General features: G+C 41.4%; 3 protein-coding genes and 2 long non-coding RNA genes across 5 annotated transcripts; 1 reads left to right on the top strand and 4 right to left on the bottom strand.

Annotated features, from left to right (window-relative positions):
- Window positions 1-24,095: 24,095 nt before the first annotated feature.
- On the bottom strand, window positions 24,096-26,691 carry LOC113023110 (acidic mammalian chitinase-like). Its single transcript, XM_026169206.2, has 9 exons — window positions 26,500-26,691; window positions 26,309-26,365; window positions 25,906-26,071; window positions 25,589-25,713; window positions 25,354-25,477; window positions 25,085-25,267; window positions 24,852-24,968; window positions 24,624-24,756; window positions 24,096-24,422 (listed from the first exon to the last, which is right to left on the bottom strand). The coding sequence occupies exons 1-9, from the start codon at window positions 26,688-26,690 to the stop codon at window positions 24,166-24,168; spliced, it is 1,353 nt and encodes a 450-aa protein (XP_026024991.2). The 5' UTR covers window position 26,691; the 3' UTR covers window positions 24,096-24,165.
- Window positions 26,692-41,959: 15,268 nt separating this feature from the next.
- Window positions 41,960-43,583, bottom strand: LOC145428995 (uncharacterized). The gene is made up of 3 exons (XR_013909363.1): window positions 43,479-43,583; window positions 43,245-43,322; window positions 41,960-43,063 (listed from the first exon to the last, which is right to left on the bottom strand). It is a non-coding gene; the product is annotated as an uncharacterized LOC145428995 (long non-coding RNA).
- A 3,831-nt stretch (window positions 43,584-47,414) lies between these two features.
- Window positions 47,415-48,527, top strand: LOC145428994 (uncharacterized). The gene is made up of 2 exons (XR_013909362.1): window positions 47,415-47,748; window positions 48,279-48,527. It is a non-coding gene; the product is annotated as an uncharacterized LOC145428994 (long non-coding RNA).
- Window positions 48,528-51,554: 3,027 nt separating this feature from the next.
- On the bottom strand, window positions 51,555-53,386 carry LOC113023109 (uncharacterized). Its single transcript, XM_080301522.1, has 5 exons — window positions 53,354-53,386; window positions 53,161-53,297; window positions 52,990-53,083; window positions 52,527-52,859; window positions 51,555-52,448 (listed from the first exon to the last, which is right to left on the bottom strand). The coding sequence occupies exons 1-5, from the start codon at window positions 53,384-53,386 to the stop codon at window positions 52,251-52,253; spliced, it is 795 nt and encodes a 264-aa protein (XP_080157648.1). The 3' UTR covers window positions 51,555-52,250.
- Window positions 53,387-61,044: 7,658 nt separating this feature from the next.
- Window positions 61,045-65,073, bottom strand: LOC113021750 (acidic mammalian chitinase-like). The gene is made up of 11 exons (XM_026166464.2): window positions 64,919-65,073; window positions 64,800-64,826; window positions 64,491-64,695; window positions 64,300-64,356; window positions 63,897-64,062; window positions 63,580-63,704; window positions 63,345-63,468; window positions 63,057-63,239; window positions 62,824-62,940; window positions 62,596-62,728; window positions 61,045-62,235 (listed from the first exon to the last, which is right to left on the bottom strand). The coding sequence occupies exons 1-11, from the start codon at window positions 64,941-64,943 to the stop codon at window positions 61,988-61,990; spliced, it is 1,410 nt and encodes a 469-aa protein (XP_026022249.2). The 5' UTR covers window positions 64,944-65,073; the 3' UTR covers window positions 61,045-61,987.
- Window positions 65,074-71,820: the final 6,747 nt, after the last annotated feature.

Below are 71,820 nucleotides of genomic sequence, written 5' to 3'. Positions count from 1 at the left end.
CAGATGGTACATGATGCCACTGCCGTGGGTCTGTGAGTGACCGTATCCTTTGAATCCTATTTGCCACAAACACGTGAAATCTCTTTGCATCATTATTCACGTATCCCAACACTACCTTGGAATCTGTCCAGAAGTGTTCTTCAAGATCACTTATCTCCAGTTCATTTCTTAACATTGCACTTGTTCTTGCAGCAACTACTGCAGCCGTTAATTCAAGTCTAGGGACAGTAGTGACCTTGGTTGGGGCTACACGTGCCTTTCCCAGGACTAGGGCACAATGAACATCACCCTTTGATGTTACTGTTCTTAAATAACTACACTCTCCGTAGCCTGTCACACTAGCGTCTGAAAAATGGTGTAATTCACACTGTGCAATGTCTGTGTTTGCAGGTAAGACATGTCTTTGAACTTTCACCTTTGACAGGTTTTGAAGATCTAGGAGCCAGGATTCCCACTGTGTGCTGAGATCATTTGAGAGTGGCTCGTCCCATCCAACTTTCTCTTGACATAACTGTTGCAGGATTTGCTTTCCTCTTAGGATGAACGGTGCCACAAATCCCAGTGGGTCATACACTGATGCTATTGTGCGCAGAATTCCTCTTCTTGTCATTGGGTGCTCTTTTACAGTTATTCTGAACTGAAATTCATCAGCAGAAACGCACCACTGAACACCAAGAGCCCTTTCCATTAATGGCTCTCCAAGTGCCAAATCTAAATCCTTAATACTTTCTGCACACTCTTCTCTCGGCAATGACTTTATCACATTTTCACTGTTTGATATGAACTTGTGTAATCTTAGTTTACCTGTGCTACACAGTTCTCTTGCCTCTTGGACTAGTTTTATGGCTTCTGACTCTGACATAACACTAACAAGTCCATCATCTACATAAAAGTTCCTTTGAATGAACCTTACAGTGTTTGGAGTGAACTTTCCCTCACCTTGCGTGGCTAGATGTTTTAACCCAAAGTTGGCACAGCCAGGAGAGAAGCAGCGCCAAAGAGATGAACCTTCATTCGAAAGACTGAGGGTGGAACGCTTAGGTCACCATGCTCCCACCACAGGAAGCGTAAGTAGTCCTGGTCTTGAGGTGTTACATGAAACTGGTGAAACATGCGTTCCACGTCACACATTACAGCAACGGAGCCCTTCCTGAACCTACAGAGCACTCCCACCAAAGTGTTTGTGAGGTCAGGCCCTGTAAGCAGGTGCATGTTCAGCGAAGTGTCTTGATATTGTGCAGAGCAGTCAAAGACTACACGTATCTTGCCGGGCTTCTGAGGGTGGTATACCCCATGGTGGGGGATATACCAAACAGGTGTATTACAGTTCTTTCTCCGGCACTTTCTCTGCGTCACCACATGCTATCATGTTCGCCATAAAATTTGCATAGTCTGTGTAGTACCTTTGGTCCCTTTTGACAAGGTGATCAGCAACACAGGGGCACCACAGGGGACTGTCCTCTCCCCCTTCCTCTTCACCCTCTACACCACAGACTTCAGCCACTGCACAGAGACCTGCCATCTTCAGAAGTTTTCTGATGACTCTGCGGTGGTTGGATGCATCAGCAGGGATGATGAGACAGAGTACCGGGCTGTGGTCGACTCCTTTGTCACGTGGTGTGAGCAGAATCATCTGCAGCTCAACGTGGCAAAGACCAAGGAACTGATCGTGGACTTCAGGAAGACCAGGAAACACTTGACCCCTGTTTCAATCCAGGGGGTCAGTGTTGACATTGTGGAGGACTATAAATACCTTGGAGTACACATTGACAATAAACTGGACTGGGCTAAAAACACCACAGCACTTTACAGGAAGGGCCAGAGTTGTCTCTATTTTTTGAGGCGACTGAGGTCCTTCAACATCTGCCAGAAAATGCTGAGGATTTTCTATGAGTCTGTGGTGGCCAGTGCGATCCTCTATGCTGTTGCATGCTGGGGGAGCAGGCTGAGGGTCGCAGATGCCAACAGACTTAATAAACTGATCCGTAAGGCCAGCAATGTTGTGGGGATGGAGCTGGACTCCCTCAAGGTGGTGTCGGAGAGGCGGATGCTGTCCAAGATAAAGACAATGTTGGATAACACCTCCCACCCACTCCATGACATGTTGGTCAGTCACAGGAGCTCGTTCAGTGAGAGACTGAGATTACCGAAAAGCACCACTGAACGACACAGGAAATCATTCCTGCCTGTGGCCATCTCCCTGTACAACGCATCCACTTAACACACTGTTTGCTGCTACAACTACACATGTTTCTTTTCCAACTATTTATTTATGAGTGACTTATGTATGTATGTATGTATATATATGTATATATTGTACTATTCTTAGTTAGCGTATTGTCTGTCTTGTCTTAATGTTGGTTTAAAATGGAGCACTGTAACAAAAAATAATTTCCCCCAGGGATCAATAAAGTATTATGATTCTGATTCTGATTCTGATTGAATCTGCGTTCGAGACTACTTAAACATTGCATTGCACTTGGCATGTTATTGGGAAGATCTGGCCTGTCACCCTTGAAAGGCAGTGGCATTTCATAGTGTCCATCTAGCTTTTGCTTTATTCCTTCTTGTAGCTTTGTAATAAAGCGGAAATCTTCTTGCGAAATGCTTGTCTCTTCCACTGCTCTCTCTGTAAAGTCTGATTCAAGTGCTTTGATTACATCTGGAAATGTTACTTCCTTTACTTGTGTCTTGCAGATGTAATGAACCTTATTCTTTAGTTTTGTGGGTGACTCAGTCTCTGGTATAACTTGTTTTACAATGATGCGGTGACTTACTCCAATTACATCATTACCCGTATCACATGAATCACAGTAGCTGATGATGCTCCAACCCAAATCTGTTCTCTGAGCGTATGGCTGGTTTTCTTCACCACATACGACCTCTCTGGGCATTAAGGCTTGTGTGCAGTTGTACCCTAAAAGGAGTCCTATTTCACAGTCCAAAGGGGGTGCAATATGTTCAGTGAGATGCTCCAAATGTGACCATGCCCTTGCAGTGTCTGGAGTAGGAATATGACTACGATTAGCGGGTATAAAGTCCCGTGTGTAAACAACTGGTACAGTGAGTTTCTTCTTGGAAAACAGTCCTCTTATTTGCAGAGCTTCAAGTTTTGTGCATGGTACAGTAGTTTTCTTGGATGACATTGTAGATAGATTGAGCTTAACTTGAGTTTTGGTTGTGTCCAAGTTATTTGCTACTTCATTAAGAATAAATGAAGAATCACTCTGTGTGTCCAGCAGAGCGTAGATCAGTACTTCTTTACTTGGCTCATTTTGTGTGGATACGTAGACTGGGACTATTGCGGATGTCTGTGTGTTTTTACTTTCATGAGTCACTCTATTAGATGTGGTCTCATTGACTATGTCTTGTGACTGTGTTACCTGATGCTGGGTTTCCTTCAGTTCACTTATTTGTTGCTCTTTAGGTGGTTCTTTCTTTGCCTCTTGTCTTTGTCTTTCTTCATGCAGGCATGTAGGATGCCGTTTTGAGCATGTGTTGCATGTCATCTTGTTGCTGCAGTTCTTGGAGAGATGGCCACTATTTAAACAGCCAAAACATAATTTTTCACCTTGAATGAATTTGACTCTCTCAGCGACAGGTTTCTCAGTGAACTTATGACACTTGTGTAAGCCGTGTCCTGCTCTTTTACAAAACACACAAGAGACCATGCTTCTTTCAGTAGAGTTAGTTGTGAAGATTTTCACTGTATCTTGTCTCTTAGGAATGGGTGTAGGTTGAGGTTTTGTCTTTGGTTGGTCAAAGTCACTTTGTCTTATGGCTTGGTATGATGTAATGGGATTACATGCGATACTTGCCTCCATTGACAGGAATGTTACAAAGTAACTGAAACGTGGGAATCCTTTGTGCTCCAGCTGGTACTCTGTAGCCTTTCGGTTCCACCTGTTACTTAACCAATCTGGTAGTTTAGCAGCAAGTCTTTGATTCTCAATGCCATCATTGAGAATGTTCAGATTCTCATTATTAGTCATTGCAGATTGGCAGCTTTGTAAAAAGTCCACAAACTTTCTTAGCTCTGCACTATCCTTTCCTGTGACCTTTGGCCAGGTGTGTAACTTGTCTCCAACGGCCTTAGCAATGACAAAAGGCTCTCCATAACGTTCATTGAGCATATTCCATGCTGCCTCATATGAGTCTTCAGAGCCAATCAGAAAATAGCCATCTAAGGCTTCCTTAACACAGCCACCAACATACTTCTGTAGAAAAAATATCTTTTCGGCAGTGGGAATGTTCTTTCTCTCTATTAGAGTCTGAAAGGACGCCTTCCAATGCTTAAACTTAAGTGGATCCCCACTAAATACCGAGGGCTCTGGAATAGGCAGTCTATTAGCTGACATAGCTTCTGCCAAAACCTTTACAAGCTCACCTGTGCTCTCATAAGTGACATTTAACTCTCTTCGTGGTTGTAAGGGTTGATTAGCAGTATTCTTGGACTCTGTTACCTGTAAGTTTGCAGGGTTTAGAGTGACTCTTTCTTGCTTTACTGAAACGTAGTCTTCCTCATAAACTTGTAGTTTTGCCTGTGCTGCCTTGAGTCCTTTCAGATTTTCCAATCTTTCAATTTCTCTTCTTAAGTCCTCAACTGACTTTCTCCTTGCAGCACTTTCCTCTTGTTGTCTCTTTATCACAGCCACTTTCTCCCTTTCTCTTTGTAACTTGCGCTCAGTTTCCTCCTTTTCCTCCAGGAGACGTTGTGACATTGCAGCAGCTGCTTGCTCTGCGGATATGCGTTTGTCTTCTTCTTCAAGCATTTGCATTCTTTCTCTGTACTTCTCTTGTTCTGTCATTATCTGAAGCACAGCCTTTGTGGCTTCATACTCTGCTGCAGCTTCTTGTCTTTTGGAGGAGGAACCATTAGAAAGAACTGTATTGGCTTTAAATGGACTATGAACTGAGACACTAACAGAGCTAGAGGATGTAAATATAGAGCCTGCATCAGGCCATACAATCTCCTCTTGAGTTTCTCCTTTAATGTGACATTTGATCTTTTGCAAAACTACTGTAGTCACTGATGTGCATTTGTCTAGCTTGGAACGCATATCAGGAGGTGGTCCATCCATTGCTCTGTATTCATCATAAATATCATTAAGCTCGGCTGCTTCTCTTTGTACAACGTTCATGTGACCTTCAAGAATGTCAGGTGGATCTCCTTTTATAACAGATTTTTTTGCCACCTTGATTAATGCTTTCCATCTGTCATAAATACTGTCAAAGCGACGTTGCAACCCTTGTAACCTTTGATTATGGAATTCTTTTCCTTTTTCTGTGAGCATGCGAGACCTTTCACTTCTACGTTGCTCTATTTGCACTGTTTGCTCTAAAGAGGTTTCATCCACTTGCCTTGCAGCTTGTTCTGCACTGGGAGCTTCAATTTCTGTCTCATTTGTGTCTGACATTTTGTTTTTCTTGTAATGCACTTATTTGTTGATGCAAAATCTCCCTTTAACTTGACTTGAGTAATGAATTGTGAACTTGGGTGCATTAATTCCCTTCTTGCTAACTTGTGATGCTGTTGTTGTCAGGCTTAACACAGTTCCTTATTGTTTCTCCTTCCTTGTGTCATCTTTCCAAACATAAACTTTAATGTCTGGCTTCTGGACATCTTTATGAAGAAGCAACTGTGAACTTGTGTGTCCATTAACATTTGCAGCAGCTTGGTCCTTGGTGCACTGGCACGATGTTGCCACCAGGGGGCCGGGAATCATGCAGGTCCGAGTTCGACTATCACTTCTACCTCTTCTTAAAGTCAATAAAGAGTTCTTTTACTGATGGCATGAAGTTGGCTTTAATGTTAGTTGTAAGATCTTGGGGTTGTCACAGGTTCACCTTGATCACAAACTACGCCACCGTCGAACTAAAACATAACATAAAATCCAATGAGATAGTAAGACGAGTGAAGTAAAGACATAAAATGATCTATATAACATACAAACATACCTCGCTGGCTGACCCATGCTTTGAGGCAGAAATGAGCACTTTACAGATACTTTTAAGAAACAACTTTCTCTGAATTAAATTGGCTTCTCTTGCTTCAACTTGCCATGCTCACACATCAACATGGGCGTGCATCTCCCTCAGGTGCACCAGTGGAACCAAAATGCAGTACAATAGTTCCTACATGAGAATTTTCACAATAAATGACCTAATGGCATATAAAATATGCATAGTGCAAAACAAAATACATTAACTGAAAGTAAGGCAGTAAAACTATTACTCTTGTTCTCTTCTGCTTGCTTTCTTTTTTCTTTCTCAGCAGGTGATCCAGGTGATTGATATATGCATTTTTTTTTCTCTGCCCGTTCTGTTGGTTTTTGTCTTTTGCCCTTCTCCCCCGTCCCTCTTCTCAGCTGTTTCTCTTTCCCTCTTTCTTTCTCCCCTTCTTTCCCCCAGTCAAGTCTGTCCCGTATTCAGCAAGTGAAAATAAAATAAACAATAAAAGGTGAATCAAATGGACCATTACGGCAAGGCTGGGATGGTCAATTTGGTAAAGTAAATCTGTTGGGCATCTTTGTTTGCCTTTAGACAACAATTCTGATGGCAAAAGAGCCAAACGGGACAGGCCAAAAAAAAGAAGAAAAAAAATAAAATAAATATTTTTAAATGATCAGCTTGAACATTTTTTTAAAGATTAATGCAACCCCTGAAGTTTCTCCAGGCCTGCTTTGGGACACCCTGAAGGCTTACACCCGTGGACTGATTATATCATATTCAGCAGGCCTGAAACAGAAAAATCAGATGGAACAACGGAAATTAGAAATGGAATTGCACGAACTGCAAGATAAACATAATGAATCACCTTCAGAGCAATTAAGGAATGAAATTCAGGTGGTTAAAACAGCTTTGGAGGCACTATTGACAAGAAAGGCTGAGAAATCTCTTTTCTTCATGAGGCAGAGGTTATATGAGTTTGCTAATAAACCTAACCGCTATCTGGACAATCTTCTTCATAATAAGGGTGCTGGTTGTAATATCCCATGTGTTAGAGACTCATCTGGTTTACCTAAATATTTAATTATTAATGATACTTTTAAAACTTTTTATAAGCAGTTATATACCTCCCAGTTTAAATCAACATTGGAACAAGGTATGCATCACTTCTTCTTAGGACTAAATTTACCTAAAGTTACTGAAATCCAAAGGGATGATTTATGTAAACCTATAACGCAAAGTGAAATTTTGAAAGTTATTCAGATGCTTCCAAATAACAAAGCCCCGGGTCCAGACGGGTTCACGGGGGAATTTTTTAAGAAATTTAGTACGATTCTGACTTCCCCACTGTATAAGATGCTTCTGCCCTCTTTTGAGGCAGGCACTCTCCCCCCCTCCTTAATGGAGGCTAATATTTCGCTAATTTTGAAGAAGGGGAAACCTCCTGAAGAATGCGCCTCCTATAGGCCTATATCTGTTTTAAATCTTGATTTGAAGATACTTGCTAAAGTCCTGGCTGTGCGCCTTGAGCCAATACTACCTTCGATCATTGAGAATGATCCAACTGGTTTTATACGGGGGCGGTATTCCACACATAGCGTGAGGCGCCTACTTAACATTATTCAGCACTCGTCTTTGTTTAACCCTGAGGCTCTAGTCATCTCACTTGATGCTGAAAAGGCCTTTGACCGTCTGGATGGCCGTTTCTTCTTTTCACACTTCAAGAATTTGGTTTAGGTGACAACTTCGTTAAATGGATCCAGATCCTTTATACTTCCCCTCTTTCGGCAGTGATTACCAATGGTTATAGGTCGGACAATTTCAGTATCGAACGTGGCAGTCGGCAGGGCTGTCCGCTGAGCCCTTTGTTATTCTCCCTGGCTATGGAACCCCTTGCCACAGCCATTAGGAAGGATGCTGCTATTGAAGGACTCTGTTTGAACAATTCTCAACATAAGATTTCACTTTATGCAGATGACGTCTTAATTTTTCTAAATTCTCCTGCTCACTCAATTACTAGATTAGTTGCGTTAATTTCCCAATACGGCTCCTTCTCAGGCTACAAGATCAATTTTTCTAAAAGTGAGGCTATGCCCCTCTCTGTTCTAAATGAGGTTGATCCAAACATTTCTCAGCCTTTTCCTTGGTCTCCCTCCAGTTTCACTTATTTAGGGGTAAAGATTTCACCGAATCTAAAAGAAATGTATAGTCTGAACTACACCCCTTTAATTCAGACCATCAATCGCGATTTGGGTAGGTGGTGCAGCCTCCCTCTGTCTCTCTTAGGTCGTATTCATCTGGTCAAGATGAATATCCTCCCTCGCCTCTTGTATTTATTCCAGATGTTACCGCTTGCTCTGTCAAAAAGGTTTTGTCAAAATTAAATGGTTCAATTATTTCTTTTATATGGCGTAAGAAAAGACCTAGGCTGAGATACAGTTTTCTGTGTTTGCCGGTTCAGAAAGGTGGTCTTGCCGCTCCCTCCTTCCCACAATACCTCTTGGCTGCACAGTTTAAATTTCTTACAGAATGGTTTATGGACGATCCGGATTCCATTTACCTCAGCGCTGAGTCCACTTCTTTAAAGGGTATCCGTTGCGGAACCTGCTATATATTTCCTCAGGTAAAGCCACAGTTCTAACACAAGATAATATGGTGCTAAAGAATATGCTCGTTATTTGGCGCAAAGTCAGGCGCCTGGAAGGATATTATAATTGTTTCTCCCTTCTTACTCCTATTCATGAAAACCCTGACTTCTTACCTGGTCTTCGGGCTGGTTTTGCGGACTGGTCTCAAAAAGGGATTAATACAGTGGGTGATCTTGTTCATGAGAACTCTCTTCTTACTTTTAATCAACTGAAAAGCAAGTTTGGTCTGACCAATAAGGATTTTTTGAAGTGCTTTCAGGTAAAGCACTATATTACTTCTAAATCGAAGGATTTTAATGGAGGGTTTGGTCTTTCTCCTATAGAATCACTCATGGTAAAAACTACCCAAGTAAAATGTATCACTAAAAAGATTTATAACATTCTGTCTGATCTTAGAATGGATAATTCTAACAAAATCAAGGGCCAATGGGAATCAGACGTAGGCGCCATAGATGCTGAAGCTTGGGATGAGTTGTGTTGTCGTCCTTTTAAAGCCTTGGCATCTAATTCTATTTGGGAAAGGCAGTTTAAACTTATAAATAGGCTTTATATTACACCTGAGAAGAGACACATGATGTTTCCAGCTTTGCCTAATCTCTGTAACAAATGTCAGTCTGCTGTTGGTTCCTTTTTTCATTGTCTGTGGAGCTGCCCTGTTATTCTACAGTTTTGGAGATCACTCATAGATAAGCTATGTACTATATTTAATTGCCGACTGCATCTGGGTCCAAGGACTTGCTTGTTAGGACTAAATGATGAGCTACCTGCCGGCTTTCGCAGCAAAGATCTCCTTCACATACTGCTACACTACGCTCGAAAGTGCATTATGGTACTGTGGATTTCTGATAAGGCTCCATCTGTCAACCAGTGGCTACAGTCTGTGATATGTATTGTGCCAATGGAAGCCTTCTCTACAGCACTTAAGGACAAACCTTTCCTTTTCTATCGCATATGGGACCCTTTTTTGGGCCATCTGGGCACTCCCTCTGCTCAGAGGTTGAAATCGGGCTTACGGGATTTAGCCTGGCAACAAAGGGACGATTGTTAACCTTTTTCATTGTTTATTACTATTGGCTTTTTCTTTCTGCCTCCCACGTCCTGCTATACATGTAGATGCATCTTTGTCCTGTGTATGTATATGCTGGTGACTGCTGTTTTCCTGCTTTGCAATTAAAAGTTCAATAAAAAAAAAAAAAAAAAAAAAGAAGCGGCAGGCAGAGTTAAGAGCTCTGCCCACCCGGGGTAAGTCTTTTGACTTGTCCCCTTTTAGTGAATGAAAGCTGCCTAAAAGAGTAGTGACTCCCGCTGCCTCCCTTTCTTTAGTGCACCGAGGGCGCAGAACGCGGAGAGGAAGGCGAGGACGCCGCCGGGTTTCCCTCCTGCACCGCCTCACTGGATTTTTAATTCTTATACCGTGGCGGACGCCACTGGACTTTTAATGTTGTGTTTTATTGATTTTTATTGTGTTGTCCCCTGACCAGGGTTGTTTTAATTCATTTTACATTTTTAACTATTTAAATATAATAAATTATATTTTAATTATACAGTTTTTAATTCGTGTGCTTTCCCTTGGCGGCTCCACTGCTCTGTCCGTTTGGAGGAAGGTTTCCCTCCTTTAAAAACTCTGTGGAAAAAAAACATCACCTTCGCTCCGTTACAAAAGCAAACCACCTGAAAATTTTTAGCATTTTGTGTATCCCACAGATGTTGATTACCTTCTGCCAAAATTGTAGGGTGTGGGTTAACCAGGGGTTCCCCAGCTTTTCCAGCCGGCACATTAGACCCTTACCTGCCATTACAGCTTGTAGGGGGAATCGGTCCAACAGGCTGGACTGAGTGCCATAATAGTAATTCCTGAAGCAGGGGAGACCCAATCCTCCCTTTTCCTTGGAGAGCTGGAGGGTAGCATATTTAATCCTTGGCTTTCGGCCCTGCCAGATAAATCTGGAGATCCATTTGTCCCACTCAATAAATTGGTAATCGTTCACTTCTATTGGCAAGTTTCTAAAAAGATAAAGCAGTCTGGGGAGCGTGTTCATCTTGATTGTGGTTACCTGGGAGCTGAGACTCAAAAAGGGGACCAGATTCCATCTGTGCAAATCAGCTTTTATACTTGCAGATATTGGCTCGTAGTTTGCCTGAAAGAGCCCCAAGAGGTCCGCAGTCAAATATATTCCCAGGTACTTAATTTTGTAATTATCCCAATTTACTTTAAATTTCCTATGTAAAGCTGCAGAAGCTGTATAATTTAAAGTCATCACCTGTGTTTTTGAAATATTGACCTTATAACCAGATAACTTCCCCAAATCACTTAAAGTAGACATTAACTCACTAAAAGACCTCTCCGGCTCCCGCAGGTAGACCGGTACATCATTGGCAAACATTACCACTTTATGTTCAACTCCTGACAATGCAATACCCCTAATGTTATGATTTTGTCTAATCGCTTGGACTAATGTTTCTATGAATAAATCAAAGAGAAGTGGCGAGATTGCACAACCCTGCCTACAGCCACGTTCCAGAGCAAAGGGCTTGGAGAGATCACCATTCACCTTAATACAGGCTGAGGGTTGAGCATACAGACCTTGGATTACTCTAATAAACTTGTCTTGAAAGCCAAACTTCCCCAGAACCTTATACAGAAATCAGTCCAGTTTTCCATGTGGGAACAGCGTTTACACTGGAATCTGCCTTTGACGGCTTTTTTAGAGCAAATATGAATTCAGCAGTATAACTGACACACAATACAAAACAATACCTACACAACACACTAAGTACAGCCTCCAAACACGCTAAACATCACTAATGTCTCTTTCGCTCGCCCGCTTTCCGTTGCGGGTGTCACTCCTAAAAACTTCCCCTTCTCCCTAAACAACCAAATGTCACATGTTACCTTATCACTTTTTTTTGATTGGCTGACATGGTAAACTCTAACACCAATGGGGAAGTTTTTTTTTTCTCTTTCTTTTTTCACTCGCAAAGGGAGAGTGTTTGCTAGTCTGTAGAAAACGCCGATTTTACTGTTCTTCCCGCTGTAAACGCCACTGTTTTGTTCAGAAAAAAACATCGTGTGTAGTTTTTATCCTAACTCTGGTTTTACGTGGCCCATCGACACAATTCAAAAACTGGTATATAGTTTGAAGTCCACACTTTCGACCAGTGTTGGGAAGGTTACTTTTAAAATGTATTCCATTACAGAATACAGAATACATGCCCCAAAATGTATTCTGTAACGTATTCCGTTACGTTACTCAATGACAGTAACGTATTCTGAATACTTTGGATTACTTAATATATTATCATGCTTTTTACAACAACGTGAATGTACTATTGCTGTGTGATTTATTACTATTACTGAAGGTCCGCGACTCCGAACTGTAGTAAAGGGACCTCTGACTAATACGGCGGGGTCCCTGTCGGCTCGTAGCCGAAAAATAGCTTTACTTTGTTGTGTGGGTCAACTTTTCTTGCGAGAGACAGAGAGAGGCGTTGAAAGGCTGCTCCAACGAAACTTATTGTTTTCGGAGGAAAACACAAACACGGTGTACAGTCGAGTCTTAATAGCTTACTTACAACTGGGCTCGTCAGGCTCTCTTCTTGGCTGAAGTGGTTATTATTATATTTACATGCTTCCAGCTCCCGTTTTTCCTCGATGACAACTCCTACCTTTCCACTCCCCTTTTTCTCTCTCCCTCCTCGCGCTCACAGACCCATAACGTGTATGGCAGTCCATTCTCTCTGCAACACGGACTACACTGCCCATGATGCTACATTCTTTAGAGCTATGCTTGTAGCATTCTGCCTGTTAGCTTAGCACAACAACAACAACAACGAAAAGGCGCTCTCTCACCCAGGAAACACACAGTCGCAGAGAGAGAGAGAGCCTCGCCCTGTAACCATGGCAACCGTAGCGCTGCCGCCTGGAACAACAGAACGTAGCTGTCAAACAAAACCCAAACAGTCCTGACCCGCGACAATATGAATAGGAAAGTACCGCAGTGTAATCCATTTATTTCAACAAAGTAACTGTATTCTGAATACCACCTTTTTAAACGGTAACTGTAACGAAATACAGTTACTCATATTTTGTATTTTAAATACGTAACGGCGGTACATGTATTCCGTTACTCCCCAACACTGCTTTCGAACCAAGTTGAAATAGAGACTCTGAATCGCTGCATCTTGTAGCTGTGTCCTCTTAAATTGGTCATGGGATTTTGACACGCCCGGCGACCCCAGAGGGTTAAGTGGGAGGCGATAGAAATTAATTTACCTCTCATTACCGCTTTGAGCGTATCCCAAAGAATAGTTGGAGATACCTCCCCTGTGTCATTAACATCTAGATATTCTTTAATGTCTACCTTTAATTTGGAAACTATGGCAGGATCATTAAGGTTAAATTTCCACAATGTGGTACGTTTTTTCCTAGCCACCTGCAAAGATAGAGATAAGACTGTGGTCAGATAGATCTCTTGTTAATATGTCACAGTCCCTGACCCTACTTTAAACTTTAAACATGAAAAACTAGTCCAGCCTTGCATACACTTTAAATGAACCAGAGTAATGAGTGAAATCTATGGTAGATGCCTAGCGGTCCCTCCATACATCTATTATCCCCATCTCTACCATATAGGAATTGACTTTTCTAGTAAGTGCTGTTACCTAGTTGGTCGGGGTGGAGGAGTCTAGTTTAGGGTCAAGTCTAAAGTTAAAATCCCCCCCAAAGACAACTATCCCCTGAAAATCCACCATTAAATCAAACATATTCCTATAGAATAGCCAATCGCTCCCGGGGAGAGCATAAACATTTAAAATTGTGATTTCAGACCCCTCTGTCCTTTCTGTTATTGTAACAAATCTGCCTTCCTCGTCACAGAGTTCTTAGATATGTTCATAGTTAAGTGTACCAGAGATAAGTGTAGCCACACCCGTCTTGTGTTTGGACTTAACGGAAGAGGAGAATACATATTTAAAACCCTTTCTTTTCAATCTCAAGTGATCTACTTGGTTCATGTGTGTCTACTGAAGTAGTGCAATCTGCAATCTGGGCCTTCTCCTTCCTTAGTTTGGACAGTATCTTATTCATCTTAATCACGTTCAGAACCCCGTTAACATTAAAAGAGATTACTTTCACTGACTCACTTCCCATAAAGATATATTAAGTTACCACAGCGCATAAACTCAATAGCAGCAGGCAACCCCCTCTTAAAACAGTAACAAGTGAAAAAAGTTAAGAATAAACAGAAAACATTTGAACATAACTGGATCTTGAAAGCTCCAAAGCTGGCTTCTGACAGTGGAGCACTTCCACTGACACCCTCACAACTTGAAGGGAAACCCCTTATTACTCCCTGAGTTAGGGGGCCTTCCACTGCGACGGCAGTCACAGCACGAGAAGCCCCACCCATTTTAGCTCGACAGTAACCATAATTCACCATGTTGTTGTTAAGGTTCACATAATTGAGGAAGGAGAGTACAAACAACCAGGTCCAGAAGATCTTGGTCAAACAATTGATTTTAATGAATACACGCGTGGGAAGACCAGTCTGTACGCAGACAGGGATTGATCTTCGACTTAATCAAAGCATACACAGATTTTTATAGCATCAGGGTTTGAATTAATGACGCCCCTTCATACGTCACAGACAGAATATATACATACGTCAAATCAAAACCACAATGACTTTTAACACAGTTTAAAAGAACGTTGTCTTCGTCTTGATGGCAGGTACATCCTGTCACTGCTGGATGCTCGCTTGTCATCTTGACACCTCAGCAGCAGTTCTGCGACAAACTGCTCTTTTTGCAACCCCAAGAAAAACATGATTAAACTTCCACCTATAAATGGTTCTCTTTAACTAAGTGTGTGTGTGTGTATGTGTGTCGTCCTCAAATGCTCTCTCATCTCACCTGTTGCACTTCGGACCTTTTACCAGACCAGAGGCTCATCCTTATGTGTAATAACCTAACTGAAACTACATGTACTATGTTGAATAAATGTTTTAATCAAGAACTTCTACTAAGAGCTTAGTAAAAGAATATAAAAGTATAACAGACAATTTGAATAAGCTAGTAATTCAAATAGCCTTGTCTAACCTGCTCCTCAGAATAACTTAGACTCTGCTTTCACTTCTGCAAACTCTCTGCAACTTCCTGTCAGCCTGCAACTTAGTCTTTCTGAAAGACACACACACTGTTTAAACCTCTGAATACAATATCAATACTGTAAATTATATTATTAATGCAATGGTTTACTTACAGCTGGGCTCGTCAGGCACTCTTTTTGGCTGCAGTGGTTGTTATCATATTCTATCTCCTGTTTCTGCTCGGTTTCAACTCGTAATTTTCGACTCTCCTTTTTCTCCTTCCCTCACGCTCACACACACACAGTGGGGGGGGGCAGTCCCACACGTTCTCCCTGCAGCACGGACTATACTGCCCGTGAGGCTACAGTCTTAATATCCTAATAACCACAAGTAAGCCAGCAGTCTGAAAGTTATGTGCTCTAATTGGGTGATATGGTACTATGAGGTCTTTAAGATGTCTGTCAAAGGACTGTAAGGCCAGTATGTGGAGTGGGCCCAAAAGCAGGCTCAGTTGAAAGCAGGGACGATTTTAGCCCATTTTTGGGGGTGCTTCATGTTTGCTGCCCTACAATCCGTCCTGCTCTGTAGTAAAATCAGCGACATTTGACTGTCCTGTTGCTCCCATTGAAATGTATACAGCCTATTTAAAATCTAAAACTTAACATTGTCCGTAGCCTGCTGTTGTTATCACTGTCCTGTTTGAAATGTAATGAGAGAAACTGGTTATTTTGTCATATGTGCTGATATTGAACCCAAGGTACTAACTAGCTAATTGACTGGATGCCCATTAACCTTATAACTCCTGGTGTGTGTGTGTGTGTGTGTGTGTGTGTGTGTGTGTGTGTGTGTGTGTGTGTGTGTACAGAGAGACAGGCAGGTTAATAATGGATATAAGGAAGTTTTTTTAAAAACAAGAGCCACGTTTAGGTAAAAGTGTGAGATCACATGATCTATCAATAAAGGATAATGTTGGATCATCCATCCATCCATCTTCATCCGCTTTATCTGGGGCCGGGTCGCGGAGGCAGCAGCCTAAGCAGAGAGGCCCAGACCTCCCTCTCCCCAGCCACCTCCTCCAGCTTATCCGGGGGAATACCAAGGCGTTCCCAGGCCAAGCGAGAGATATAATCTCTCCAGCGTGTCCTGGGTCTGCCCCGGGGCCTCCTCCCGGTGGGACATGCCTGGAACACCTCACCCAGGAGGCGCCCAGGAGGCATCCTTGTCAGATGCCCGAACCACCTCAGCTGGCTCCTTTCGATGTGGAGCAGCAGCTGCTCTACTCTGAGCCCCTCCCGGATGGCCGAACTTCTCACCCTATCTCTAAGGGAGAGGCCAGCCACCCTTCGGAGGAAGCTCATTTCTGCCGCTTGTATCCGCGATCTCGTTCTTTCGGTCACTACCCACAGCTCGTGGCCATAGGTGAGGGTAGGGACGTAGATCGACCGGTAAATTGAGAGCTTCGCTTTTACACTCAGCTCCCTCTTCACCACGACGGACTGGTGCAGCGTCCGCATTACTGCAGCTGCAGCCCCAATCCGTCTGTCGATCTCCGGCTCCCTTCTCCCATCACTCGCGAACAAGACCCCGAGATACTCGAACTCCTCCACTTGGGGCAGGAACTCATCCCCGACCCGGAGTGGGCACTCCACCCTTTTCCGGCTGAGAACCATGGCCTCAGATTTGGAGGTGCTGATCCTCATTCCCGCTGCTTCACACTCGGCTGCGAACCGCTCCAGTGCGAGCTGGAGGCCCTCACCCGATGAAGCCAACAGAACCACATCATCTGCAAAAATCAGAGATGAGATTCTGAGGCCACCAAAGCGAAAGCCCTCCGCCACTTGGCTGCGCCTAGAAATCCTGTCCATAAAAATTATGAATAGAACCGGAGACAAAGGGCAGCCCTGGCGGAGCCCATCACCCACCGGGAACGAGTCCGACTTATTGCCGGCAATGCGAACCAAGCTCCTGCAACGGTTGTATAGGGATCGAATGGCCCGTAGCAATGGGCCAGACACCCCATACTCCCGCAACACCTCCCACAGGACACCCCGAGGGACACGGTCAAATGCCTTCTCCAAGTCCACAAAACACATGTAGACTGGTTGGGCAAACTCCCATGCACCCTCAAGTATCCTGGAGAGGATAAAGAGCTGGTCCAGTGTTCCGCGACCAGGACGAAAACCGCATTGTTCCTCCTGTATCCGAGGTTAGACTAACGGACGAACTCTCCTTTCCAGCACCCTGGCATAGGGAGGCTGAGGAGTGTGATCCCCCTGTAGTTGGAACACACCCTCCGGTCCCCTTTCTTAAAGATGGGACCACCACCCCGGTCTGCCAGTCCACAGGTACTGCCCCTGATCTCCACGCAACATTGCAGAGGCGTGTCAACCAGGACAGCCCTACAATGTCCAGAGCCTCTCTCTGCTTCCTCCTCAGAAGACGTGTCAGTGGGATTAAGGAGGTCCTCGAAGTATTCCTTCCACCGCCTAACAATTTCTCAGTCGACGTCAGCAGCGCTCCGCCAGCACTATACACAGTGCAGGTAGAGCACCGCTTTCCCCTCCTGAGACGTCTCACGGTTTGCCAGAATCTCTTCGAGGCAGTCCGAAAGTCTTTTTCCATGGCCTCTCCGAACTCCTCCCACACCCGACAGCAGATAAAGGATCTTTATCTGCAGTAAAGATCTTTTCATACATTGTATACATTGTACCATAAGCCAAGGTGTCTCCATTTTTCTAATTTTTTTAATAATATTTTGTACATTTCAAGGACTCTTCTATTTTTGGAGTGTATTTTTTATGTATCTTTATTATATTATACACACACATTAAAAGTGAATCTCTGTCCAAAAAATGCACTGTTTACTTTTTACTCACTGTGAGCATCATTCATTATTCTCCCGCAGTAATTAAGGTTAATGTCAATGGAAAATTGTACTTAGTAGTCAGTATAATCTTTTAATAATATAAGTTTACATATGGTAGTGATAGGATGTGCAATCCTTAATAGTCTGCAAAAGCTTTGCGTGCATTCCAGAGTGCTCTGGCATTCACACCCACATCCTAGGAGCATGGGAAAAGTCGTACCTTGTCTTATTGTTTTACGGTAGGATTAACGTAGCTATGTCAGTTTTAGTCTAAGTGCCCTTTTTTAAATATAGATTAACTGTTGGATTTTCCAGACCAGCAGGTTAAGTGAAGTCGTTTATGGGGTCACACTCTGACACACACACACACACACACACACACACACACACACACACACACACACACACACACACACACACACACACACACACACACGCACACACACACACACACACATACACCTCCACATTCCAATGTAAGGAATAAACGCCCACTGAAGTATAAATAAAGACCAGGGCAGTCTCAGCGTGGCGAGTCTCTGAGCCCTCACTCTCTCGTGCGAGCGTTCTGGTGACTGCCCTTGCTAGCAAGAAAACTGTGTGTTTCTCTGTGTGATTCTCAGCTGAAGAAGTGTTAGAATATATTTCTTAACAGTTAGGATATGTTTTTTTTTTGTTTTTTTTGTTTTTTTTATTCCAATCCATTCTTCTTTGGCAGCATTTAAATAGCCATTATCAGATTTGATGATTTTGTTACAGACTTTTCAAAAAGTGTTTTGCTTTTGTTTTCACAAACGTGGGATTAAATTGTGTTAAAATGTACAAAACAGTGATGTCATGTTTTGAGAAGAGGACTCAGGCACAGAGAGACTTGATGAATTTAAGAATCTTATGATTTAATAAAGAAATTTGCAGACTTGCACAGAGAGGGTAAAATTATGATGACTGATAATGGAGATGAAGACAACAGACGATGAGGACAGGGAGGAACAGGGGTTTAAATGCACCAAGGAGACAGTGAGAGAGAACTCGGGACAAGTGGAGACATTTAGGGATGCAGGGACTGACAGAGACAGGGAAGAAGTCTCATTGTGACGAGTAAAGTTTGGGCACCTCTTTGGGTGCTCAGCACCCCCAAAGCTCTGATCCTAGAATCGCCCCTGGTTGACAGACTGGTTCACAATAATTTATTTAACTTAGGAGTTTCAACAATGAAAACATGGCAGAAGCGAGAGTCTCATGTGAGTCAGAGGGAAAGAAGGGTTGTTGCCAGGCAGAGAACACGGGCAGTAAGTAAATCTTGATAGAGTCAATCCTTACTTAAAAAGCAGCAAGGAGCTCTTGGAGGAAGCAACAGAGCTAATGTTCAGGTGAGTGGTGAGAAGGACTCTCAAGACAAGAACTGGAATTAAAAAGCTCCTCCTAAGCTCAGCTCTGCTGAGCCCCCCGCGGTCCGCAGCGCTGTTAAAAAGGCTGTGGAAGTCCCTGTATTAAACACGTAAACCAGGGGCCCGTTCTTCGTACCTCGCTAAGTAGGTTAGCTGGATTAGATTGTTGACGATTTCGCGTGATCCTGGATCGTTCGGTTCCCCGAAGCTCATCCGGGACTTGCTGTCATAGCAACAGAGCCGTAAGCGTAACCCTGCTCGGGAGCAGGCTTACTTTATGTAAACAGGATTAGATCGCGGCCACGCAGGTATGTCCGCTTCATTTATACGAAAGCAACAGCGATATTCCACCACTGTTTCACCATAAATAAATAACATCAATGTAACTAAAGACAATGCAGCACCTGATCCATTTATTGATTTCACACAGATACATACAGGTCATTTCCTAAAAAAGGGAAATGTACTATTAACATTCTATTACATGTATGTGATTATTACAGATTTAATTCATATTTCAGAGTAGTAATTGTAAATTACTTCGTGTAATCAAGATGAGAGACCACGGCTATAAAAGCGAAGGTGGATTTGGGAACCCTGTCGCAGCCATGTCCTGTCCGTATACGCGAGACACTCATTGTGGAAGGTGCAAGATTGATAAGGAGAGTTTTCAGAATTCAGCGTATATTGCGGGATAGACAGGATCCTTTAGCTCAGCGCGACAGTGTGCTCATAGAGAGATATCGATTTTCCCGTGAGGATATAATTTACTTAACCAACTTGTTGACGAGGGGGTGCAGGACCACCACCTGTCTTTTTTTTTTTTGCTCTGCCCTTTTCTTGGTTGCTGTTATAAACAAACAGATCATTCCAGGGTCTCTTTCCAAGAGACGAAAAGCAATATAAGTGATAAATATTACCATTCTGTAGAATATTCTTATATTGCACTTTTACTTGTTCCCATGTTCTAGTGGGTCCTGTTGTGGCTCTAATGTGAAAGAGGATATAATATAACATATTATAATATAATGTAATATAATATTGGATAATATAGTGTAATATAATAAATCTACCCTACCGCCTACTGGTGTTGGCCAGAGGGGCCGATGGCGCGATATGGCAGCCTCGCCTCTGTCAGTCTGCCCCAGGGCAGCTGTGGCTACAACCGTAGCTGCCTCCACCAGTGTGTGAATGTGAGAGTGAATGAATAGTGGCATTGTAAAGCGCTTTGGGTGCCTTGAAAAGCGCTATATAAATCCACTCCATTATTATTGTTATTATTGAATTACTTACGAGTTTGATTTGTCAGCAACTTTCTGCCAGCCCTCTCTCCTTGCTTTTGCAGCCTTTGCAGTGTTCCCTTGCGTTCTGATTAAACTCTGAAACTCCTGAAATCCCTCACTCAAGAGTTCTTGCTCTGCTGCCGAAAAATACCGAGCACGCTCCGTCGACATTTTCGCCGACCAATCAGAGGGTTGCCGATCAATGTTTCCACTATCGATGCGTAGCCCCTTTTACGACACCCAGACGTAGAGACCTAAAATTCATTCCAGATACACAATATAACCATCCCTCCCAAACAGTGGTCACAAATCAGTCCAAATGTGTGGTAGTGGGCACATCTGCTATATTGAGATAATCCATCCCACCTCATCAGGATGCTGATCTGACATCATGAGTAGTGCACAGGTGTACCTCAGACTGCCCACAACAAAAGGCCACCCTGGAATGTGCAGTTTTTTGCGCTATTGGGGGTCTGGGGACCCAGAACCGGTCAGTATCTGGTGTGACCACCATTTGCCTCATGCAGTGCAACACATCGTCGCATGGAGTCTATCAGATTGTCAGTTGTGGCCTGTGGAATGTTGGTCCACTCCACTTCAATGGCTGTGCGAGGTTGTTGGATATTCGTGGGAACTGGTACACGCTGTCGTATACGCCGGTCAAGCACATCCCGAACATGCTCAATGGGTGACATGTCCGGTGAGTATGCTGGCCATGCAAGAACTGGGACATTCTCAGCTGCCATCTGCCCTGAACAATGTGAACCATGATTCATCCGTGAAGCGCACACCTCTCCAACGTGCCAGACGCCATCGAATGTGAGCATTTGCCCACACAAGTCTGTTACGGCGACGAGCTGGAGTCAGGTCAAGACCCCGATGAGGACGACGGGCATGCAGTTGAGCGTCCCTGAGACGGTTTCTGACAGTTTGTGCAGAAATTGTTTGGTTGTGCAAACCAATTGTTCCAGCAGCTGTCTGGGTGGCTGGTCTCAGACGATCTTGGAGGTGAACCTGCTGGATGTGGAGGTCCTGGGCTGGTGTGGTTACACGAGGTCTGCGGTTGTGAGGCCGGTTGGATGTGCTGCCATATTCTCTGAAACGCCTGTGGAGACGGCTTATGGTTGAGAAATGAACATTCAATGCACGGGCGACAGATCTGGTTGACATTCCTGCTGTCAGCATGCCAATTGCACGCTCCCTCATTGCTTGTGGCATCTGTGGCATTTTGCTGTGAGACAAAACTGCACATTCCAGGGTGGCCTTTTGTTGTGGGCAGTCTGAGGTACACCTGTGCACTACTCATGATGTCAGATCAGCATCCTGATGTGGCACACCTGTGAGGTGGGATGGATTATCTCAATATGGCAGATGTGCCCACTACCACACATTTGGACTGATTTGTGACCACTGTTTGGGAGGGATGGTTATATTGTGTATCTGGAATGAATTTTAGGTCTCTACGTCCATCCCATGGGGAATGGGAGCAGTAACAAAGGTGTTGCGTTTATATTTTTGTTGAGTGTATATAAATAAAACTGAATTAAATGGAACTGATAGTGAAGTACTGGTTCAGGATTTGTCTTCAAAATGCTCACAATAATTTATCATTTATAGCTTTTTCTCTCTGTAGCACTAAAAGAACCATAGTTTTCCACAGCTGCATACCAAACAGATAAATAGCGCACTTAAGTAACACAATGTAGTATTTCATTCAGTGACATATATTATTATTATTATTATTAAACTAATAAAGTTTGACAATGAAAGTTTGATAATACCAACCATTGAATAAAATATCTTAAACCTTAAACTTGAAAGAAATGCCAAAAAACTAAAATTGCTTCCTCATACCCTTTTTTCTTTTGTGTTTTCTTTTTTATATTTATTATTTTATGTGATATGTTCTTTGTTTTGAAGTTGTTTCATCCCTGCAGGATCACTTAACATATTGTTAAAATTTTTCCTAGTTAGATCACTAACAAAAACAGGCATTCACCTGTTATTCAGAGGAGATGTGATTCCTGTCATGACTCATAAATGACTTTTTTTTTCTGGACTGCTAAATCACTATCAGACTCTGGATTGAGACTTGCCCCTTTGATGTTGTGACTATACAGCACAGTTGTTCCAGGCTTACTGAAAACAATTACCATTCACTGCTCACGATATTGATAATATGTCTGTGAAGGTTCTCAGTCATCCAGGTCATCGTAGTCAAAGGAGCTTGCAAAGAAAAGCATCTGGACTTCTTTAAGTTGCTTGAAGACGTTTCACCTCTCATCCGAGAAGCTTCTTCAGTTCTAAGGTCAAATGGTGGAGAGTCCCAGATATAAACCTAGTGGGAGTTTCCCCCCACAGAGGGACAAAAGGACCCCCTGATGATCCTCTAATCGCCTGAGCCAAGGTGTGAAACTGGGTGTGGGTCCCAATCAGCCAGAGTTTCGGGTGTGTTCATTGTGAAGCCCCACCTTATCATTCCTGAGGTCAGATGGCCCAGGATGTGAGTGGGCGTTAAGGCGTCTGGGAAGGGATCTCAAAACTGGATTATAGATGGCGGAGAGTTGGTGTCGTAAACCCCGCCTCTGTTCAAAGATGGTCGCTCACAGTGGACATAGATGGCTTCTTTCACTCCTCTTTCAAACCATCTGTCCTCTCTGTCCAAAATGTGAACATTGGCATCCTCGAAAGAGTGACCTTTGACCTTTAGATGCAGATGGACTGCTGAGTCTTGTCCTGTGGAGGTGGCTCTTCTATGTTGTGCCATGCGCTTGTGAAGTGGCTGTTTGGTCTCTCCAATGTAGAGGTCTGTGCATTCCTCGCTGCACTGTACAGCATACACCACATTGTTAAGTTTGTGTTTTGGAGTTTTGTCTTTCGGGTGAACCAGTTTCTGTCTGAGCGTGTTGCTGGGTCTGAAATACACCGGGATGTCATGCTTGGAGAAAACTCTCCTGAGTTTCTCTGATACGCCGGCTACATAGGGGATGACAATGTTGTTGCGTCTGTCCTCCCTCGCTGGTGTCTGATCTTCTTTTCTGTGCCTCTTTGCTGACTTTAAGAACGCCCATTTAGGATAGCCGCACGTTTTGAGTGCTTCCTTTACATGTGTGTGTTCCTTCTTTTTCCTTCAGGCTTAGAGTGAACATGTTCTGCCCGGTGGTGTAGGGTCCTGATTACTCCAAGTTTGTGTTCCAGAGGGTGATGGGAGTCAAAGAGGAGGTACTGGTCCGTGTGTGTGGGCTTCCGGTAAACTTCGATGTTGAGTTTGCCGTTCTCTTCAATGTGCACAGCGCAGTCCAGGAAAGGCAGACAGTTGTCCTTTGTGTCTTCCCTGGTGAACTTGATGTTCTTATCCACAGCGTTAATGTGCGCAGTGAAGGATTCCTTAGAACTGAAGAAGCTTCTCGGATGAGAGGTGAAACGTCTTCAAGCAACTTAAAGAAGTCCAGACGCTTTTCTTTGCAAGATATTGATAATAGTTTTTATATAACAGAGTGAACTACTTCCATAAACATTAATCTGGCAGTTCAAATCGATTATGATATGATTATGATACAATGTCTATTATGTTACTATTATGTACACTCAGTTTCTGTGACTGAAATGAAATCCCATGAGTGTATATGTAGTTAATAAAATCCATTATATTATATATTACTGTTGCATAGATGCTTAACAATAGTTGTAAGAGGCAACTTTTTTAAATAAAACTTTTCAGAAAAAAATATTATATTTTATTATTAATAAATATAGCAAAATAATAAGCCAATTTGTAATAAGGTACTTTGAAGATTTTGTTTTGGAATTTGCAACCTGTATGAGACATTTAAACAAAAAAAATCATTTAGGTAAATGATTGTACGTATACAAGATGAGTTTAATGATGATGTTTAATGAATGATGTTTGCATCAGATTTAATACACACTGCCTTCACTCTTGGCTCATGGCCAGCCACAACACTTGCAACTGTCATGAAAGACAGATCCAGATCCACACTGGGAAACATGGGTCACGCCACCAGCACAGTTGTAAAAGCTGCTTTGGTCATCTGGGTTTGGGTAAAGGCCATCTGGTTTCCCATTGCAGAATCCCGGTCCCGGGGCATGGGTGGTAGTGGTTGTGGTTGTGGTGGTGGTGGTTGGAGTGGTGGTGCTCGCTCCAGGTTTTGGGGTGGTGGTTGGGGGTAGTGGGGGAAGCTCTGGAAAATACAAAGTTTAAATTCATGTTTATATAAGTCACTGCTTAAAATCAATTCTACCTTCTGAAAATATGCTTGTTTAGAAAATATTACGTCTTCATATCTAAATTTCACAGGTTCTTATGATACCAGTTGCACACTGTTTTTTTAAACATAGAAAGACTAAAAGAAATCATTGGCGTTAATCTGCTTTGGGCATACCAATTTCAAGAAGGTTGCGCAGATGAGAGAGCAGAGGATGGGGACCCTCCCCGCAGAATTTTCCTGCAAAGTCATCCAAATCAAGAGCCCACACAAAGGCCCCGCCAAACTTCTGATCTTTCAGGTAACGTACCTATTGGGGAAAAATTAAACAGAGATTGATATCACTACCTTGTACATACATAAATGTGTTAAACATAAAGAAATGATGCGAGTTTTCTCGCTTACCTTGGTTTCATAGCTCTCCTTGTTGTCAAATCCTACCCACTCATTGTTTTTGAAAGCATAGGGGACTTTCTGGTCTTCAATCCAGTTAATGGTGCTGCCTTTCACAAAGGTACAGATCTACAGCACAGACTACATGGTTAACATTTGTCGTTTTATAAATATCATTAGATATCAAAGCAACATATGCTATACATCATGAGGCAATCATTAAATTCCAGCCTTAAGAAATGTACCTCATAATAAGACCAGAATCCAGCTTCACGGGTGTATGGACCAGCTGATGCTGGGCCGCTAGCTGGAGCACCAACACCAGTGTTTGATGATGTCAGGCGGAAGGTACGACCATAAGATGCAAATCCCATCCTCAGCTTCTCCAGTGGGGTGCCATTGTCTCTCCAATATTTCATGGCATAGTCCTATAGAAGTTAAAAAATGTGAAGTTTGTGTTCATAAGAAGGTATGTCTCAGATTCCTTTTATTTCAGTTTTAACTGTTTACGTACAATGTTGAAATAGATAAGGTCACCAGCGTCAAATGATCCACGGTACAAAGGGCTGTTGTGTCCAGTGAATTGCTCCCAAGTTCCATGGAAGTCGTAGGTCATTATATTGATGAAATCTAATTCTCTGCAATAAGGAAATAAACATAAACAGTGATTTTCATGCTTACATTGCACAACTGTCAGATTTCTAAAAGTAGTAGATGAAGTAAGATGGTTTATAAAGCAGGACCCTCACTTGGCTATCTCAGCGATCTCATATCCAGCATCAATGGTTCCTTTTCCAGCAGCAACAGCAGCAGTTAGCATGAGCTGGGGATTGCCGGTAGCTTGGGCTTCAGCTGCAAAGGCAGCAACAAGTTCCTATAAAAGTTCACCACATAACAGTGTAAGAATGGAGTCCATGGGGTGGCTGTAGTTTAGGAGGTATAGCAGATCATCTACCGATTGGAAGGTTAGTGGAATCAGTCCATTTAGCATTTACCATTCAAGTATGATACAAACGAAACAACATCAATGAGATGTAGATTTTAAAAAATGGAGATCTATACCCACCCTGCAGAGCAGAGTAAACCTCTGTTTGTCCTCAGGAGGACTTCCACGGGATCCAGGGTACTCCCAGTCCAAATCCAGACCGTCAAATCCATGAGTCCTTAGAAATCTGATAGTAGACTGGATGAACTTCTGACGATTAGCTGCAGTAGAAACTGTGATGGAGAACCTGCAAAAAAACAAAAAAACACAAAAACCAAGTTAACATTTGATCTTTATAGTAAAATCTGCTTAGTGCTTTATGTCTTTAACAGGAGAATTGTGATTAATGTTTGCTGTGTTTAATAATGGAAACTTCTTTTTGATTTTGATTTGATTCAGACTGATGGTTTACACACAATATTTGGTTAGCTACGTACCATTGTCCTAATGTGAAATAATTTTCTTTCTTTAAAGTATTTCTTACTGTGTTGACCCAAAGTTCCATCCACCAACGGCCAAGAGAGTCTTCAGGTGGGGATTCCTGGAAACAGCAGAAAACTTGTAATATCATTAAAGAAACTGTAATATCTTAGTGGAAAACTCTTAAAGACACGATACGCTCAAGAGGTATTGTGTTTTGCTTTACCTCTGACCTATAGGATAATATCCACTTACTTGGTCTTCAGATCATTGAAAGACTTGTAGAGGACGTCGTCATTCCACTCGTAGGTAACCAGCTCATTGTTGTAGTTGATGATGGAGAATGCATAGATGAGGGTGGTGCATAGGAAAGGGTCCACATTTTGTGGCAGAAACTTTCCATCTCCAGGCCTGTACTGGGACCAGTTGGTGAAGTAGCACTCCATCCTGCTGGCAGATCCTGTGGCGGTGCAAAGTAATATTAATAAAGCACAGGTCCCAGTAGTGATACACAAGTAGTGATCAAAATGTCAGTTGTTTACCAAAGTAAACCCAACTTACCCAGCTGGCTTATCACCAGGCACAAACCTATGGAAATTTTAATATAAGAGTAAGCAAAATAAAAACTTGCATGATATACTTATATTACATAGATCCAGTAAATTCTTAAAATACCTGCTAGAATTGTGAGCCTGGCCATCTCAGATTCACTTCTTAAGAGTTCACTTAATAAAAATGAAGTTGGTTCTACAAATCAGGCAACACTGTAAGACGTATAAAAGTATATATAAATAAATAATCACAATTACGAGAGAATAACTTCGAGAGACTGTTCCCCTTGTTTACTCACCTTGAGACCAGACGAAATACCCAAAAAAGCTGCAGCGAAGGTGGGTCTTTTATACACCTGATTGTATTATGAAAACCAGGAAGGTATAGCACTCTTTCGTAAATCCAAGTCATAAATGGTTTCTTTATTAGGATGTGCTTTGATAAGAGAGTGCTCAGTCTTAGCCATAAGTAGACAATAATTTACTCTATGTGGTATTCTTTTTATGTATATGACCCTGGTGTACTTTAGGTCACTAGATATATCACATTATCATCAGTATTCAGTTAAACCAATCTTAGGACACAATAATCTCCTGATATAACCTTGTTTTGGATACAGAGCATATTGTTATGCTGTCATGGTAACCTTACCTGGGGAAATATAGGTATGCAATTTTATTTTTTGATTATTTTTGATTAAAATAAAGAAGAAAATAACGAAATGGATTATAAAACCATAATACACATTGAAATGCACAAAATGAAAATGTAAACTTTAATATTTCAAGATTAAAGTCAATCTTCAAAGTACAGTGAAGTGTTTATATAAAAATATTCTGCACATTTCAAGTTTATTCTGACAATACAAGAAAGAAAATCCTTTCTTACTGATTAATGATCTACTGATCTACGTTATACTATATTTGCACACTTTGCATCTTGCACATCTTCATCCTGTCTTGTCTACAATATCCTGACCATAACTTGAACCTGGTATTCAATACCTACTGCACAATCATCTCACTTTACTGTAATTACACATGACCATTTCGTATTGTCTCTGTCCTGTCTTTGTTTATTGTACAAAGATGTAGTAAGTAATAGTACCTTTTTAGCTCTTAATTTCAATCAAAGCTTTATTCGTCACATTTACCCAAATTTAGCAATTTATTATTTATTTGTAATTCCTAGTTTTATATCTCTCTGAGATTATTTTTTTTTATATTCTTATAAATGCACCATGGGGCTTGGGGCGAAATGGCATTTCGGTACGCTGTATACTGTGTATATTATTATACTGACAATAAAGACCTTGAATCTTGAATAATGCCTGGAACTAATGGTGAAGGTTTGAATTTCTCAAAATCTGTTTGTTTTTCCTTTAAATGGTCTGTTTTTGAGTTTCAGGTTGTTATTTAAAATAGATGTTGTCAGGATCTGACGGCGCCCTGACCGGTGGACCTGCCAGTGTGTATATTTGTGTGCGTGTGTATGTGTCTTCCCCGCCGGCTCCGCTGTCATGTGATATATGTGACATATAGATAACAAGGAAGACCTGAACAACAGCAAAAGATGTATTTGTTTTCCATGATAACTAATTTCTTTAAAAAGGGAAAATAAATCAATTCATTCAGGAATCTAACTAAATATCTAACCAAAGTATACTTATCTCTAAGTATGCTTTGGTTAGAAAGGTGGCAATAATCAAAAGAGAAGCTCGTAAACTCGTAAAGCTGTATTATGACATATGACATTTATTTCTTTATATCATATTATGGCATTTATATCTTTTGTTGAAGACTAGCCATGACCTTTGATCATCAACCATAAAGCAAAGCAGCAACAAAGTAATTCCTTCATATATATATATATATACACACACATGAGTGCGTACATGTGTGTGTGTGTGTTTGTGTGTGTGGATAGGTGCATAGGTATAACATAATATACCTACATAATAAGTAAATAAGTAAATCACAAACAAGTTTTTTTTTTTTTAATGGCTCTCACCTATGGCAGTTCTTACAATCCATTCAAATAAATTTGATTCACTTCAATTCAATTTTACTTATATAGAGTCAGAATAATAATACTTATAATAATAATACATATGGTTAATGCTCCAAGAAAATAAGATAGTAACTAATTAAACTAAATAAAATAGTACAATATATTGTAAAGTTACAAAATATAGAATAGCTTTAATTATAAATATCCCAGTAGAGAGAGATATTAGGCCCCTTATGTCAAACAGAGTGATTTGTGGCCCCAATAAAAATGATTTGTAACCCTAGGAAGTAATAAAGGAAGTAATATAGGAAGTAACAAAAATATGATATTCATAAAAATATGATATTCATCAAAAAGTATGATATTCATCCAAAATATGCTAGTTCATAGCTCATTGCTTTTTTTCCCTCCAAAAAAGAACTAATTGATTATTTTTAAAAAAAAGTTTTTATAACTAATAGCATTATTTCATTTTTAAGCCATTAAAATACGTTTTTTTACTTTTTATGCTTAAAAACGCCATCTGGTGGTGGGTGTGTCTGGGACCGTGCTTGTGTCTTGGGTCTGTGCTTGTGTGTTTAAAAATGTGTTAAACCAGGGTAAAAGTGCTTAGTTAAACTTTTGCTTTGTAACGTTCAGTATGGCCAGACATACAGGTTGCATGCCTCGGGGGAAAACTTTATTTCAATTTATTTGCATTTGTTTAATCCGAACAAAGAGATTTAGAATCAAACTCAGAATCGCAAAAAACTCTCGCGATCCCCGAAAAACTACCCCAAGCATAAGCGCACCGCTGCGGCACACCTGCACCAGGGTAAACCTCCGCCTATCCCACTCCTGCTTTACAGGTGAAAATAGAGCAACAGCACCGCTAGTCTTTGACTTTATTTATGTTCTGCTGTGTCTTACTTGCATCTATTTGAAAGACTGAGTGTAAACACAAAAAATATTTTATTTTATGTGCTGGGATGTGCAGAAAATAGGTTTAAATGTTAAACAAATTTCTTCCAGTCAGAGAATGTTGCATATAATTAAATTTTTGCTTGATGCATAAAGTTAAAAGATTAAAACTAATAAAACAAGTTTAAAAAAAAAGAGACTTTTCCATTTGATTACATTTTGTATGATGGATTATGCAGAAAAAGTAGATTTGGGCTGAAAGATCTATCGCTTTATCACCTCTTCAGGTTGTAAATCGTGTTTTTTAAAAAGTAACTAAGTAACTAATTACTTTTGAAAATAAGTAATGAGTAAAGTAACTGGATTACTTTTTAGGGGAAGTAATCAGTAATTAGTTACTGATTACTTTTTTCAAGTAACTTGACCAACACTGATTATGACCCATCTCACCCTGGTAGTTTTTGCGGTGTGCAAAAATTGATTAAAAGCGTACAGGATGAGACTGGTACAAAGATTAACGCGCAAACAGCTCAGCAGTTCCTGTCAGAGCAGGATGCTTACACCTTACACCGAGCTGCACGCCTGCGCTTTCCGAGAAACTGTGTGTTTGTCCCCAGACCTCTTAATCAATACCAAGCAGACTTTTGTGACATGAGAGCATTATCCGAGCATAACGATGGCTATCAATATTTACTTACAGTTATAGATATTTCCTCTAAAAAGGCTTATGCAAGAGTCTTGAAAAACAAAACAGGCGTTCAAGTCACTAAGGCTTTTGACTCTGTCTTAAAAGATAGCCAAATCCCTCAAAAGCTACAAACAGATAGCGGTATGGAATTTTTTAGTTCCAGTTTTCAATTTTTAATGAAAAAACATGGTATAAATCATTTTGCTACAGGGAGTGATCTAAAAGCCTCAGTCTGTGAAAGGTTTAATAGAACTAAGTAAAGGAAGTAAAATGTATAGATATTTTACAAGATTTATTACACAGCTATAACACTAGTTATCATCGGTCCATAAAAATGGCCCCGAATCAAGTAAATTCAGACAACACAGCATTAGTATTTCAAAACCTATATGGCACTTCTTCTTCTTGCTGCAGAAAAAGCCCATGAAATTTAAAAAGGGAGGTCACATGAGGCTGTCTAAAGTTAGAGGTGTGTTTGATAAGCGGTATGAGCAAACATTCACCGGTGAGATATTTACTATTGACCAATGCATACCTGGAGACCCTCCTGTTTATAAAATCAAAGATTATGATGGGGAAGAAATTATCGGTAGTTTTTACGAGCATGAGCTGCACAAAATCGCTCTTGTCAAGGAAAAGCTCTATCACATAGACAAAATTCTCCCAAAGCGTAAACAGAGGGGACAGGTTTATTTCCTGGTCAAATGGAGGAACTGGCCTGATTTTGAATGGAGGAAAAAGGGTGATGCTGAGCAGAGGCCTGATGACGTGATTAAAATGAAAATACGCGCCGGCTTTTATGAGGACACGTTGAGAGCAGAGATTGAAGCCTGCCTCAGGCGTATCGACTCTGATATTTATCTAAAATATCACCCGATTGTTAAAAAGTTTGAATTCACAGCTGGGGGCATATATCAACTTAGGTTTTTCCCGCCTCTCGCATATATGCTTGGTGTCCCAGCAGGTGTCTGGCAGCGATTCGAGCGCAAATTTGCCCCATAACCTGCAGATATAAAGGCAGGGTGTTATCATCTATTCTGTTATTCTGATATAGCTGCGTTACAGCTCATGGGTGATAGCTACTCCCCCCTACTGCGTACGGAGATATCATCACCCTGTGCTTTAACAAACCAGACTACATTCCTGTGGCTCGCAAACACATCGAAAATATCCATATTGAAATCAAAACCGATCAGAACGAGCCTGTAAACTTTACCTACGATAAAACGATAGTCAAGCTACATTTCCAGCCTGTCAAGGATCTGCCATAACTCATAGCAATATGGATAATAATAGATTTATACGGTATTAGGAAACGCAGGCTGGTAACGGCCTGCCCGGCTTTTCAGGTGCGCCAGTAATTTACGGACGAGGAATAGCATCTATTTTCTCAAAATTGTTTAGATTTGTGACCCCGTTCATAAAGCGGGGCGTGAGCATCGCAAAATCTCATCTGAAAGCTGCTGTCAAAGGCTTTGCTTCAGATGTTGTCACCTCCTCACTCTCAAATTTGACTCGTTCGAACACACCAGAACAGCAAGAGGGCTCGGGGCTGAGCATAATTTCACGTAGACCCTTAAAACGGCCTCCGGGTCAGAGGCTGACAGAGTTTAAAAAGCAGAAGAAAACGGTGAAAAAGAGGCAGACTGGTAAAACCATCAGACGGACAGGACACAAGTCTAAAGCTGATATATTCTAAAAAACAACAACTAAGAAACAAACAGCAATGTCTTTACTTCACGAGAGATCAAGTGAATGCACCTTATAAAAACACCTTGTGTGTACAAGAGATATTGAATTGAGGATGAGGAAAATGATTTGACCTGATTACGGTAATTTACAGGGCATGGTAATGCTAAAGAATTCGCTGGCATGAAGTTTGTTAAATAAGTTTTCAGGCACGCGCTTGCAAGCGTGCTGCGGCTGAAAGGATCTACTCCTGTCTCTTCAATAAACCCGTTTCTGAACAATGTGGAACCCCGAGCTAGAATTTCAACATCGTTTTCACAGTATGAAAGGGCCTCTTTCATGAAATTAAAGGTGCCGGAGCTGACTGAATGATACCATTCGTAAAATTCCTGCCTGCCTTGGGTCGTCATCCATTCCAGACTATAAGCGGAGGGGGGAGGGTAAGGGCCTGAATAAGTTAGGTTTTGTTTCGAACTGAAACAATGGGGGGAAAAGCCTTTAATGCTGTCTGAAAAACCCATTGCTTTGGGTATAGCTGACAGTGGCAGTGTTGCCAACTCCTCAGTAAGGAAAATTGCTATTGGTTGTCCTAAAAGTCGCTAGAAGTCGCTAAATGACGTCATCACCTAATTTGCATAATTGGTCATGCTAATCTAATTGTAACCTACGTTGTTGGAGAGAGAAATAACATCGTGGAAGAGACATAAAGTGAGTAAAAAACGTCCTAAATGCATTTAGAGTTTATTTAGAACTACAAATTTAATTTCTTTTAGCAATTATTGTTTTTTTATAATAATAATAATGGATTGGATTTATATAACGCTTTCAAGGCACCCAAAGCGCTTTACAATGCCACTATTCATTCACTCTCACATTCACACACTGGTGGAGGCAGCTACAGTTGTAGCCACAGCTGCTCTGGGGCAGACTGACAGAGGCGAGGCTGCCATATTGCGCCAACACCAGTAGGCGGTAGGGTAAAGTGTCTTGCCCAAGGACACAACGACCAGGACAGAGAGCCCGGGGATCGAACCGGCGACCTTCCGGTTACAGATACGCTTCCCAACCCCCTGAGCCACAGTCGCCCCAGGGTTGGAATTTTAATGTCACAATTCCAACCCTGCTCCTTTACCCGGGCCTGGACCGGCAAGTGACCTGAAATAGGCGCTCTGGTGGAGTTACTTTGTGTGTGTGTAAGTAGTTTTAAACCTTGTGATCCACAAAACAGCATAAGAGTAAAAGAAGAACTGACTGCGTTACAGCACCCGCTGCTTGTTGAGAGTAAAAGCGATACGCGCTTTCACGTCTTTTTTTAGGGGTCTGAAAACTCGCTAAATATAGCGACAAAGTCGCTAAGTTGGTAACACTGGACAGTGGCATAGGGAGAAAGCAGGAAGAGTCAATATAGCGCTGATTAAAGTCTGGGTCTGCAAAGCTGCATGATCAAGTTTGGTTTTAAACCTTGCTTAACCATGACCCTGAGAATAATGTACGCGTCAAACCCCTTAGCATTATGAGCGACAAAGATAGAGCCCTTAAAGAGAAGGTGTCTAAAATGTGCGAGGAACTTTTCAGCACAATCCTCACCCTGACAGCTCCAAGAGCGATAGAAGCGAGCTGGTTTCGTCTGCGTTTTTGCCTTGTGCTCCTGTTCCTCCTTATGAGATGCCCTTAGAATTTGAGGGTAAGATAGAAAATAGTTAATCATGTTAACTACAAAAGGGATAGTTTTTATAAAATAAGAAAAAAGTGAGAACCTAGAGAGACTGACCGTGATTGGATCTCAAAAGCCGGCGCCGTGAGTTTCGCCTGCCAGGGGGAGAGGCAGCATTGGCTGGGATGCTTCTCTGGGAGCCAGGGACACGGGGACCCAGCGCTGAGTGCAAATCTTGCCTATCCCTATCGGACAGACAGATATTTTTTTCCCCTATGGTCGCGGGAGAGAACAAGTGCCAGTGGGGATGGAACTGTGGCCGGAAGAAGAAGAAGAAGCCGACCGACCTAGCGTAGAGAGCAGGCCTTGCCTGTCGCGGGTCGAGAGACGGATGTTCTTGTCTGTGGATCGCTGGAGCTCTGGTGGAGAAGAACTCGGTGAGCTCGAAAAAAGAAAGTTGTCCAAATCTGAGATGTCTAAAAAAAAAAAAAAGTTTTCTTTTGTACAATTAGCTTTTAATACGGGGAACAAGAATGAAACAAACCTACCAATTCGATCGAGAGAATCAAAAAGAGAAGAGTTGAGCACGCTTATTTCAGAGTCTAAAAAAGAAATAGCAAGGAGTATTTAAAAACAGGAAAAAACAGTAAACATATAAGCATTATATGAACAAGAGTAAGAAAAATGAGGTACCGGATGAGGCCATGATCGCTGCTATAGAAGCACTTTTAGCTCCGAGTGTTAAACTCGAGTTTATATACATTTTAAAAAGTGTATTCCAATTGTTAAACAAACCCTATTTGCATGGTTCTTGAAGATGAAAAGCTTTTTTTGACAGAAAATGGTTAAAAGCAAAGGATGATTAACACTTACCGATTGATATGCACATAAGGAAAGAGACGCCAGTTGTTGAAGCGGTCTGGAGACAGGGGTCTTATGCGAAGTCACAAACAGTCTGAGCGGCGCTAGCTGTCCATGCTTCCGAAGTCAGACGTCTTGTGGGAGCGCCGTGCCAGTCTTAACCTCAACGGGGAATCATAAAAATCCAAGCTGCGTGCGATTGGCTAACCGGGGTGCGAGGGGAGCCGCCCCTTTGTTATGTGATTGGCAGCGGGGTGAAGTTAGGCGGAGTTGGTCTCCGGCGCAAATTTCGAACGAGGTAAGCAAGCATTCCGGAGCTGAGCCGCGGAGCAATTAACAAGGAAAAAATTGTGCGCTGGCTGTGGTTCTATGCGAGTAAGAGCGAGGTAGAACTTAGGCTGTGCGCTGAATTTGAGAGGAGCTAGTAAGAGGTATCGTTTTGAAGAAAAAAGACAAAGGACTTTTCAGGATTTTTCCCCTGTTTTTGAATATAAGGTTTTGGGTATAGGAGGCTGCTGCATTGAGCTGCGGCCGCAAGGTGGTTGGTGCCTGCCGTGGTGGTAATCCCCGAACCAAATGGTGGACACCAGAGGTGAAGGGAGCCACCAGGCTGAAGAAGGAGTCCTATCGGGCTTGGTTAGCCTGTGGGACTCCGGAGGCAGCCGACAGGTATCGACAGGCCAAGCGGAATGCGGCTCGGGCAGTGGCTGAAGCAAAAACTCGGGTGTGGGAGGAGTTCGGAGAGGCCATGGAAAAAGACTTTCAGACTGCCTCGAAGAGATTCTGGCAAACCGTCAGACGTCTCAGGAGGGGAAAGCGGTGCTCTACCTGCACTGTGTATAGTGCTGGCGGAGTGCTGCTGACGTCGACTGAGAAAATTGTCAGGAGGAGGAAGCAGAGTCTGGGGATGAGGGGAATGACCCGCCAACTTCCGGGGGCGAGGTCACTGAGGCAGTTAAACAACTCCTTGGTGGCAGAGCCCCTGGTGTTGATGAGGTCCGCCCCGAGTTCCTGAAGGCTCTGGACGTTGTAGGGCTGTCCTGGTTGACACGCCTCTGCAATGTTGCGTGGAGATCAGGGGCAGTACCTGTGGACTGGCAGACCGGGGTGGTGGTCCCCATCTTCAAGAAAGGGGACCGGAGGGTGTGTTCCAACTACAGGGGGATCACACTCCTCAGCCTCCCTGGGAAAGTCTATGCCAGGGTGCTGGAAAGGAGAGTTCGTCCGCTAGTCGAACCTCGGATACAGGAGGAACAATGCGGTTTTCGTCCTGGTCGCGGAACACTGGACCAGCTCTTTATCCTCTCCAGGATACTTGAGGGTGCATGGGAGTTTGCCCAACCAGTCTACATGTGTTTTGTGGACTTGGAGAAGGCATTTGACCGTGTCCCTCGGGGTGTCCTGTGGGAGGTGTTGCGGGAATATGGGGTGTCTGGCCCATTGCTACGGGCCATTCGATCCCTATACAACCGTTGCAAGAGCTTGGTTCGCATTGCCGGCAATAAGTCGGACTCGTTCCCGGTGGGTGATGGGCTCCGCCAGGGCTGCCCTTTGTCTCCGGTTCTGTTCATAATTTTTATGGACAGGATTTCTAGGCGCAGCCAAGTGGCGGAGGGCTTTCGCTTTGGTGGCCTCAGAATCTCATCTCTGATTTTTGCAGATGATGTGGTTCTGTTGGCTTCATCGGGTGAGGGCCTCCAGCTCGCACTGGAGCGGTTCGCAGCCAAGTGTGAAGCAGCGGGAATGAGGATCAGCACCTCCAAATCTGAGGCCATGGTTCTCAGCCGGAAAAGGGTGGAGTGCCCACTCCGGGTCGGGGATGAGTTCCTGCCCCAAGTGGAGGAGTTCAAGTATATCGGGGTCTTGTTCGCGAGTGATGGGAGAAGGGAGCTGGAGATCGACAGACGGATTGGGGCTGCAGCTGCAGTAATGCGGACGCTGCACCGGTCCGTCGTGGTGAAGAGGGAGCTGAGTGTAAAAGCGAAGCTCTCAATTTACCGGTCGATCTACGTCCCTACCCTCACCTATGGCCACGAGCTGTGGGTAGTGACCGAAAGAACGAGATCGCGGATACAAGCGGCAGAAATGAGCTTCCTCCGAAGGGTGGCTGGCCTCTCCCTTAGAGATAGGGTGAGAAGTTCGGCCATCCGGGAGGGGCTCAGAGTGGAGCAGCTGCTGCTCCACATCGAAAGGAGCCAGCTGAGGTGGTTCGGGCATCTGACAAGGATGCCCCCTGGGCGCCTCCTGGGTGAGGTGTTCCAGGCATGTCCCACCGGGAGGAGGCCCCGGGGCAGACCCAGGACATGCTGGAGAGATTATATCTCTCGGCTGGCCTGGGAACGCCTTGGTATTCCCCCGGATACGCTGGAGGAGGTGGCTGGGGAGAGGGAGGTCTGGGCCTCTTTGCTTAGGCCCGCGACCCGGCCCCGGACAAAGCGGATGAAAATGGATGGATGGATGGTATAGGAGGGTTCCCTACAAGTTATTCTAGGGGTTTTTGTGCATTTTTTGGAGAAATACAGAGGTTTTTTCGGGAGTTTTTTCCTTCTTATTAGCCTAAGGGATGTGGTAGGAAACTGCGAGAGATTTTATCGAGTTATTCTAGGGTTTTTTTTGTTGTGCGTTTTTGGAGAAATACGGAGGTTTTTTCAGGAAGTTTTTTATGTTGGGAGCCGCGGTGCGCTTATGCTTGGGGTAGTTTTTCGGGGATCGCGAGAGTTTTTTGCGATTCTGAGTTTGATTCTAAATCTCTTTGTTTGGGTTAAACAAATGCAAATAAATTGAAATAAAGTTTTCCCCCGAGGCATGCAACCTGTATGCCTGGCCATACTGAACGTTACAAAAGCACAAGTTTAACTAAGCACTTTTACCCTGGTTTAACACATTTTTAAACACACAAGCACGGTCCCAGACACATGCGCTGACCCACCGCCAGATGGCGTTTTTAAGCATAAAAAGTAAAAAACTTTTTTTAATGGCTTAAAAATAAAATAATGCTATTAGATATAAAAACTTTTTGATGAATATCATATATTTATGAATATCATATTTTTGTTACTTCCTTTATTACTTCCTTTATTACTTCCTGGGGTCACAAATCATTTTATTGGGGCCACAAATCACTCTGTTTGACATAAGGGGCCTAATATCTCTCTCCCAGTATATTACGTGAAACTCAATATAGATATAGTTGGAATTGAAGTGCCTCTCCTATCATATTGACTTTATTTTTTCTGTGGAGGATGTACAGATATTAAGTGTATGCAAATATTGGTGTCACGGTACAGGGTCTGAGAACCAGAATGTGTAAACTCTGGTTTAAATTAATATTCTTTGATTTATTTTTATGAATGGTTCTCTTTATTGTTTTCTACTTATGTTATATTTATAGTTTCTAGTCTTTAGGTTTCTGCCTCTGCCTTCCCTCTGTTTCATGTTTCTCCTTTTCTTACTTGTTTCCATGATCCATCTTCCCTCTGTCTCCCCAGTCAGTCATGTCTCCATGTCAAGTCTGCGTCTAAGTGTGTGTCATGTTTCCTGTTTTATTTTGACAGTCTTGCATCCTGTGTTAGTGTGCTCAGATTTCTTTCCTCCCATCTCGTTATGTTTTATCTCTCTCAGCTCTGTATCCCATGTGTTTTTTTTTGTTTTTTTTTCTACCTGTCTCGTCCGGCACTGTATCAGACTTATTGTCTGAAGGCCAAGAAAAATGCCCAACAGATTTACTTCCCCAAGTGCATCATTACAGCTTTTGCCATACTGATCCACTTGATTCTCATAGTTTACTCAATGTTTATTTTTTAATTATTTTTTAATTTTTAAGATATTATGATTAAAATGTACAGAATCGGGGGAAAGAAAAAAGACAAAGAAAAGTTACATTGGGAAATGGCTCAACAGAAACATCTTGATGCATGCTCAATCATCCAGGTAAGTAAATCTCCAAAAGTTGATTCTTTTCATCTGGGCTTCACTTCACTTGCATCCCAGTCACAGAAGCGTTGGAGGTCGTTCGTAAGAGATTACAGGATGACCCCAACCTCAGCAACAGGACCACTCTCAGCATTGACCAAGTGTGTTTGCTCTTGGAACTGTGTCTAAATTCCACCTACTTCACATACAAGGGTCAGTTCTACAGGCAGAAACATGGGTGTGTCATGGGCTCCCCAGTTTCACCCATCGTGGCCAATTTGTCAATGGAAGAAGTGGAAAAGAGGGCTTTGCTATCCTACCCTGGAACACCACCAAGCCATTGGTTCAGATATGCGGATGACACCTGTGTGAAAATCAAATCTCAGGACGTACCACAGTTCACATTAACTCGGTGGACCGACGCATCAAATTCACCAGGGAGGATATGAAAAGTGGCAGGTTAGCCTTCTCAGACTGTGAGATTTCCATCAGTAATGGAGGACATCTAAAAGCTGACGTGTACCGTAAACCTACACAAACAGATCAGTATTTAAGGTTTGACTCTCATCATCCACTGGAGCACAAACTGGGCGTCATCAGGACACTACAACACAGAGCGAACACCATCCCCACAGACACACCGGCCAGGGAAGCAGAAGAACATCAAGAAGGCCCTGAGTAAATGTGGTTATCCCAGCTGGACTTTTGTCAAAGCTGGGAAGGCTCCTAAAGAAAGCTCCAGCCGATCCAGGAGAGAAGGACAACCGCTGCCTAAACGCAAACCTGTAGTGATCCCGTACATGTCAGGAGTATCGGAGCAGTTGAGACGCATTTTCTCTAAACCCCAAAACACACTGCGCCAAAAACTGGTCCACCCCAAGGATCGGGTCCCCTGACACAAACAGAGTAACATGGTGTACGCTGTTAAGTGCAGGAGGATTGGCAGGATTTATACATCGGGGAAACCAAACAACCTCTGGCGAAGTGGATGGCACAACACAGAAGAGCCACCTCATCAGGCCAGGACTCTGCAGTCTATTTACACCTACAGGCCAGTGGACACTTTCAATGATGAGGATGTAACATCCTGGACAGGGAGGAACGCTGGTTTGAGGGCGGAGTCAAGGAGGCCATTTACGTGAAAAGGGAAAGACCATCTCTGAATGGAGGAGGGGCCTAAGGGTCCATCTGTCACCATCTTACAATGCTGTGATCGCAGCCATTCCCCAACTCTCTGTGAATGGGACTCATGGCCATTGATCATTTTTTTCTTTCTCTCTCTCTCTCTCTCGCACTTTTTTTCCGCTTCACTCCGCATGCGAGCCTTGTGCTTTGTGCTGGGCAGAGGGGGGAGGGGCAGTAGTTACAGTTGCAGTAGCACAGGAACAGAGCGGGAGGGAGAGGCAGAAAGAGTCAGGGACAACAACGTCACATTAGAAAGGTATAGTAATCATCCACAACTATTTTCTTTCTTTCTTTTTTTTTTTTTTAATAAACAACCTAGAAGAACACAAATAAACCAAAATAAACAAATATTCAAAAATAAACAAACGGGTGTGCCATCTAGTTTGTATATACACACACACACACACACACACACACACATACACACCCATATAATTAGACATACATACACATACCTACATACATATGTATTCACCTATACCCTCATACATACTGACATATACATATATACACATAACAATTCAGAAATGTGGCATACATAATTACAGAGATTCAAACAAAATCGGGTCTCCTTGACAAAATGTAATGTTGCCATTTAACCCAAATATCACTAAATATGTCATATTGGAGTCTATTAATGAAGGTAATTCTTTCCATTTTAAACATCCCATAAACAGTCTAATGCCAGTCATTTAGTGATGGAATTTTCACACTAAGCCATTTCTTGGTAATAGTCCTACGGGCAGCCAGACTCAGAATACCATACAACAGCTTGGACGTTTTATCTACATTCACTGAGTATACAGTGGGGCAAAAAAGTATTTAGTCAGCCACCGATTGTGCAAGTTCCCCACTTAAAATGATGACAGAGGTCAGTAATTTGCACCAGAGGTACACTTCAACTGTGAGAGACAGAATGTGAAAAAAAAATCCATGAATCCACATGGTAGGATTTGTAAAGAATTTATTGGTAAATCAGGGTGGAAAATAAGTATTTGGTCAATAACAAAAATACAACTCAATACTTTGTAACATAACCTTTGTTGGCAATAACAGAGGTCAAACGTTTACTATAGGTCTTTACCAGGTTTGCACACACAGTAGCTGGTATTTTGGCCCATTCCTCCATGCAGATCTTCTCGAGAGCAGTGATGTTTTGGGGCTGTCGCCGAGCAACACGGACTTTCAACTCCCGCCACAGATTTTCTATGGGGTTGAGGTCTGGAGACTGGCTAGGCCACTCCAGGACTTTCAAATGCTTCTTACGGAGCCACTCCTTTGTTGCCCGGGCGGTGTGTTTTGGATCATGTTGGAAGACCCAGCCTCGTTTCATCTTCAAAGTTCTCACTGATGGAAGGAGGTTTTGGCTCAAAATCTCACGATACATGGCCCCATTCATTCTGTCCTTAACACGGATCAGTCGTCCTGTCCCCTTGGCAGAAAAACAGCCCCATAGCATGATGTTTCCACCCCCATGCTTCACAGTAGGTATGGTGTTCTTGGGATGCAACTCAGTATTCTTCTTCCTCCAAACACGACGAGTTGAGTTTATACCAAAAAGTTCTACTTTGGTTTCATCTGACCACATGACATTCTCCCAATCCTCTGCTGTATCATCCATGTGCTCTCTGGCAAACTTCAGACGGGCCTGGACATGCACTGGCTTCAGCAGCGGAACACGTCTGGCACTGCGGGATTTGATTCCCTGCCGTTGTAGTGTGTTACTGATGGTGACCTTTGTTACTTTGGTCCCAGCTCTCTGCAGGTCATTCACCAGGTCCCCCCGTGTGGTTCTGGGATCTTTGCTCACCGTTCTCATGATCATTTTGACCCCACGGGATGAGATCTTGCGTGGAGCCCCAGATCGAGGGAGATTATCAGTGGTTTTGTATGTCTTCCATTTTCTGATGATCGCTCCCACAGTTGATTTTTTCACACCAACCTATTGTAGATTCACTCTTCCCAGTCTGGTGTAGGTCTACAATACTTTTCCTGGTGTCCTTCCAAAGCTCTTTGGTCTTGGCCATGGCGGAGTTTGGAGTCTGACTGTTTGAGGCTGTGGACAGGTGTCTTTTATACAGATGATGAGTTCAAACAGGTGCCATTCATACAGGTAACGAGTGGGGGACAGAAAAGCTTCTTACAGAAGACGTTACAGGTCTGTGAGAGCCAGAGATTTTCCTTGTTTGAGGTGACCAAATACTTATTTTCCACCCTGATTTACGAATAAATTCTTTACAAATCCTACCATGTGGATTCATGCACAGCAAATTCTGGTCCTTGGAATAAACTCTCAGGGAGTTCAGATTAACTACATTTGAGTGTACATGCGTGACCATCGAATGAACTCTAGTGCAGAGTTAGAGTAACTCTTTTCCGGGAGTTGATTTTTCAACTCTTTATAGGAGTTAAAACTAAACTCTCACGGAGTGAAATTTCTACTACCATATAGAGTAAAATTTAACTCATAACTAGAGTTAAGTTTGATATTAACTCTTTTGTAGTGTTACTCATCAATTGAAAAAAGTTTTAGGTTTTTGGTGCAAATTACTACAAAAACACAATAGTGATTATTATGAATGTATGGATTTTATTTATCAAAAATAACATATTCAAATATGAATGCTGCATGGATTAACATACATTCTGTGTAACAGTACTGTAATAGCATAATATCCACCATTATTGGCAGCTAAACAGTTGAGGTCAGAAAGGCCTAACATTGGGCGAAAAGAAAAAAAAAAACAGAATTAAAGGAAAAAAATGACTACAGAATAAGCACTTCTTTTAATGCAGTGTTAACGTGAGGAAGACTCTGTAAAGTCTCCATCAAGCCAACAAATTAAGTAATGCAACTCTCTCACAGAACATAAAATTGTGAATCACACCCATATGACATTTGGGCATCAAAACATTTGAAATGTCTTACTTTCTCCCTTTCTAGGACCAGTATCTTCTTAAAAATGGTTTCATTTACCTGAAAAGCAGGACACTGATCATGGAAACACGTTTCATGGTTAACATGCATAACAAAAACAGAGAGAGAGTGAGAGAGAGAGAGCAAGTCTTATTACACACTACAGTTGCAGAGCAAACTACATGAAATACTATATTAAATTATTTTTCTCTAATCTGTTTTATCTTCGTGTTTAAGCTTTTTCAAGTAATGGCAACTAAAGAGTCAAGTATAAGTCAATTAAGTACTGTATCTACATTTCTTTCATGTATGCTGTCCAATAGAGGCTGAACCATTTGAAGTCCGGCATCACTTGTGTCACTGCTCTGACTGCTGGTGGTTGAGACAGACAATGTATCTGTTAGACTTGGAGAGGAGGGCTCTTCCACATGTTGCTTCAGGACAGTCAAATCTGAGGGTGACAAATAAAAATATTAGAATACAAGGTATATACAATCAAAAACACAACACAACAAAGATACCATTTATGCACACAGGGCCAGTAAACTGCACGCTTTGATTAAATTATACTTTCTCCCAGGAGAACAGATGGTTATTTTGTATTTTATTATGGTAATATACAATTTACATACCACAAGGTGTGAGTGTCACATAGTGTGTTAGGTCTGAGCAGTCACGCAGCTTCTTGGATGATTGTGTTTCCAGGATGTCTGAAATGCATGTGATAAATCCAACTTACTGTTGAGCCATGAAAACAGCATTTTGTGATTGTTACCACAGGATATTAGACAAATTAAAAATGTTTATTTAAGAGTAACTGTACAAATCAAATCCTTCAAAATCTATCAGAGCATATATTTACTTACCTTCAGCTGTATAGATGACAAAACACACCTCTTTGACTGCTGCAAGTTCAGGAAAGATATCCTCATCCACCTCTATACCCTGCTCATCCGTGACTTTCAGTGCTGTATTTTCTGGTATGAGAAACTTCTGCTGCACTGAAGTAAAATCATCACTTAGTTAATAACAACATTATCATTTCTTCTTTAATGACTTAGTACAAACCATAACTTACCTGCTCTCACAAAATCTGTGAAGCTGACTTCTTCCAATTTTGCATATTTCTTTGTCTCTCTGTGTTTTACTTTTATCAACATCTTGGCCACCTACGGAAAAAAATACCTTTACTACTATGAAACACAACACAAGAAGAAGAGGTTGTTTATGGTAACTCTATGTAAACTGTGTATAACTTAATCAACGAACACTGTCTTACATTGAGTTAGCCTGTCCACACTAAATATTGCTTAAAATCTATTTAGCTAGGCTGGTTTAGCAGACAATGTGACTGCATGTTTGCTGTGTCCTTGTCTTTACAGTTCTGGAGACAGGGTTGTGTGCATGTCTCAGTGTGCAGCAGGACTAACTAACTGATGTTAATGGTACCTCAACATCTCATCAGTGCAGGCTGCACCTCTCTTTGGTTAAATACAGCCATTACCATGAGTCTAAACAGAATATTACTGTAGTTAGCTAACGTTAAATTAAACGTTGGTGTTAAAATTAAGAAATAGAAATAAACGTTTTCATTGACAACGTGAAATGTGTATCTTAAAATACAGTAAGATAAGTAAGTTAGCTAACTTTTGACTAGCATTAGCCTAGCTGCTATCTCCAAATCAGCATAACATACAGAAAACACATGTAGTGCTAGTTAGTTAACTTTATATTTTACTTGTGCATCCATGTAACTGAATATATATATATATAAATAACATCACTACACTCACAGAAAATTCCAAAGTAAATAAAGTATTTTTACCTCCTACATGTCGGAGTCCAAGAAAGAAACACAGATAGGCGCTGTAACGGTCGACAGACAAACAACACCAGCAATGTGTTGAATTAGACTCCTTAGCACCCAGTGAATGAACACCTAAATATTACACCGCTTTAGAGTACTCCCCAACACTGACTGTAGTATAAGGTGAAAAATAAACTCCCGGAATGTAACTCTTGCGCACTTTTATGCCTAACTCCAGAATATTTAACTCCAGTGATTTGCTGTGTGGATTTTTTTTTCACATTCTGTCTCTCACAGTTGAAGTGTACCTCTGGTGCAAATTACTGACCTCTGTCATCATTTTAAGTGGGGGAACTTGCACAATCGGTGGCTGACTAAATACTTTTTTGCCCCACTGTAAATATCCAAACAAAAGTTCATCCCAATTAAAGGGGAGTTGCATACTAAAAATGATCTGTAACTCAGAATGAATAGATACCCAAAAGTGTTGATCAGTGGCAGGACCAAAACAAGTGGAAGTGTTTTATTCCTTGGGCCCCACAGTTTCTCCAGCAGCTAGAGTGATTAGAATAATGTTTACTTTGTGCAGGAGTAAATGGCCTGTATTTTATATAGCACTTTCCCTAAGGACCCCAAAGCGCTTTACATATCCAGTCATCCACCCATTCACACACGCATTCACACACTGGTGATGGCAAGCTACATTGTAGCCACAGCCACCCTGGGGCGCACTGACAGAGGCGAGGCTGCCGGACACTGGCGCCACCGGGCCCTCTGACCACCACCAGTAGGCACCAGGACACAATGACCGAGACTGTCCGAGCCGGGGCTCGAACCGGCAACCTTCCAATTACAAGGCGAACTCCCAACTCTTGAGCCACGATCGGAGTAATAAAAAACCCACAGAGCCTCTTCCAACCAAAACATCTCCATATATTAGAACTAGAAATTCTCCACTGAAAAGCACACTGCTGATACCAAATGTCATTTGAAATTGCTGTATTTGTTTCCCTTTCCCATTTTTTTTTAATGTAGGTAGTATTCCGCTTCTTAACCTCTTGTATACCCTTATACAGTCTAGAAATCACCTTGAGGCCGGGATCTGCCTGGTAAGCCTTGACAAATATACTCAAAACAGGTAGAGAGAAAAGATCTGTTCTCTTAGGTATAAAGTTATGTAGTTGATGCCTAATTTGAAGAAACCTAAAAAAAATCCGTTTTGCTTAACTGGTATTGATCTTTTACTGATTGGAAGTCCCTAAGAATTCCCTTATCGTAAAACATACAGTATGCCATTAAGCCTTGTCCTGCCCATTTTTTATATCTTACATCTAACTTATTGGGTAAAAAATCAAAATCAAAAGCGCACCATTTTAAAATCCTGGCCTCTTCATTCCAATCATTCTTATTAAGAAATTGTAACTAAAGTTTTAAAGGCAAGTTAATCCATTGGTTTCGTTGATTAATTTGTTTTTAATGAGTGTCACATCCCCTAAGCTTGCCTGAATGGGAAAACCTCTTAAGGCCACTGTTTCTGTTTCTATTTCTTTCCATCTCGCTTGGTAGTCTACATTACACCAACACACTAATATCCTCAATTGAGCTGAAATATAATAATCTTTCAAACATGGGAACCCCAACCCTCCTTTGTCTTTAGCCAACTGGATAGTTTGATACTTAATCCGTGGTTTTTTCCCCTGCCATATGAACCTAGAGATTATTTTGTCCCATTCCTGAAATTATTTATCAGTTATTTCAACTGGGAGTGTTTGGAACAAATAAAGCATCCTGGGCAAGATATTCATTTTAACTGTATCAATACGTGATTCAAAATTTAAAAATGGTAATAAGTTCCATCTTTTAATATCCTCATTTATTTTATAACACAAAGGATTAAAATTTGCATTATATATCTTAGAGAGATCTTTAGTAATATTTACTCCAAGATACTTCATCTGCTCCGACTCCCAGTTAAAATTGACTTTAGACTTAATTTCCTGATTTGGCTTATAATTAAAAGTTAATATCTGAGTCTTCGATATATTTAGTTTATAACCTGATAGTGAGCTAAAGGTCTCCAGAAGTGATAACAGCTTGGGGAAAGTAATGTTTGGATTTGTCAAGTAAATCAAAATATCATCAGCAAACAAGAAAATCTTATGCTCTCGACCCATGATCTTGACTCCAGTAATAGTATTGCTTTGTATAACACTTTGACTCAGGGCCTCTATGAAAAGAGCAAAGAGTGAGGGACTTAACGGGCAACCCTGACGTGTCCCTCTCTGTAAATTAAAAACATTAGAAAGCGCCCCGTTAACTTTGATTCTTGCCCTTGGTGATTTATATAGTGCTTGAATAATCCTGATAAACGATTGATGAAATCCAAACTTGCCCATGACTTTATATAGAAATTTCCAATTAACCAGATCGAAGGCCTTTTCAGCATCTAAGCTCATAAGGACAATCTGAATTTTATTTTTCCCAACATAATCAATAACATTATCTTGCGTTTCTCTCTGCTTAATAAAACCAGTCTGATCCAAGCTAATTATCTGAACAAGAATATTTTCAATTCTTTTGGCAAGGATGTATGTGAATATCTTATAGTCCTGGTTAAGAACACTATATAGGGCGGTAATTTCCACAACCAAGCCTGTCCTTTCCTTCTTTAGCTATTAAGGAAATAGAAGCCTCATTCCAAGATGGGGGGATTACTCCCGTCTTTAAAATATAATTGAATGATGTTCTCATCAAGGGAATCAATAACTCTTTCATTTCCTTATACGAATCTGATGGGAATCCATCCGGGCATGGGGATTTATTAGGTTTTAATTTTTGAAATGTCTTAACTTCTCCCTTTCTAGGACCAGTATCTTCTTAGGAATGGTTTCATTTACCTGATAAGCATGAAAATGATCATGGAAACACGTTTCATGCTGAACCATAACAAAAACAGCTTTATCATCATGCAAAATTATCGAAGTTACACAGCAAATTCAAAAGTGTTAAATTTTTTGGTGTTAATAGTCTTCTTGCAAAAGTAGAGTTAATTTTACTCTAAGTAGAGTCACATTCTTTTAATGTAACTCTGAGGTGTAAAATGATAGTAGTTAAAATCGAGTGTTAAAAATGAGTGTTTCTCTGTCAAATCTGGAGGTGTTACAATGGAAACATTAACTCTTGACCTCTTAACTCTGAACTCCTACAGGGGCTATGACACCAACAGAGTAAATTCACAGACTCCGCCCCCAGCACGGCTCCAATCGAAGCTGAAGTGAAGCCGTTTCAGAACATTTTGCTCTACATATTTGAGTTGTTTGCCATGCTTGGTAAGTCATTTTTTCAAAGATTGTTTCAATTATTATTATGAGCTTTTACTTCTGTGGCTCTTTGGAGTTGAGACAAAGCTGTGTGAAAGGCATTAGCCATGTTGCTCGGTGATAGCATAATATTCTGTTTTAGCTAGCTGAAAGGTATTGTTTGCGGGCAAATACCACAGCCTTGAAAAAAAGCTTGCATGTGAATTTTCAGTCAAATCTTTGGTCAAATACACCTAAAACAATGTCTAGAATGTGAAATGTTGGTATAATGGTGCTACTTGAAGCCTGAAAACGATCGCCCATAATAAAAAAAAACGAGCAAACAGCAGTAGCAGACGTCCTGACTGGATTCTACGTTAGCATAGATCCCTCCAGAGTTTTGTGCACACGGTTTAGGTAAAAATGAAAAAGTTTTACATTTAGTTCAGTATTACCTGGCTCAAAGAGGATTCCTTTTTTTTTTACTGTGCTGCAATTGTTTACTGGATTATTTGTGCCATTAATTAGTGTCAACTAATTTTTATTCGATCTCCGCACAGGATATGCTTGTGAAGATGGAATATGGGGGAGAGCAGAAGTGCGTTGAAGTTCCACAAAGGGATGAATGAAGGACATGCATATTGTATTGAAGAAATAAGTGTTGAGAATGCTGTTATTTGCATTTACCATGTCAGACCTTTTGATAAACAAAATTCTAATGAAAGTGAGAACATGTACACTGTTACATCTTTCAGAAAATGTTTTGAAATTGTGGTGCACAGTTCAGAATAAATGTTTTTCAAAAACCATTGCATCTTTTTAGTAAATGTTTATTTCCAAAAGAAATTTCTAGAAGTTCAGAACAGTAAAATTCCCGCTTTTTAGAATGAATTAGAAGATAACTCTTACGTAGTTAAACTAAAATACTCTTTGAGAGTTAATATATAAACTCTTAACACCAAGTGTTAAATTATCAACTTCAGACAGATTTGGTGTTTAACACTAAATCAGAGTTAACGTACCAACTCTCCAAAAAGAGTTAAATTAACACTCTCTGGTGTGGACCCATATAGACACTTTAATAGTGTTGAAATCAAATCCGACAGTGTTAATTTGGACATGCTGGATTTGCTGTGTATCTTGCTGAAAACCGGCATGTTTTCATAAGTGCCTGTGCAAACAAAAAGCCCAACACGATATTCAACTCCACTACACTTTACCCAGTTTGTGAGATTGACAGTGTTCTGTAAATCAACATGAAGATATGGAGATATAATTTCTGAGTATTCTTGTGTTTCAAGTGAACGCATTTTAACTGGACCAGACTCAACTGCTTTTAAACTCATACATTCCCAATAATAAGCTAATGCAAACTGATGTTTCCTTGCAAGTGATACAGTCAAATTCTTAAAGTTCTTAACACAGTCTTTGAAAAATTTGTGTTTGGCTTCAAATCTCATGGTCCAGATATGAGTGAGAGGACCAATCTTTCGAATGCACCTTGGATAGTGGACCATGAAATGATGTTTTGGAATTAAGTTGTTTGATGGGTATAGTTCCTTAAAGAGTCTATGGTGTTCAATAATCAGGTGCTTTAAATACACAGTCATTCCTTCAGTGATAGAGTATGAGAAAACTACGTTTAGAATGTGCAACAACAAAAGCAACAAATGCCAGTGCAAATCATCCCCTGGTACCAGGTCACCAAATATCAAAGGTATGTTTGTGATCAAACAAAGTGTTTGTGATGCATTTAAACCTATTCCATACCCTGCACGATCCAGGTTAATATTCGTTGGTTTATTTCTCTTTTCCATATAGCCGTAATTAAAAGCATATATCCTATTTAACAAGCTATCTTTAGAGATGAAGTATTCGATTAAATATTGAAATAGCAGCTTGACTTCATATTGACCAACCCCTTCCAAAATATCATGCATGATGTCAACGGCATAATTTTCCGCAATATTGAAATATTTTAATGAATTAAGTATGCTCTTTCTTTTTATGCCGAATGAAGATGTTAATGTTGGATCATCTACCAAATTATTATAATGTTGGTTATTCAGAATTGGTGATCTAAGAGTTAAACATGGGTCGTCCTTTGAGAAAACGAATTGAGCTGAAGACTGATCAATTAGGCAAAATCTACAAAAATAATTAGCTCTAAACGATTCCAAAAACCCAAGAATGCTATGCATCCCCAAGTTATCACCTGTAATTTGTGCCAGAGTACCAAATACAGGAAATTTAGCAAATGGAACAGCAATCCTACTCGTCTCTAATATTTTCAGGTCCTTTACTAGGGGCTTCAGGATTTCATCAATTCCATATTTTTTTGTGTCTTGTGCATAAAATAATGATACCAGATGAATGTTCATTAAAGCCGAATTCAGACTGGGAGGAAGATTTCTAAGGATGAAGTAAAGGCAGCCAACTTTGTGTATACCCTTTTTTGAACCTAAAGGACTTGCACACTCAAATTCGTCATAGTACAATTCCAAATTTTTAAATAAATCTGCAATGGCTGATCTGGAGGGACTGTCATTCGGTAATAGGGTCAATAATTGTTCCTGAATATTAGATTGCCAATCTCCCACAAATTCCTCTAAGTTCTGAACTGTAGAAAGAACTATTGTATTTGGTACACCACTTCCTAAAAGTCTGGCAATAATGGAGGCACACATGTCCTTGCTCTGATTTGAGAATGAAGGGCCTGCTTCAGAATTTTGGCACTGAGATGATGTGGATGGTGTTTCATCATTTAAGCACTGAGAACTACTAAACTGTTGGGTATCATGGTCAGAAGGGGTCTCATGAGGAACACATGTGCTAACAGTAGCATGTATCTTATTCAGATGTCTTCTAAATCCAGAATACCGTATTTCCCGGACTACAAAGCGCACCTGAATATTAGCCGCACAAGCTAAAATCAGGGGAAAATCCTGTTTTGTACATACATTAGCCGCACCTGACTAAAAGCCGCAGGTGTTTCAATGTTGACTTATCATATGTAAGAGAATATGCACAAAGGGAATTGTCAGGAAAGAGATGGCTGTTTGGAGACACACCCCTTTTATTAATATTTTGAAAAACAAGTTATGGGTACATATTTGCACATGTAGTACATAACAGTAACCTACAGCACACCAGAAAAATAGATTCGGACTACCTTTTAGGCTCAGGTGCAGTGACACGGCTTTAACAAGAAGAAAAGTCAGTCATTCACCATCTTTCTCTTCTTCCTGCGCTCTAAAACCACCAAAGTCCTCTTCTCCAATGTCGGATACAAACAGGCTCAGGGTGGCTTCGTCATCCACTCTCCACTTCTCTCCTTCGTTATCACTTTCAAAACCAAAGAAATCCTCGTTGTCAGTGTCAGAGTCGAACACCCTCAGAAGGGCCGTGGCGGTGTCCTCCTCTCCATCATGCAGCAGTCCAGCCCTTCAAAATCCGTTGGTGATCGTGGATGTTTTCGCACTTTTCCACGCTGTCAGAATCCACCGGTGGAGTTGGGCATAACTTGCTTTTCGCAAGTTTATCGCCGCTCGTCATCCACGCCTCCCGCTGAATGCGTAGCGCTACTTTGAAGGTTGTTTTTTCGCGCTACTTCGTACGGCACTACGTTGCCTGGCGGACGGACATGTGACTAACATACCACTCTTGAACCCCGATCCTTCCGCCAGGCAACGTAGTGCCGTACAACAGCGGAACAAACAAAACAAATCGTCTTACGATATCACAAAAATCATGGAAAATCCATAGAAAAGCCGCACCTGACTAAAAGCCGCAGGGTTCAAAGCTTGTGCAAAAAGTAGCGGCTTATAGCCCGACAATTACGGTAACTTGAGAATTGTAAACAACATCCTATCTGACCACATTTTAGTTTCAAATTTTTGCCAGGATACATTCCATGAACTAGTTTTAAATGTCTGAACAAAAGTAAAGCTGTACCAAAGGATAAAGCACAGAGAAAGCAGGTCAACATTTTGAATGCATAACCTGGTTACTACTAATTCAACAGCTTTGCTCGCAACTCTTTGACTCTTGGACTTTCCACTGTTGTGCCTACATCAATATTGTACACAGTGGTCTGCAAAAATGTGTACAGGCTGGACAGAACGTCTTCATATTTCACACTGAAAACAAAGTGGCACTTGAACAGCTCATCAAATGCACCCAGTGATGTGCCTGACTGACATGGAAGAAGCTTTCGATCCAAGACTATGTAGAAGCTGAAAACCTGTGCTTTTGAAGTCCCTGTGGCCAGGAGATATGGCTGAGGGTTTCCTTCATTGTTCATGAGGTGATCCTCAAGGCTCTGGCAAGACTGAAACACAATAAAAAGCATCACTTTATAAACCCTTGGGTTAAGAAAAAGGAAAGGGGAGACAGAACTGAACTTCACTAACATATAAAAACTGATTGAGGGTATGAGCAGAAAATAAGTGATCCATTCACACATTATGCACACTGCTGCTTTTTTGATAACTTTTAAAAATGAAAACTAAAATTACTACACTAATAAAGTGTTACTTTAGGACACTACTTGGCTCATCAGCATCATCCATTTCTTCGTTCAAAGCAGATTTCAGCAATCTTTTCAGAAGACAAGTCTCTTTAAGGTCTCTGGCTTCCCTGGCAACCTTGTCTTTAAAACTGGTGTTCCATTTTTCCAGGAACCTGGAAGCAGTCTCTACTCCAAACATCACTGCAAAGTCCTGCAAAATCTAACAAAGGAGAAGTATGTCCATTAAAATCAATTTTTTTAAGTCAAGTATTTTTCAGATCCCCATTTGTTTACCTACCAGTCCTTTAGTGTCCAAAAACCGAGGAAACATCTGAAGAATGTTTGCTGATTCTTGTGGGTCATGGAGTATCTGCTGACGATAGTAGAATGTCTCTCTCATCTTCTGGAAGACTATATCTTGGTCAGTGGTGTGATGAAGAAGAGACATGGCTTCCATACATTGATCTCTTGTTTGCTGGTCATTAGTGAAACCAAACTTCCTTCGTGATGTGGGCTCTCCTTTCAGTTCCACTCTGTTCTGTGAAGCAGTGGGGGATTTGGATTGACGTTGCACTGTCTTGATATGCCATTCAAGAAAACCTTTGTTGCTCTGAATGTCATAGAAATGCTCCTACAGAAAGAAAGAAATTGCATACATTGTAGAGTGTGTATATATATTTATATATATGTGTAGGGAGAGAGACAGAGAGAGAGAGAGAGAGCAAGTCTTATTACACACTACAGTTACAGAGCAAACTCACATATCCCTTTTTGGAGTACGGATCCTTCAAAGATGGGAAGAGTGACACGATTCCAAGTGCATGAAACTCCTTCGTTGCTTTACTTACAGTTCTCCTGCAAAAGCAGAAGTGTTTTTTGATAAGATCCTTGCCAGTTTTAAAAATGAATAGAATAAACATGATTCCTCTTACCCTTCCTTTTCACGCATGTGAGCTACAATGATGTTCACCATTAATCGCCTGGTGGAATCTTTCAAACTCCCAGTTTTTTCATACTCATGGATGACAGTCACCCCTGCTGGTTTGGAAGTCAGAATCTGCTCCACTGTCTAAACACATTTGATACAAAGAACAAAAAATTGACAAAAAATGAGACTATTTTAACCCAAACAACAATTTCAATCTGTGGATTATACATATGAACTACATGAAATACTATATCAAATTATTTTTCTCTAATCTGTTTTATCTTCGTGTTTAAGCTTTTTCAAGTAATGACAACTAAAGAGTCAAATACAAGTCCATTAAGTAATGTATCTACATTTCTTGCATGTATGCTGTCCAATAGAGGCTGAACCATTTGAAGTCCGGCATCGCTTGTGTCACTGCTCTGACTGCTGGTGGTTGAGACAGACAATGTATCTGTTAGACTTGGAGAGGAGGGCTCTTCCACATGTTGCTTCAGGACAGTCAAATCTGAGGGTGACAAACAAAAATACTACAATATAAGGCATATACAATCAAAAATCAACCACAACAAAGCTACCATTTACGCACATAGGGCCAGTAAATTGTATGCTTTGATTAAATTATACTTTCTCCCAGGAGAACAGATGGTTATTTTGTATTTTATTGTGGTAATATACAATTTACATACCACAAGGTGTGAGTGTCACATAGTGTGTTAGGTCTGAGCAGTCACGCAGCTTCTTGGATGATTCCGTTTCCAGGATGTCTGAAATGCATGTGATAAATCCAACTTACTGTTGAGCCATTAAAACAGCATTTTGTGATTGTTACCACAGGATATTAGACAAATTAAAAAAAGGTTTATTTAAGAGTAACTGTAGAAATCAAATCCCACAAAATCTATCAGAGCATATATGTACTTACCTTCAGCTTCAGTATAGATGACAAAACACACCTCTTTGACTCCTGCAAGTTCAGGAAAGACATCCTCATCCACCTCTATACCCTGCTCATCTGTGACTTTCAGTGCTGCATTTTCTGGTATGAGAAACTTCTGCTGCACTGAAGTAAAATCATCACTTAGTTAATAACAACATTATCATTTCCTCTTTAATGACTTAGTACAAACCATAACCATAACCATGGGCGATCGTGGCTCAAGAGTTGGGAGTTCGCCTTGTAATCGGAAGGTTGCCGGTTCGAGCCCCGGCTCGGACAGTCTCGGTCGTTGTGTCCTTGGGCGAGACACTTCACCCGTTGCCTACTGGTGGTGGTCAGAGGGCCCGGTGGCGCCAGTGTCCGGCAGCCTCGCCTCTGTCAGTGCGCCCCAGGGTGGCTGTGGCTACAATGTAGCTTGCCATCACCAGTGTGTGAATGTGTGTGTGAATGGGTGGATGACTGGATATGTAAAGCGCTTTGGGGTTCTTAGGGACTAGTAAAGCGCTATATAAATACAGGCCATTTACCAGGCCATAACTTACCTGCTCTCACAAAATCTGTGAAGCTGACTTTTCCAATTTGACATATTTCTTTGTCTTTCTGTGTTTTACTTTTATCAACATCTTGGCCACCTACGGAAAAAACCTTTACTAATATGAAACATAACATGTGGAAGAAGAAGAGGCTGTTTATGATAACTTTATGTGAACTGTGTATAACGTAATCCATAAACACTTTCTAACATTGAGCTAGCCTGTCCACACTAGCTACTGCTTAAAATCTATTTAGCTAGGCTAGGTTTAGCAGACAATGTGACTGCATGTTTGCCGCGTCCTTGTCTTTTCAGGTCTGGCGACAGGGTTGTGTGCATATCTGTGAAGCAGGACTAACTAACTTACGTTAATGGTACCTTGATATCCAGTGTTGGGTAAGTTACTTTAAAATAGTAACTTAGTTACATTACTAGTTACTTCTCTCAAAAGTAACTCAGTTACTTCAAGTTACTCGTTACTTTCAAAGTAACTAGTTACTAGGGAAAGTAACTTTGGTTTTACTCAGAATTCTCTTGTTAATGTGTTGCTTCCATAACTTTGCCAGTCTTCTAGCTTGCTTACTTGCCACAGTGCACTGTGCCACCTACCAATAGAAAGGAAAAGATAATGTGCATATTTCCACGAGAGAAATCCCACACCTGGACCGTCATTGACTGCTGCCATGATTCTAGCCTACGTCACAGCGTCATGTGCGCCTTTTACATCCAACACAAAAACTGCAGTCGTGGTGCTTTCGATTGTACTCAGAACTCGGAAATTCTGCCTTCTGAATAGGAAGATGTAGGTAACACCAGACTGCAGATGAGCTGCATACAGGGCTGGACTGGGACAGAAAATTGGCCCGGGCATTTTGACTAGAGACCGGCCCACCATTATAGGAAAAATCATAAAGCCTTTGAATGAAAATAAACACTGTTGTGACAGTGATGTACACTGTTTTGATGGTATATATGCATCAATCTATCAATCGTTTGTTGTAAGATTCAGATAATTATTTTTTAAAAGCGAGACATTTTAAATGAGAATAAGAAAGAAAAGTATTTCTTTGTGCCCCCCTTTCCCTGTTAATGCCCTACATGCCCCCTGGCAACACTTTGCTAGACCCGCCCCCGCACAGTTACCAGCTGTCAGCTACCTAAAAAAGGATCCTGGTGTTATTTATCTCTCAGAAACAGTTCATAACTTCCCTTCAACTCATTCATGTCACCTAAAAGGTAAACCTGTTTCTCCATCACCTGTTCAGCTCTGATGATCCAGTAAGGACATCTCCTGGTTTCATCTTCATGTTTCCCTCTCACCAGATAACCAAACCGACATCATGACCAGCAGCTTTACAGCTGTTGCTCCAGCAAACATCAGCTGATACTAGAAAGTAATATTAAATAAATTCTAACAACAGCTGATCAAGCTTAAACGTGCTGCTGTTGTTTAACGCGACATCCGCTGGTTTCCTCTTTCGGCGCAAAGTGAGCGATAAACAAACAAGAGAGAAAAGCCGATCAGCTGATCATTGATCAGTTTTCATGACTTAAGTAGAAACGGGAGAGGGAGGGGGGGGAGAATGAGAGAAGAAGAGGCAGCTGTGCAGCAAAGACACAGAATAACTCCAGCTTTGTGCCTTTTTCATTGTAGCTGAATTACGGGACAAACTGTTCCTTTTCACCTCAATAAGAAACGCGTAATATTTTCTCTGAATACCAGACGGGACGGTTGGCAACTCTAATAACTTATGAACAAAATAAAGTTCAACATCATTAACTTCATAACACCCACCCAGCTTTATAGAAACTCCGTCATGCTAGCTAGCACGCAGTACGGAAAAAGTGAGCACAACGAAAATAAACTCCACCTAAACTTGGTTCATATCTGACCCAGAGAGACTGCAGGTCATAACTTCTTACCTGAAGTTCAGTTCACACTTGGACCGGCGGCCGCCTCGGGTCTCTTTTCCTTCTGCGTCCCTTTTCCTTCATCCACCTGCTGGCCTCCACCACTTGCTAATGTTACTGAATCTGTGGAAGCTACGCGATAGCCACCACACGAAGTAACGAGTAACGACCCTATCTAAATCCCAGTAACGACTAACGCATTCCTGGTTTTGGCATAATAACTAGTTACCGTGCTCGTTACCACAATAATAACGTAGTTACTGTAACGCATTACTTAATAACGCGTTAGTCCCAACACTGTTGATATCTCATCAATGCAGGCTGCACCTCTCTTTGGTTAAATACGGCCATTACCATGAGTCTAAACACAATATTACTGTAGTTAGCTAACGTTAAATGAAACATTAGTGTTAAAAAAAAGAAATACAAATGAACGTTTTCATTGACAACGTGAAATGTGTATCTTCAAATACAGTAAGATTAGTTAGCTAACTTTTGACTAATGTTAGCCTAGCTGCTATCAACGAATCAGCGTAACATGCAGAAAACACGTGTAGTGCTAGTTAGTTAACTTTATATTTTACTTATGCATCCATGTAACTGAACATATATATATAAATAACATTACTACACTCACAGAAAATTCCAAAATAAATAAAGTATTTTTACCGAGGCGGCCGCCGGTCCGAGTGTCAGGTGAACTGAACTTCAGGTAAGAAGTTATGACCTACAGTCTATCTGGGTCAGATATAAACCAAGTTTAGGTGGAGTTTATTTTCGTTATGCTGACTTTTTACAGTCAGTTACAATAACTCGTACTGCGTACTAGCTAGCATGACGGAGTTTCTATACAGCTGGATGGGTGCTATGATGTTACTGATAGTGAACTTTATTTTATTCATAAGGTTAGTTAGTAGAGTTGCCAACCGCCCCGTAAAAAACGGAATTCAGAGATGTAGTCAGAGAAAATATTACGCCTTTCGTATTGAGCTGAAAAGGAGCTCAGTTTGTCCCGTACTTTAGCTAGGATGGAAAAAGACACAAAGCTGGAGTTATTCTGTTTCGTTACGCTGCACAGCTGCCTCTTCTTCTCTCATTCTCTCCCCCTCCCTCTCCCGTTTCTACTTCAATCATAAAACTGATCAATGATCAGCTGATCGGTTTTTCTCTCTTGTTTGTTTATCGCACACTTTGCACCAGAAAGAGGAAACCAGCGGATGTCGCGCCAGACAGAACCAAAGTGTGAGCAGTTGTTAGAAGATGAACATCACCCATCTTGAACATCCATTGATCTGTATAGTGCACTCTATGTAGTATTTTGTAGTGTATTAATTGTAGGCTGGGATATCTAATCAATTTAAAGGTTTTTGAGCATTTCTGAGACCAGAGGTTTTGCTGTATAACTAGTCTGTCAAGCGGAATAAAGTCTGTTCTTTCTAATGTATATTCAAAGTATTTAATTCCTTTTCGACGCCAATCTGGGAAGTTAATCATATCATTGTTCTGTAGTATGTCAGGGTTGTTCCAGATAGGTGTACATTTGCATGGGATTAATGAAGACCTTTTTAGAAACTCCCACCATGCTGTCAGAGAAGAGCTGATGTTGATGCTTTTAAAGCATTCATGTTGTTTGATGTTTGAGCTGATAAATGGAAGGTCTGAAATCTCTAGATTATTACATAGTGCCTGTTCTGCATCTAGCCAGAGCTCATCTAAGAGGGCATGTTTTAAACATCCTGAGATCAATTGTAGCATATGTAACCCACATAAAAATAAAAAGAACTGCATCTATAACTAAATCGGAATCTTAAATTCCAACCGGAGCGTGTCCATGAAGGCATCGTGACGCGTCATGACGCACGCCACGCCGCGAGGCTGCACGTGCCTGTTGTGACCAATCCTATTCGCGAGGCACTATTATATGCCTTCCGGGTTGTCGCCTCGAAACGACGCGGGGGAGAGGCGTTAGCGGATGGAAGCAACAGGTACGTGGGGTGAGCGCTTTTCGAGATTGTCATTTATTTTAATTCATTACAATGGTTGGATATGTATTTGTTGTATTTTCTCATGGATTTCATTGTGTACACTGGAACTAAAGCTAGCTTGGGAAATTTAGATGAATTTTGCTAATGGTGGTCTTGTGATTATAGTGCAGGCTAGTGGTGCCCTGGAGAGACCACAGCGACACCACTACTTTGGATGGTGAGCTAGGCCCAACGAGCCAGAACCCCAGCTATAACTTCCTGCGGTCTGGTAGGAGGCTGCTGCGGCCTACACTCTCCCCTCTTGGTTTTCAGTCCCCTAAATCTCACTTTCGAGATCTCAGTCTTGGAATCTTAGTGCTGATCATCATACTTCCAATTTCAACCTGTCTAGACTGTCATACGCGTTGGACTTATATCAATCGTGAAATAAACTTTATGGACATTGTTTGCCAGAGGTTGGACGAGGTTGCTGCACCGCTGTGCAGCGGATATTTTACAAGCTTGAATTATGTTTTATCTTTTCCTGTCTGCAGATTTTGTAAATATTGGTATTTGGTAATTGCACTTTATTTTCACTATAAATAATAACTGTAATCACAATATCTGTGGTTGTATGTTTATTGTACTTCACTCACCTCCTAGAGCCGAATCTGATATCTTCTGAATTAGCCCAACTACTCATAACCAACTTAAATTATTTTAGCTTATGTACTTGCTACACATAGTTGCTAAGAAGTTAGGCAGATCCTCCTTTATCCTTGATCCTCTGTAGCATTTCGGTGGTGCCGACTGAAGCCCCATACCCATGAGACGGCATCTAAGACTGAAGGTGTTCTAAAACAAAAACATCTTCAATCTTTCGTCTCCTTGAACTCCACATAACTAACCATTTGGACTTTGCAAAAGAGCACCAAGCACGGGAAATTGAAAGGTGGAAGAAAGTTTTCTCTGAGAAAAAATGTAACCTTAATGGTCCTGATGGTTTCCAACGTTACTGGCAAGACAAGCAGATCCCGCCTGATATGTTTTGAGGATGATGGTCTGGGGTGCTTTTTCCTTCAGTGGAACAATGGAGCTTCAGGAGGTGCAGCTGTGTCAAACAGCTACTGGCTATATCCACATGTTGCAGAGAGCGTCCCTCATGACTGAGGGGCCACCTCTGTATGGTAACAACTGGGTTTATGGGTTTATCAACAGGACAGCGCTACAGCACACAATGCCCACAGGACAAGGGACTTCTTCCAGGAGAATAATCACTTACAGAGGATTGGCTCTCTCTTGAATTTATGTAAGCATCTTGCACATATTCAACACAGTTGCCTCATGCTTTAAAGTTAAGTGTAACTGTATATTGTTCAACACACTTGGTGAAAGCAAACTTTGGTTAAATCTTCAAGGTACTAATCACAAAAATCTTTAACAATAAAAACAAAAAACAAAGCCCAATGTCAAGTCTATTTGATACTCCCTTTATGACAAGAAATTCTCTAGGACACAAACAAATAGTGTAATTCTTTGGTAAGTCTTTCCAATGGCCTCTATGTAGAGTTCAGTCATACAGTATAGGGTGATCCTGGATTTTTCTTTTAGAGCAGGATAGAGCAGGATGTATTCTCCATCTCCCATATCCATATCATGGTTGATTTCATGGTTGAGTCTTTCAGTTTTTTAATGGCAGCACCCAAGAGCTTCTCAGATGACCAGCTTGGTTCAACATTTAATGGTAGTGCTTTCCCTCTTATGGGTCTCTTGTCAGTCTTTGTTTTGTTCATCATCCCAGCAAAAAGATAGATTACATATTAGAAAAAATGATGGTGGTCACAGGTTGAAAACCTGTTGTCAGACAACAAAATAAAAGTTTTCAAATCTTTTTTAATAAAAACCTTCACTGTTTTCTTTGATTTCTTTTTTTTTCTTTTTGGATTTTGAGAGCATCCTCCTTTCAGGCTCTTTACCTTCAGGGTATTTGAACAAATGCTGAACAAATGACTTGGCTGAAAGGAGGGAATGAGAGGGAGATAGTAAGAGGCTCTTCATTAGTTTATCTTTGTATATAACTCAAAAGCAAACATGATAAAGTTAATACTGAAAAAACATATGAATATAGTATACATAAAACACCACCTCTTCCCAGTCAGATCCACCACAAACACGTTTTTGCTTTCAGAAATGTAGATTTATCAGTCATATCACACCGGATGTCTACAATTTCCCAACTACAAACAAATTCTTTGATTTATGACACTATTTGCTTATACATGAGTACAGATCTGAAAAGTTCAAACACCAAACATGTGAACAAGTCTTGCCCTCTTCATTTTATTTTCTTACAAAACTAGTTAGACTTAAAAGATAACAGCCGGTGCAGAAAGTATTACCTCTTTAGTATTTGAGGTCTGCTGCTGTGGCAGCAGCTTTAGCCAGGACAAAGCTGTTTTTTTCCACATGAACAATGAAATTTGTTTTCAAACTTAAACCCACAGAATGGACAATGCATCTTGCCCTGAAAAACACAAGTTGTCTGAGTTTAGTTGTTTATTTCACCTAAAGCAAAACAGCAGTCATATAAACCCTCATGTGTGTTTCAACAGATGACAGATTTTCAGGCTAATAGTGAACATCTAATAGCAAACCTATATCTATAGTATTTTCATTCCTCACAAATCTGAAAAATTCTCCACTTCTTTTAAGTGTCTCCCAGAGCAATGCTTAGCATGTTTTGGTGTTTATGTGTCCTTTTGCAGCGTTTTTCTGTTTGCTGGTGTTTTCTAAAGTTGCAGTCCATTTGGCCTCTCATGGCCACCGTACCTTCCAGTTTCAACATAACTTTGCACCAGTGAACCAAGTAAGGTTCATAAAGACATGGTTGAGCAAATTTCGTGTGGAAGAATCTTACTGAACTACAAAGAGTCCTGTCTACAACCCGATAGAACAGTTTTGGATTGAATTAGAGCAGAGCTTCTTATCCCACAGTGTCTGACCTCACAAATGTGCTTCGAGAGAAATAGTGAAAAGTTACCATAAATACACTACTAACACTCCCAGAAGGGTTGAAGGTTTTATAGCTGCAACGGGTGGGTCAGCATTGTATTAAACTTCTATGCATGTGAAAGCAGAAAAGAAAATAATTTTGGCAATATAGTGCATTTTGCAAGGTTAGAAACTCTAAGCAGTAATTAACACTTTATTCAAAGCTGAGGTGACCACTGTGACATTATTTTTGTTTTATTTGCTTTTTGTACGAGACAAAATCACTATTAGGCTGATGATGTCTGAACTGAGGTCTTCATTTTTGATGACGCGAGTTATACCCTGTTTATGGCAACTCTATCTATGTATCCAAGGACCCGAGTTATATAGGTGAATGAATGAATGTGTACATAGAGGATACACTGATACACTTTAGTCCCTTTAATAGATGATGTTGGCACCAGATGTAATACACAATGCCTCTGCTCCAGGCTCAAGGCCAGTTACAGCATTTGCAGTTGTCATCAAAGACAGATCCAGCTCCACACTGCCCCACGTGGGTGTTGCCACCAGAACACATGTAGAAGCTGGCTTTGTCATCTGGGTGGGGATATAAGCCATCAGGTTTCCCATTGCAGAATCCAGTTCCTGGGGCATGAGTAGTAGTGGTGGTGGTGCTGGGTGGAGAAGTGGTGCTCGCTCCAGGTTTTGGGGTGGTGGTTGAGGGTAGTGGGGGAAGCTCTTGACAGTACAGATCAAAGGAATTATGTGTTATTGGTGGTTTTTCATTCATGTGTATCAATAAGCATGAATCCCTTAATGCGTAACTGGCTAAAACACAACCTCACCCTAACCCAACCCACTGTTGACCTATTAACATGAATTCTTCATTACTCCAATCGCTACATGAAGAACATTTACTGCCCTCGTACAAAAGTTTTACTAGTTCAAAACTGTATCGAACATATTTGGATTTTTATTGACTGTTGTAGTAACATCTTATCTAAATTACAGAGGTTCTTATGATAACAGTTCCACACCAATTTATTAAATATATATAGACTAAAATAATTAATCTATATGAATCTGCTTTGGACATACCAATTTCAAGAAGGTTGCGCAGATGAGAGAGCAGAGGATGGGGACCCTCTCCGCAGAATTTTCCTGCAAAGTCATCCAAATCAAGAGCCCACACAAAGGCCCCGCCAAACTTCTGATCTTTCAGGTAACGTACCTATTGGGGAAAAATTAAACAGAGATTGATATCACTACCTTGTACATACACAAATGTGTTAAACAAAAAGAAATGATGCAAGCTTTCTCACTTACCTTGGTTTCATAGCTCTCCTTGTTGTCAAATCCTACCCACTCATTGTTTTTGAAAGCATAGGGGACTTTCTGGTCTTCAATCCAGTTAATGGTGCTGCCTTTCACGAAGGTACAGATCTACAGCACAGACTACATGGTTAACATTTGTCGTTTTATAAATATCATTAGATATCAAAGCAACATATGCTATACATCATGAGGCAATCATTAAATTCCAGCCTTAAGACATGTACCTCATAATAAGACCAGAATCCAGCTTCACGGGTGTATGGACCAGCTGATGCTGGGCCGCTAGCTGGAGCACCAACACCAGTGTTTGATGATGTCAGGCGGAAGGTACGACCATAAGATGCAAATCCCATCCTCAGCTTCTCCAGTGGGGTGCCATTGTCTCTCCAATATTTCATGGCATAGTCCTATAGAAGTTAAAAAATGTGAAGTTTTTGTTCATAAGAAGTTACCTGTTAAAGTTACAGTTATATTTTAAATGAATCTTATTTCAGTTTTAACGCTTTACTTACAATGTTGAAATAGATAAGGTCACCAAAGTCCTGAGATCCACGGTACAAAGGGCTGTTGTGTCCAGTGAATTGCTCCCAAGTTCCATGGAAGTCGTAGGTCATTATATTGATGAAATCTAATTCTCTGCAATAAGGAAATAAACATAAACAGTGATTTTCATGCTTACATTGCACAACTGTCAGATTTCTAAAAGTAGTAGATGAAGTAAGATGGTTTATAAAGCAGGACCCTCACTTGGCTATCTCAGCGATCTCATATCCAGCATCAATGGTTCCTTTTCCAGCAGCAACAGCAGCAGTTAGCATGAGCTGGGGATTGCCGGTAGCTTGGGCTTCAGCTGCAAAGGCAGCAACAAGTTCCTATAAAAGTTCACCACATAACAGTGTAAGAATGGAGTCCATGGGGTGGCTGTAGTTTAGGAGGTATAGCAGATCATCTACCGATTGGAAGGTTAGTGGAATCAGTCCATTTAGCATTTACCATTCAAGTATGATACAAACGAAACAACATCAATGAGATGTAGATTTTAAAAAATGGAGATCTATACCCACCCTGCAGAGCAGAGTAAACCTCTGTTTGTCCTCAGGAGGACTTCCACGGGATCCAGGGTACTCCCAGTCCAAATCCAGACCGTCAAATCCATGAGTCCTCAGAAATCTGATAGTAGACTGGATGAACTTCTGACGATTAGCTGCAGTAGAAACTGTGATGGAGAACCTGCAAAAAAACAAAAAAACACAAAAACCAAGTTAACATTTGATCTTTATAGTAAAATCTGCTTAGTGCTTTATGTCTTTAACAGGAGAATTGTGATTAATGTTTGCTGTGTTTAATAATGGAAACTTCTTTTTGATTTTGATTTGATTCAGACTGATGGTTTACACACAATATTTGGTTAGCTACGTACCATTGTCCTAATGTGAAATAATTTTCTTTCTTTAAAGTATTTCTTACTGTGTTGACCCAAAGTTCCATCCACCAACGGCCAAGAGAGTCTTCAGGTGGGGATTCCTGGAAACAGCAGAAAACTTGTAATATCATTAAAGAAACTGTAATATCTTAGTGGAAAACTCTTAAAGACACGATACGCTCAAGAGGTATTGTGTTTTGCTTTACCTCTGACCTATAGGATAATATCCACTTACTTGGTCTTCAGATCATTGAAAGACTTGTAGAGGACGTCGTCATTCCACTCGTAGGTAACCAGCTCATTGTTGTAGTTGATGATGGAGAATGCATAGATGAGGGTGGTGCATAGGAAAGGGTCCACATTTTGTGGCAGAAACTTTCCATCTCCAGGCCTGTACTGGGACCAGTTGGTGAAGTAGCACTCCATCCTGCTGGCAGATCCTGTGGTGGTGTAATATTAATAAAGCACAGGTCCCAGTAGTGATACACAAGTAGTGATCAAAATTTATTTTCTTTAACAAAAAAGAAACAGAAAAAAAACTTACCCAGCTGGCTCATCACCAGACACAAACCTAAGAAAAATTAGAATGTAGGCAAAAGCATGATAAAATAAATGTCAGTGTTTACATTTATATTGTATGCATGCAATAAGTTCCCAAAATACCTGCTACAACTGTGAGCCTGGCCATCTTAGAGTGACTTCTTAATATTTCACTTGATGACTCTAAGAGAAAAAATTATGTCAGTTCTACAAATCAAGCAACACTATAAAAGCTACAACCTCCCACCCACCTACCCACCAGCAAAAAAAGAAAAGAAACCATGATTAAGAGAGAATAAGGGCTGTGCCCCTTGTTCATTTACCGTCAAACCAGAAGAAAGACCCAAACAGCCGCAACAAAGTTTGGCCTTTTATACACCTGATTGTTCTACGAACACAAAGACAATATAGCAGTCTTTCGTAAATCTAGGTCATAAGTGTACTGATTATTAGGACATGCTTTGATAAGAGATTGCTTAGTCTTAGCTATATGTAGGCAATAATTTACTCATTGTGGCACGTATATGACCCTGGTGTACCTTGGGTCACCGGTCACATATCATATCGTTATATAGTATATTACATACAGGGGGTAAAGTAAGTATAGAACATGTCACCAATTTTCTAAATAAATATATTTCTAAATTTGCTACTGACATGAAATTCTTATCAGAATTCAATCGCTAACAACCCATCCGATCCACACACGCAAAGAAATCAAACCATAGATGTCCGTAAATTATGCAAAATAATAAGAAATAATACAGGGGGGAAAGTATTGAACACACACAGAAAGGAAGTTGCAAAAACAAAAACCAGTCAAGACACTCGCAGAAATCCATCAGTAACTAGAAAGCAATTCTGTCAAGAATTAGTAATTAGCTGGTTCAGTCCCAACTGATGGCCTATAACCTATAAGAAACACCTCATGATAGATAAAACCAATGAGCTCTCTGAGGACATACTGATAGCAGTGGTTACAGAAGAATTTCTAGGCTACTGAAGGTTCCAGTGAGCACTGTTGGGGCCATAATCCAGAAGTGGAAAGAACATCATAAGAAGACACTGAATCAGCAAGTACAATTGTTCCAAAGAAGACAATAAGTTACTCACTCCACCGCCATGCTCACTGCGTAAGACTCCAGTGTTGAAGAAAAAGCATGTTGAAGTACATTTAAACTTTGCTTTTGGATGCCATAATACACGTGATGTTTGGGTGTCAAAAAACACTGCATATCACCCCAGAAACTCCATAAGAACAGTGAAGTTTGGAGGTGGGAACATCGTGGTGTGGGGCTGTTTTTCAGCACACGGCAGTGGGACACTTAAACTGAAGAAAGGGTGAATGGAAAAGTGTATTGAAACATTTTTGATAAAAATCTGCTTCCATCTACCAGGATAATGAAAATGAAATGAGGGTGGACATTTGAGCAAGACAGTGATCCCACACACAGCCAAGGAAACGCTCAATTGGTTTCATGGTTATTCATTAATTAAATATAGGATGATATGATACCTGATAGAATTTTTGTTTTGGATACAAATCATATTGTTATGCTGTCATGTTCCAGATTAAAGTCAGTCTTAAAATGAATCATTGGAGGAAGTATTTATTCCTTTATGTTTTTTCTATTCATTCATTTCAACATTTTATTCTCATAATACAAGATAGAAAATAATTCCTACCTGGTTTATGACTGTGCTAATAATAAAGGTTTGAATTTATTCTCAAATAACTCTTGTTTTTACTTAACCCCTCTTCTTTTAGTTGGGTTGGAGGTTGTTAAAGTGGATGACCTTATTGTTGTTTCAATAATAAAGTTTGGTTGAAGGTTGGTGGTTTGATTCCTGAAAAGAAGCCTTCTTTTTTTTTAATGTGTGAAGTTTTGTAGACCCAAGTATACAACATGTGTATGTCAGCTTTGTGTCTTTATATAATATAATAATATATAAGATATAATAATAACATGAAAATTTGATGTCAGTTGTTATGGAAAATCATTAGTTTCCAGTTGTAACTGATAAATTAAAAAATTAAAGCAAATAAAGCACGATTATATCATAATACAAAGTACATCGATCATATGGGTGCATTTTGTGATGAAGTGAATGACTCCAATGACTGATACCTAAACATAATAGAAGAAGTATGAAAAATAATAATCACTCAATGTTTGTCAGCTATGTGACAATAATAAAAAAGATGATCATAAACTGAGAAACATCATGACATAACAATATAGAAGTGCCCATCTTCTAAGATTAACCGCGTTGATTATTTTATATCTCTCCTTTGTTGAAGACTGGCCACGACCTTTCATCATGAAAATGTTTCACAGCTAGTGCCATAATTAACATTTAGGTGATTTGGAAATAGGCTTGAGTGAATACACGTTATCCTGTGCAATAAACAGATTTACAATGGTGTGACGTTTGCGTGTGCTGGAACAAGTGATAAACCACTAACAAACTTTCAAATGAGTGGAAAGGAAAAAATAATACAGGTGATTCTGATCCCCCACCTGCTGCATGAATTTACATTGTCAACAAATCATTCTTGACTGTTTTCAGATTTCTTTTTTATTTCATAAAGTGTTTTGAAACAACAAAATATACCCTTTATTTAAAAAAAACAAAGAAAGAGATTTTCCTTGCTTGTGCAATCAGTTAGTGCTCACTCCTTCACATTATCTTATCACTTATCACTGTAAGATAACGTAAGGCCATCTATCTAAACATTATCCTTTTAGATGGCACAATATCCCCTGTGCTTTCCCTTACAAACCCTAGAATTTCTACAGTTTGCCTCAATGTTACACATAGTTTTCAGGGTGTGAAATAAAGTGTGCAAATTAAAATTAAAAGGGTGCTTAAAAATTAATCTTCAAAAAATAAAATAAAATACAAAACACAAACAGAACATATGATACATATTCTGTTTGTTCCATTTATGATTGCTTGACTGATAAACCTGCAACTTAGATTATACTACCAAAAATATTCGCTCATCTGCCTTTGCATGCATATAAATTTAAATGGCATCCCATTCTAAATCCATAGGGCTCATTATAATGTCAGGCCACCCTTTACATCTACATCAGCTTCAGTTTTTTTGGTAATGCTTTCCACAGTGTTAGGAGCATGTTTATAGGAATTTTTGACCATTCTTACAGAAGCACACTTGTGAGGTACTGATGTTGGACAAGAAGACTTTGGCTCACAGTCTCCACTTTAATTCATCCCAAAGGTATGCTATTGGAACGACTTCAGGACTCTGTGGACTTTTTCCACTCCAAACTCATTCGTCCCTGTCTTTATGGACATGGCTTTGTGTACTAGTGTGCAGTCAAGTTGGGACAGGAATGGGCCATCCCCAAACTGGTTCCACAAATTTGGGAGTTTGAGGCCCCAGTCCACGAGATCTTCAACGCACACCTCCGGCAGAGCTTCAACAGCATTCCCAGGGAGACTGGGGACATTGAGTCCGAATGGACCATGTTCAGCGTCTCCATTGCAGAAGCTGCTGCATTGAGCTGCGGCCGCAAGGTGGTTGGTGCCTGCCGTGGTGGTAATCCCCGAACCAAATGGTGGACACCAGAGGTGAAGGGAGCCACCAGGCTGAAGAAGGAGTCCTATCGGGCTTGGTTAGCCTGTGGGACTCCGGAGGCAGCCGACAGGTATCGACAGGCCAAGCGGAATGTGGCTCGGGCAGTGGCTGAAGCAAAAACTCGGGTGTGGGAGGAGTTCGGAGAGGCCATGGAAAAAGACTTTCGGACTGCCTCGAAGAGATTCTGGCAAACCGTCAGACGTCTCAGGAGGGGAAAGCGGTGCTCTACCTGCACTGTGTATAGTGCTGGCGGAGCGCTGCTGACGTCGACTGAGAAAATTGTCAGGCGGTGGAAGGAATACTTCGAGGACCTCCTTAATCCCACTGACACGTCTTCCGAGGAGGAAGCAGAGTCTGGGGATGAGGGGAATGACCCGCCAATTTCCAGGGGCGAGGTCACTGAGGCAGTTAAATAACTCCTTGGTGCCAGAGCCCCTGGTGTTGATGAGGTCCGCCCCGAGTTCCTGAAGGCTCTGGACATTGTAGGGCTGTCCTGGTTGACACGCCTCTGCAATGTTGCGTGGAGATCAGGGGCAGTACCTGTGGACTGGCAGATCGGGGCGGTGGTCCCCATCTTTAAGAAAGGGGACCGGAGGGTGTGTTCCAACTACAAGGGGATCACACTCCTCAGCCTCCCTGGGAAAGTCTATGCCAGGGTGCTGGAAAGGAGAGTTCGTCCGCTAGTCGAACCTTGGATACAGAAGGAACAATGCGGTTTTCGTCCTGGTCGCGGAACACTGGACCAGCTCTTTATCCTCTCCAGGATGCTTGAGGGTGCATGGGAGTTTGCCCAACCAGTCTACATGTGTTTTGTGGACTTGGAGAAGGCATTTGACCGTGTCCCTCGGGGTGTCCTGTGGGAGGTGTTGCGGGAATATGGGGTGTCTGGCCCATTGCTACGGGCCATTCGATCCCTATACAACCGTTGCAAGAGCTTGGTTCGCATTGCCGGCAATAAGTCGGACTCGTTCCCGGTGGGTGATGGGCTCCGCCAGGGCTGCCCTTTGTCTCCGGTTCTGTTCATAATTTTTATGGACAGGATTTCTAGGCACAGCCAAGTGGCGGAGGGCTTTCGCTTTGGTGGCCTCAGAATCTCATCTCTGATTTTTGCAGATGATGTGGTTCTGTTGGCTTCATCGGGTGAGGGCCTCCAGCTCGCACTGGAACGGTTCGCAGCCGAGTGTGAAGCAGCGGGAATGAGGATCAGCACCTCCAAATCTGAGGCCGTGGTTCTCAGCCGGAAAAGGGTGGAGTGCCCACTCCGGGTCGGGGATGAGTTCCTGCCCCAAGTGGAGGAGTTCAAGTATCTCAGGGTCTTGTTCGCGAGTGATGGGAGAAGGGAGCCGGAGATCGACAAACGGATTGGGGCTGCAGCTGCAGTAATGCGGACGCTGCACCGGTCCGTCGTGGTGAAGAGGGAGCTGAGTGTAAAAGCGAAGCTCTCAATTTACCGGTCGATCTACGTCCCTACCCTCACCTATGGCCACGAGCTGTGGGTAGTGACCGAAAGAACGAGATCGCGGATACAAGCGGCAGAAATGAGCTTCCTCCGAAGGGTGGCTGGCCTCTCCCTTAGAGATACGGTGAGAAGTTCGGCCATCCGGGAGGGGCTCAGAGTAGAGCAGCTGCTGCTCCACATCGAAAGGAGCCAGCTGAGGTGGTTCGGGCATCTGACAAGGATGCCCCCTGGGCGCCTCCTGGGTGAGGTGTTCCAGGCATGTCCCACCGGGAGGAGGCCCCGGGGCAGACCCAGGACACGCTGGAGAGATTATATCTCTCGCTTGGCCTGGGAACGCCTTGGTGTTCCTCGGATAAGCTGGAGGAGGTGGCTGGGGAGAGGGAGGTCTGGGCCTCTTTGCTTAGGCTGCTGCCCCTGCGACCCGACCCCGGACAAAGCGGATGAAGATGGATGGATGGATGGATGGATGGATGGATGGATGGAAATTGTCCTACATGTGTAGGTATGCCAGAGCATTAAAAGTTTCTTTCAATGGAACTACGAGGCCGAGACAGATTCCTGGTAAACAACCCCACATCACAGTCCTCCCTCTGCCAAACTTTATACTTGGTACAATGCGGTCAGACAATTACCATTCTCCTAGCAATCGCCAAACCTAGACTTGTCCATTGGATTGCCAGACAGAAAAGGATTTAGGCTTGCCTACCACTTCAAAGCTGAGTTACTGTCATTCCCAAACACTTCCACTTTGATATAATACAACTAACAGTAAATTGTGGGATATTTAGCTTTTTTTTTTATTTCTGGACCCTGCTGCACAGGTGACATCTAACACACTGGGGTTTCTGAGAAAGACCCATTATTTCAAAAATGTATGTAGAGCCAGTCTGCATGCCTTCATTTACCTGTGGCCATGGAAGTGATTGCAACACCTGGTGGTGTCACCCTTCCAGCACTGTGTTTTGTAGATCTCTTGAACAGAATCATTATCACCCAGTTATTAAATGCTATATAAATGGCACTATTACTGGTAACAGAAGGCAAAAGGGTATGCATACAAAACCCCATATTACATAAAGCAATGCTTCAATGTAAAACGAATTCAAAATTTAAAACAAAATTTTATAAACACATAAAGATCAAGATCATTTTGATTTAGTCAAACTGAAAATGACCTTCTCTCTTTTTGCCATACACTGTAAATTCTAATTAGTTCCCAGAACTCAAAAAAGCTATGCAAACTCGTTCCCTCAACAAAATTGAGTAAAGTTTTACGTAAGATGACCAAGTTAGGGCAACTTACTCATTTTGAGTACACTGTACAGCCTTGTTAGTTCCCAGAAATCAAAAAAATTAAGGAAACTCGTTGCCTCAAAAAAACTAAGTAAAGCTTACTTAAGATGACTGTTAGGACAACTTACACATTGCAAGTCTGCAGTATTAAGAATAACTTGATATTTCTGACTGTACAGTACTAATTGTTTACCTACTGACAAACATTTCAAGTTCAACTAAATGAAAAAACAATTTGTGGCAACCTGAATATGATTAAAAATAATTAACAACACTTTTTGTAATGATGTTAAAATCAGCCCAACTTTTATTTTCAAACACAACAAAGTATAACAGCCAACATACTGGACACTGTTCTGCTGAGCAACAAACAGTTATATCGCCATCACTGTTATAATCTTACAATGAAACAAAGTCTCAGATGTAATTATTCTGAAAATAAGTTTAGGCCTACCACAACTTTGTTTTGTACTTACTTATATAATCAAAATAAAATATTTGTTGTTCTGTCACAAGTGCATCTCTGATTTAAACAACACATTTGTTTTCCATTCCAACACAGGAGCTGGAATGTTGTAATGTTTTAAGGATGCTTGTTTCCAGTCCAGGCATTACTGCTGAATGACTGTCATGGATTGAGGTGATCCACATGTAGGTGCAGAAGAA

Source organism: Astatotilapia calliptera, chromosome 5 (genome assembly GCF_964374335.1).
Source record: "Astatotilapia calliptera chromosome 5, fAstCal68.1, whole genome shotgun sequence".
In the NCBI taxonomy this organism is placed as follows: Eukaryota; Metazoa; Chordata; class Actinopteri; order Cichliformes; family Cichlidae; genus Astatotilapia; species Astatotilapia calliptera.
The sequence above is the reverse complement of the archived record's forward strand: the minus strand, read 5'-3'. Positions and strand labels throughout refer to the sequence as shown.

Coding starts and splice junctions, on each gene's coding strand:
- LOC113021750 (XM_026166464.2), bottom strand. CDS start 64,943: ATGGCCAGGCTCACAGTTGTAGCAG. Junction 63,705..63,896: donor GGTTTACTCTGCTCTGCAGG/GTGGGTATAGAT, acceptor GAACTTTTATAG/GAACTTGTTGCTGCCTTTGC. Junction 62,729..62,823: donor AGGAGAGCTATGAAACCAAG/GTAAGTGAGAAA, acceptor TTTCCCCAATAG/GTACGTTACCTGAAAGATCA.
- LOC113023109 (XM_080301522.1), bottom strand. CDS start 53,386: ATGTATAATCCACAGATTGAAATTGTTGTTTGG. Junction 53,298..53,353: donor AGATTGAAATTGTTGTTTGG/GTTAAAATAGTC, acceptor AAATGTGTTTAG/ACAGTGGAGCAGATTCTGAC. Junction 52,449..52,526: donor TTTTGGACACTAAAGGACTG/GTAGGTAAACAA, acceptor CTCCTTTGTTAG/ATTTTGCAGGACTTTGCAGT.
- LOC113023110 (XM_026169206.2), bottom strand. CDS start 26,690: ATGGAGTGCTACTTCACCAACTGGTCCCAGTACAGGCCTGGAGATGGA. Junction 25,714..25,905: donor GGTTTACTCTGCTCTGCAGG/GTGGGTATAGAT, acceptor GAACTTTTATAG/GAACTTGTTGCTGCCTTTGC. Junction 24,757..24,851: donor AGGAGAGCTATGAAACCAAG/GTAAGCGAGAAA, acceptor TTTCCCCAATAG/GTACGTTACCTGAAAGATCA.